Raw genomic sequence first — 72,089 nt, 5'->3', positions numbered from 1 at the left:
AGGTCATATATACAGTGGACAGTTGTGTGAGGTACATACAGCAGGTCATACATACAGTGGGGAGTTGTGTGAGGTACATACAGCAGGTCATACATACAGTGGGCAGTTGTGTGAGGTACATACAGCAGGTCATACATACAGTGGGCAGTTGTGTGAGGTACATACAGCAGGTCATACATACAGTGGGCAGTTGTGTGAGGTACATACAGCAGGTCATGCATACAGTGGACAGTTGTGTGAGGTACATACAGCAGGTCATACATACAGTGGGCAGTTGTGTGAGGTACATACAGCAGGTCATGCATACAGTGGACAGTTGTGTGAGGTACATACAGCAGGTCATACATACAGTGGGCAGTTGTGTGAGGTACATACAGCAGGTCATGCATACAGTGGACAGTTGTGTGAGGTACATACAGCAGGTCATACATACAGTGGGCAGTTGTGTGAGGTACATACAGCAGGTCATGCATACAGTGGGCAGTTGTGTGAGGTACATACAGCAGGTCATACATACAGTGGGCAGTTGTGTGAGGTACATACAGCAGGTCATACATACAGTGGGCAATTCTGGGAGGTACATGCAGCAGGTCATACATACAGTGGGCAGTTGTGTGAGGTACATACAGCGGGTCATGCATACAGTGGGCAGTTGTGTGAGGTACATACAGCGGGTCATACATACAGTGGACAGTTGTGTGAGGTACATACAGCAGGTCATACATACAGTGGGCAATTCTGGGAGGTACATGCAGCAGGTCATATATACAGTGGATAGTTGTGTGAGGTACATACAGCAGGTCATACATACAGTGGGCAATTCTGGGAGGTACATGCAGCAGGTCATATATACAGTGGACAGTTGTGTGAGGTACATACAGCAGGTCATACATACAGTGGGGAGTTGTGTGAGGTACATACAGCAGGTCATACATACAGTGGGCAGTTGTGTGAGGTACATACAGCAGGTCATACATACAGTGGGCAGTTGTGTGAGGTACATACAGCAGGTCATACATACAGTGGGCAGTTGTGTGAGGTACATACAGCAGGTCATGCATACAGTGGACAGTTGTGTGAGGTACATACAGCAGGTCATACATACAGTGGGCAGTTGTGTGAGGTACATACAGCAGGTCATACATACAGTGGACAGTTGTGTGAGGTACATACAGCAGGTCATACATACAGTGGGCAGTTGTGTGAGGTACATACAGCAGGTCATACATACAGTGGTTAGTTGTGGGCAGTACAATAGATGGCACATACAGTGGGCAGTTGTGTGAGGTACATACAATAGGTCATTTTTAGAGGTACATACAGTGGATAGTTGTGGGCAGTACAGTAGATGGCAAATACAGTGGGCAGCTGTGTGAGGTACATACAGCAGGTCATACATACAGTGGGCAGTTGTGGGAGGTACATTGTGGGAGGTGGTTAAGGTGTTGGGCTTGAGTCCACAAGATCATGGGTTCAAATCCCCACCTGACTGGAAAATCACTAAGGGCCCTTGGGCAAGGCTTTTAATCCCCTATTGCTCCCGGTGTGTAGTGAGCGCCTTGTATGACAGCACCCTGACATCGGGGTGAATGTGAGGCATAATTGTAAAGAGCTTTGAGCGTCTGATGCAGATGGAAAAGTGCTATATAAATGCAGTCCATTTACCATTTACATATAGCAGGTCATACATACAGTGGGTAGTTGTGTGAGATACATTCATTAAGTGGTAGAGGAAACTGGGGCACGGTGAATCACGGGGCACAGTGAATCAGTAGCTATATCTGCAAAACTACATATATATTTGCAGCAGTTATGCCATATTTTTATGCATAAAGACATCCCTCCTATAAATTATTGTTTTGTTTTTGGATACATTAAGGGTAAAAAATAAGTGGCAAGTGAAGTCATTTTTTTCCCTATAAAAAGTAAATTTTGTGGATGTCAGTGTCTTTGTATTTATGTCTCGCAACAGAGGAAAGGTGGCCCAAAAAAATTGTTATTAGTTAGAAGACAACCCCGTCCAACTGATGAGCATGTGTTATGTCTTCTCCAGACTATCAGCTATTTGATAACATGACTCATGTGTGTCACATGCACCCGGGGCACAGTGAATCGGGGCACAGTGAATCAGTCTAGAAAGTGATTTACTAAGCCCCAGTATCAAGTGGATGACAAATGGTACTTGTTGAAACTTATACATTTATTTTTCCATGAATTATTTCTATAATTTGTGTATATAAACAATTGTTTTCACGTTTGAACAGAAATTATAACCTTTGTATATATATATATATATATATATATATATATATATATATATATATATATATATATATATATATATATATATATATATATATATATATATATATATGTATGTATACACACACACACACACACACACACACACATATACTTTGCACTGAACAACTGCAAATTATTAAGAAGACAATGCTCATACGGCTGATGGTATTTTAGCATTGCGTTATATTTGCTATTACCAATCAGGACAGGATGACAAGGTCCAGCAAAGTCAGACAAGCACATCAGGGTTCAGGTGATGTGTGCCCGAACTAGGGTTGGGTATCGATTCAAATTTCAAGAATTTATTTGATTCTGATTCTTATCGGCGAATCGATTTTTTTAACCCAACACTACTTAACAGCATGTTTTTAAAATAAAAACACTAGTCTATCATTCTGGGAGGGGGATTGGTCCATGTCATCAGTCTTTTAGCCATCATTATTAGCTACAGTGAGGAAAATAAGTATTTGAACACCCTGCTGTTTTGCAAGTTCTCCCACTTAGAAATCATGGAGGGGTCTGAAATTTTCATCTTAGGTGCATGTCCACTGTGAGAGACATAATCTAAAAAAATATCGGAAATCACAATGTATGATTTTTTTTAAATAATTATTTGTATGTTACTGCTGTAAATAAGTATTTGAACACCTACCAACCAGCAAGAATTCTGGCTCTCACAGACCTGTTAATTTTTCTTTAAGAAGCCCTCTTGTTCTGCACTCTTTACCTGTATTAATTGCACCTGTTTGAACTTGTTACCTGTATAAAAGACACCGGTTCACACACTCAGTCAATCACACTCCAACCTGTCCACCATAGCCAAGACCAAAGAGCTGTCTAAGGACACCAGGGAGAAATCTATAGACCTGCACAAGGCTGGGATGGACTACAGGACAACAGGCAAGCAGCTTGGTAGAAGACAACAACTGTTATGATTATTTATTAGAAAGTGGAAGAAACACAAGATAACTGTCAATCTCCCTCAGTCTGGGATTCCATGCAAGATCTCACTTTGTGGGGTAAGGATGATTCTGAGAAAGCTCAGAACTACACAGAAGGACCTGGTCAATGACCTGAAGAGAGCTGGGACCACAGTCACAAAGATTACATTAGTAACACATGATGCTGTCATGGTTTAAAATCCTGCAGGGCAGCAAGGTCCCCCTGCTCAAGCCAGCACATGTCCAGGCCCATTTGAAGTTCACCAGTGACCACCTGGATGACCCACAGGAGGCATGGGAGAAGGTCATGTGGTCAGATGAGACCAGAATAGACCTTTTTGGAATCAACTCTACTTACCATGTTTAGAGGATGAGAACAACCCCAAGAAAACCATCCCAACTGTGAAGCATGGGGGTGGAAACATCATACTCTGGGGGTGCTCTTCTGCAAAGGGGACAGGACGACTGCACCGTATTGAAGGGAGGATGGATGAGGTCATGTATTGCGAGATTTTGGCAAACAACCTCCTTCCCTCAGTAAGAGCACTGAAGATGGGTCATGGCTGGGTCTTCCAGCATGACAATGACCCCAAACACACAGCCAGGGCAACTACGGAGGGGCTCCGTAAGAATCATTTCAAGGTCCTGGAGTGGCCTGGCCAGTCTCCAGACCTGAACTCAATAGAAAATCTTTGGAGGTAGCTGAAACTCCAAACCTGAAAGATCTAGAGAAGATCTGTATGGAGGAGTGGGCCAAAATCCCTGCTGCAGTGTGTGCAAACCTGGTGAAAAACTACAGGAAACGTTTGACCTCTGTAATTGCAAACAAAGGCTACTGTACCAAATATTAACATTGATTTTCACAGGTGTTCAAATACTTATTTGCAGCAGTAACATACAAATAAATTATTTAAAAAAAATCATACATTGTGATTTCTGGATTTTTTTTTTTTTTTTTTTAGATTATGTCTCTCACAGTGGACATGCACTTAAGATGAAAATTCCAGACCCCTCCATGATTTCTAAGTGGGAGAACTTGCAAAACCGCAGGGTGTTCAAATACTTATTTTCTTCACTGTACCAATACTTCATTAATTTGCCGTCAAATGTCAATATAATACTAGTATTAATATGTTGCATAACTAGACAATCAGTTAGCCGCTCAAAAAAGGTTTTCGATTCTGAATCTTAAAAATCGGAATCGAATTGATTCTTGAAATTTGAATCAACCCAGCCCTACTGTTGAGCAGAATTACTGAATGCATCCAGGGCAGCCAAAGGGGCCGCCAGAGGTCTCTACACCTGGTTCATTGCTCCTGACATGTACGAGGTCTTTTAGAAAACTATCCTACCTTTTTATTTTTTTTAAAAACTATATGGATTTGAATGACGTGCGATTACACCAATCATGCTTGAACCCTCATGCGCATGCGTGAGTTTTTTCACGCGTGTCGGTGACGTCATTTCCCTGTGGGCAGGCCTTGAGTGAGATGTGGTCCAGCCCTCTCGGCTGAATTCCTTTGTTTCACACGTTGCTCGAGACGGCGCGCGTTGCTTTATCAAAATTTTTTCTGGACCCGTGAGGAATATCCGAGTGGACACTATTCGAGAAATTAAGATGGTTTTCGGTGAAAAGTTTAACGGTTGATGAGAGATTATGGGGTGTTTCTGTCACTGTAAGGACTTCCCACGGAGCGGGACGTCGCACAGCGCTTCCAGGCGCCGTCGTCGGCCTGTTTCGACCTGAAAACATCCTAATTTAAGGCTTAATTCACCCAGGACGTCGTGAGAGAACAGAGAAGATTCAGAAGAGGCCGGCATGAGGACTTTATGCGGACATTCCACTGTTTAAGGACATTTTGTAATGAAAGACGTGCTCGCAAATTCGCTGAGTCGTTTCCGTGACGACTCGGCAAATCTGTGTGCGCCGCGACAGGAAAAACACCTCCGTGTTGAAAACCATTTGTAAAATTCAGGCGGCTTTTGATGGCTTTCAACAAGTGAGTAACTGAGAAATTGTTTAACAGCTTGGGCATGTTCCAACTGTCCGTTAAGGTTTCCAACGGAGGTGTTTTTCCTGTCGCGACCCCCCGCGGTCGGGTCCGGCCCGACATGCGACTCTGCCCGCACGTTCTTTCATTACAAAATGTCCGTTAACAATGGAATGTCCGAATAAACTCCTCATGCCGACTTCTTCTGAAAGTTCTCTGTTCTCTGACGACTTACTGGGTCAACAGAGCCTGAAATGTGAAAGTTTTCAACTTGAAACGGCGAGACGCTGCCGCCTCGAAGCACAGATCGCCGTCAGGCACCGTGGGCCGTCCTTAAAGCGACACTACCAGACCAAAATCTCTCATCAGCCGTTAAAATTTTTACCGAAAACCAGCTGAATTTATCGAATGGTGTCCACTCAGTTGTGCCTTACAGTTTTGAAAAAATTTTGATCAAACAAAGCAGCAGTCTCTGAGCCATTCCTAAACAATGAAAAAATCGACGAGAGGGTGGGCGACTCCTCACTCAAAGACTGCCCACAGGCGAATGACGTAACCGACAGGCGTGAAAAAACTCTCGCATGCCCATGAGGGTTCAAGCATGTCTGATGTAATCACACGTGATTCAAATACATATGGTTTTTGAAAAAAGAATAAGGTCGGATACTTTTCTAATAGACCTCGTACATTTCTACAGGCATCCATGTTTTGGCCTGATGCATTGTTTCTTTTGGCTTTAAAGTAAGGCTGCAGGCAAAAATGCAGGCAATAGTGTTTCAGAGGCTTATCAATTTAAAAATTTTCTGGGTACAACAGTTCTGATCTCCCAACAAACACTCGCGTCCGCAGTGTGACACGCTGCAGCAGAACATTTCCCACAGCCATGCAGCGAGTGCTGGTGGAAAGACACTGACTGAAAAGTAAGTCCACACCAAAGAACATTCAGACGCTGTCTCACGGAAAAGGCACGTTATGAGGAGCGGAAAAAAAAAAAACTACTGTGTGAATTAAACAATCACCGTTTAAGTAGTTCTTCCATTTAACGGTGGACAATTTTCTTTTCTTGTCCAAAACAGACAAGAGTCCTGGTAGTCACGATTGACATCTTTAAACGGCTTTGACAGAGGCTGATGAATAAATTGTGGACGCGCTGTTTTTTAATCAGAACCAGCGGGTCATTTCTAAGTATCAGGACAATAGTTGCACATTTTTGCTAGAGCTCCTATGATTATGTTTGTGCTGCTGACCCCTGTCTAAAGGTGGTCTTAGGACGGTGGTTGGTGTCTCCCTTAGAGATAGGGTGAGAAGCTCAGTCATCGCGGGGAGCTCGGAATAGAGCCGCTGCTCCTTCACATTGAAAGGAGCCAAAAACATAGACAATTGGGTTTCAGAAGTCAGCAATGGGAGACTTCCCTAACACAACTTGTTCTAGTTTCCAACAGATGCAGTTGCCATTTTCAAATATATTTGCACTCATCACTACATCCATTGTGTTGGTGGTCCAACACAGTGTTGATGCATTACTATCATGAGGCAGCAGAAAGCAATTGCACCATAGAGCACTACAGACCTAGTCTCAATTCAAGTGTAAAGTTTTTCTGCTGTTTATACTCTGCAATATGCAGATACTCTTTATATAAGTGGGTTCATAACACACATACACTGTTTGTACGTACAACCCCAATTCCACTGAAGTTGGGACATTGTGTAAAATGTAAATAAAAACAGAATACACTGATTTGCAAATTCTCTTCAACCTATATTCAAGTGAATACACCACAAAGGCAAGATATTTAATGTTCAAACTGATAAACGTTATTGTTTTTGTGCAAATATTTGCTCATTTTGCAATGGATGCCTGCAACATGTTTCAAGAAAGCTGGGACAGTGGTATGTTTACCACAGTGTTACATCACCTTCCTTCTAACAACACTCAATAAGCGTTTGAGAACTGAGGACACTAATTGTTGAAGCTTTGTAATTCTTTCCCATTCTTGCTTGATGTATGACTTCAGTTGTTTAACAGTCCGGGGTCTCTGTTGTCATATTTTGCGCTTCATAATGCGCCACACATTTCAGTGGGTGACAGGTCTGGACTGCCGGCAGGCCAGTCTCGTACCTGCACTCTTTTACTACGACGCCACGCTGTTGTAACACATGCAGAATGTGGCTTGGCATTGTCTTGCTGAAATAAGGAGAGACGTCCCTGAAAAAGATGTTGCTTGGATGGCAGCATGTGTTGCTCCAAAATCTGGATGTACCTTTTAGCATCGATGGTGACATCACAGATGTGTAAGTTGCCCATGCCATGGGCACTAACACACCCTCATACCATCATAGATGCTGGCTTTTGAACATTGCACTGGTAACAGTCTGGATGGTCTTTTTCCTCTTTTGTCCGGAGGACATGACGTACATGATTTCCAAAAACAATCTGAAATGTGGACTCATCAGACTACAGCACACTTTTCCACTTTGCATCTGTCCATTTCAAATAAGCTCGGGCCCAGAGAAGGCGGGGGTGTTTCTGGATGTTGTTGAAGTATGGCTTTCGCTTTGCATGGTAGAGTTTTAACTTGCACTTGTAGATGTAGCGACAAACTGTGTTAACTGACAATGGTTTTCTGAAGTGTTCCTGAGCCCACGCCGTAAGATCCTTTACACAATGATGTTGGTTTTTAATACAGTGCGGCCTGAGGGATCGAAGGTCACGGGCAATGTTGGTTTTTGGCCTTGCTGCTTACGTGTAGAAAGTTCTCCAGATTCTCTGAATCTTCTGATTATATTATGGACTGTAGATGATGGAATCCCTAAATCCCTTGCAATTGAACGTTGAGAAACATTGTTCTTAAGCTATTTTTTCATGCAGTTGTTCCCAAAGTGGTGATCCTCACCCCATCTTTGCTTGTGAATGGCTGAGCCTCCTGATGCTGATGCTCCTTTTATACCCAGTCATGACACTCACCTGTTTCCAATTAACCTGTTCACCTGTGGAATGTTCCAAGTAGGTGTTCTTTGAGCATTCCTCAACTTTCATTCCTCAAATTTCCTAGTCTTTTGTTGCCCCTGTCCCAGCTTTTTTGAAATGTGTTGCAGGCATCCATTTCAAAATGAGCAAATATTTGCACAAAACAAAAAAGTCTCAGTTTGAACATTAAATATCTTGTCTTTGTGGTGTATTCAATTGAATATAGGTTGAAAAGGATTTGCAAAGCATTGTATTCTGTTTTTATTTGCATTTCACACAACATCCCAACTTCATTGGAATTGAGGTTGTACAGTGACATGCATTAGCATTCACATTCTTCCTCATTACTCATCCAACTAAAATGAAGCTGAATTTAAAGGAAAAGTATAAGATAACCTAAAAGTAAAAGCAAATGGACAATGCAAAACTTTAGTTACTTTGTTTTGGAGTGGTTTACTCTGGTTCACTCTGTTTCTGGCTGTCTCTGTCTGATAAGATATCGAGAAGATGTGTTGGCAGAGATAGAGTTAGAGGAGCTGTTGCAGGAATGAGGAACTGAACTGCTTCACCACAGGGAGCTTTGGTGGTTGCTCCCATAAATGATCTCACAAGGGCTTTGATGCTTAACACACAGATCTGTTTCCTCACCAGAAAATCTCTCATGTATGAATCCGCTGTATAAAATAGCAATGTGCCAGGTTCCACTGTACATGACTCTTTAAAGGAATGACAGGTGATACTGTTGAGTTTAATTCATGTTACCCAATGTTCCCTAGATTATAGATTACACTCAGGTCAGATATTGTTGATGTCTTGTGTTTATGCATCAAATTTGATCTCACTTCACTGCATACTTGGTTAATCCCTAAAAAAGAATGACATTTATTTATTTATTTTGTCCAAAACTTGACTACTTATGTTTTTCCACCTCTAAAGTATGCTTGAAACTGATCAGTAAGTAGCTGGTTCACAATAATGCACCATATGTCTCTTATCTCTGACTGGTAGAATAGGTGAAGTTGCAACTGTTCCTGGACTCCCCTATACAACAGTAGCATTTATTGTGATTTAATCATCACTAATGCACACAGATGTTTTCTATTGTTGTGATTTGTCCAGTAGGGGAAGAAATGCTGAAAATGAGTCAGTCACAGGGATGACAAATTGTAAGCAGAATAGAACTGGCCACACTTATGTCACTGGGTTAGACTATACTTTACAAATTTGGCATTTGTGGTTACTCCCTATTAAATTAAACTGTGAAAGGATGTTGTTTTGCATTGCTCTGGCATGCTTCAATATTAAAAACATGAATCGATATCAGTAGAAACTTTGATATTTGTTTCTCAGTGGCTTGACCAGATGTAGCCCATCTGACTGGGGTCGCCCTATAGGGATATGGAGGGCGGGGGGGGGGGGGGGGGGCATGAAGCATGAGCCCACACAAATAAACACACATCACACAAGCTTACGGCATAAAAAATAAAAGACAACTTAACATTCAGGTTTAATATTGACATATCGTCATCAGAGTGATATTGAAATCAATGTTTTCTCAGAGTTTGATGCCCAACCCAGGTGACCAAACCTAATGACTACTGCAGATGAGAGTGGATCTATGCCTGGAGACTTGGATCACAGACTACCTCATAGGACAACCCCAGTTCATTAGAATGGGGGATTTTACGTCTAAGACTGTGGTCAGCAACACTGGAGCACCACAGGGAACTGTCCTCTCTCCTGTATTATTCACCCTGTACACCGCTGACTTTAAATACAAATCTAAGTCATGCCATATGCAGAAGTTCTCTGAAGACACCGCAATTGTGAGGTGTATTAGGGATGGCCAGGAGGGGGAGTACAGGAGCCTAGTGGAGGACTTTGTGGATTGGTGCGGGAAGACTCATTTGCAGATGAACATTACCAAAACTAAAGAAATGGTGGTGGACTTCAGGAGGTCAGCCTCCACTATGATTTCCTTCACCTCCGGGAACTGACATTGATGCCACTCAACAACTTGCAGCAGGTATTTGTGCTGCTGTTCATCCTTCCTTAGGATCTGAGTGTAATCCTGGATAAGTGCAAGTCCTCGCTCAGCAAAATCATTAACAGCAGCAACGTTATCCAGGACCTGCTGTGACAAATGGAATGATGGGCCATCCTCCCACTCTGAGGGGTCCTTGATGAGGAAGTCCATGTTGATGCAGAATGCCTCAAAAATCCCACCTGAGGGAGATGTTACAAAATCTGCCACTAATGAACTAATGTATCCAGTCCACAACTCAAAATGTCACTCGCATGTCACAAAAAAACAGGGGCCAGGCGGCAGTGGTTAATATATTTCAAATCTCGTGAAATTTCACCTAATTTATTTTTACCCCGACAGGAACCAAAAAAAAAAAAAAAAAAGATACAGAAGCACCTTGAAAAAGTTGAAGTTTGTTTTTCGGGACCACCCTAATGTGGAGACCATCAGTACGTACAAATACGTTGGACTTCACTTTGACAAGAAACTGGGCTGGTCTGCTGACACTGATGCACTCTACAAGAAGGAGCAGAGCAGCCTCTATTTCCTGAGTAGGCTGGGGCCTTCAGTGTCTGCAGTAAACTCCTCCTCATGTTCCAAATTCAAATTTTATTAATTTGTATAGTGCCATCTCACGACGTGGTCGCCTCAAGGCGCTTCACACAACACACACAAAAAACAGAGCAACATGAATCAAAAGTTAAAAAAAAAACACAATAAAAGAATAAAAATATAAAAGATAAAAAGAATAAAAAAACACAATCATATAAAATACTAACGTAAAACAGGGTAAAAAATAAATCAGTCTTCAATCTGGACTTAAAAATCTCCACAGAGTCTGACTGCCGTATCCATGCAGGGAGACCGTTTCACAGAGCCGGGGTACGATAGGAAAAGGCTCTGTGACTCGTAGACTTTTTACTCACCCTAGGAACACATAGCAGTCCTGCACCCTGCAACTGCAAGGCCTGAGCTGGTACGTAGGACTTAACCATGTCAGCCAGGTAGGGAGGTGCCAGTCTGTGAACAATTTTATAGGTCGGTAACAGAACGATCTCAACTCCCAGTCTATCGCCAATGACCATCTGGATGATCCAGAGGAGACCTGGGAGAAGGTCATGTGGTCAGATGAGACCAAACGTGGGCTTTTGGTATCAACTTTACTCACCGTGTTTGAAGGATGAGAACAACCCCAAGAACACTGTCCCAACTGTGAAGCATGGGGGTGGAAACATTATTTCTGGGGGTGCTTTTCTGCAAAGGGAACAGGACGACTGCACTGTATTGAAGGAAGGATGGATGGGGTCATGTAACGCAAGATTTTGAGAAACAACCTCCTTCCCTCAGTAAGAGCATTGAAGATGGGTCGTGACTGCGTCTTCCGCATGACAATGACCCCAAACACACAGCCAGGGCAACTAAGGAGCATTTCAAGGTCCTGGAGTGGCCTGGCCAGTCTCCAGACCTGAACTAAATAGAAAATCTTTGGAAGGAGCTGAAACTCATAACCTGAAAGATCTGGAGAAGATCTGGAGTGGACCAAAATCAATGCTGCAGTGTGCAAACTTGGTCAAGAACCACAGGAAAGGTCTGACTTCTGTAACTGCAAACAAAGGTTTCTGTACCAAATATTAAGGTCTGTTTTTCTATTCTATCAAATACTTATTTCATGCAGTAAATTGCATATTAATTGTTTAAAAATCATGCAATGTGATTTTCTGATTTTTTTAGGTTCTGTCTCTCACAGTTGAAGTGTACCTACTATAAAAATTACAGACCTCTCCTTTCTTTGTAGGTGGAAAACTTGCAAAGTCTCCATCGCATCAAATACTTATTTGCCTCACTGATGTGAATTCAATCAAGATTTGGCACGCAATTGTTAATTTACATTATATATGAATGTTGTAAATTTGCGTCATTTTCAAAAAACGGGAATTTAGTTTATGGCCGCAAAAGCTCTTTTGTTACGTTACAGCTCCATCTAGTGGGGAACGTTTATAGGTGCACTGACCTTCACTGTGAATTCAAAAGGAAAAATAAGGAAAAAAGGAAAAATACCGCACTGCTGAGTGACATTTGCAGCCATTTACAATATTCATTTTCGGTCTGTTTCTACTATTTTATATATAATTATAACATCTGGGCTACCATGGAATAATACTACAATAAGTCTTTTTATTGTTTATTTAAATTTTTATATCTAATGAAAGTGACACTTAAAATATATTCTCCCTAATGTTCAGTGCCACCACAAACGAAGTAAAAATTATTTATTTGCCATTAATATACTATTGTGACAAAATAAATACCCAGACTGGCATTTTTAAGGTGACACTGCTGTTTCAAAAAGATTCTGACAAAAACTTCCTTCTTGTGGCAACAATTCTGCGTCTGAAGCTTCGTTGTTCATTTGAACTAAACTTCTTTATGATAAAGAGACATTTTGTGTTTGTTTTAAAAATTGGAGCTAATGGTAATATATTTCAGTCTGTAGAATTTAGGGGAACAAAGTGGATTCGCAATTGTTTTTAAAATGTATTTTTAAAATTTTGAAAAGTGATATTTTACCACATATTCCGTCAATTTGATGGTCGGGGTGGGGGGGGGGGGGGGGGGGGGGGGGGGGGGGGTTTGCAGCTACTTTCTAATGTGATTCATAATTTTTCTTTTGTTTTTCAGAGATAAACGTACTGAAATAGTACAAACATAAAAATGCATAAGAACGAATTCTGGGAGCTTTTGCTAAAATCTGTCTGATTTAGGCCAATGAATGCAATGTTTTATTATTATTATTATTATTATTATTATTATTATTGGTATTCTGTTTTTTAAATGCAACTGCTTCTATTAGTACTACTACTGCAGCTACTTAGCTACTACTACCACTACTACTACTACTGATAATAATAACAATAATAATACAAATAATAACTTTCGGAACTGCTGCAAACCATCAAAATAACAAAAGAATAAACGCAGACTGTCCTTTAAAAGTAATAACAACAAAACAGCAAATAACAAACAAAAAGTTGAACTTTTCCACTGAGATAATCAAGGTCTCATTTGATTTTGTTTCGATTTTTTTTAGTACTAGTTGTTTAATATCCATAACCTCCATATTAAAGTCATTATTATTATCCACATCATTCGATATAACGTAATAACAGAATGGAACAGAATTTAATAGAAAAGTTTGGAGAAAATGAATGGATAATGCATCTGCACATTAAACTAATAAACACATCCATACAAAACAGGTCAAATAATTACTGACCGGGTAAGAACACTTGAAGAACCCTCAGCTTTTTTTTTTTTTTTTTTTTTTTAGGTTGAGGGAACTTGAACGAGAGAAGCAGCAAGTTTATTACCAAGGACAAAAGACGGCGGATCTTTTCCTTCAAAGAGCCACAAAAACGGTCAGACTGCAGCTGCTCAGTTTGGCTCCAGAGGAACAGTAAAACCACAAACACTTTAAAGTCGCACCTAATGCGCGCACACGAAACTTATTTACCCGCTAAAGCTTCAAATCAGCAGCCTGTATTAAAGTAAATAGATACAATAAAGTACAAAAGGTTATGACAATAGAAGGCACCAGTTCATGTTTGCAAATCAACGTTAATGTGTCCTGCAGGATCTCCACAAAATTATTTTCTGGAAATTTTACAGCATTAAAGAAAAAAAATTAAATTAAAGAAAACCTCAAATTACAAAAGTGGATTAGGATGAAAACCTGTTTGAGTAATTTGGACTACAAATTTTTAATCTAACTGAAAGTCACCTGCTCATTAATATTTTTCAGCAGTTTTTAGTCTAGAAATGACCAATGTGTGTATTTGCTTAATTTATTTCTTGCTTGCTTGTCTTAATTTATTTATATTTATATGTTTGTTTTGTATTCTCACTTTTCACGATTGTGACGCATTTTCTTTCGGTACACACAAAATTTTACATTAAAAAATACTGCAGCACAACTGGACATAAACAAACCGAAGCTGTCATTCTAAACACAAAAAAACTTCTTTTCTCCTTCTTAGAATTTTAATTTTAACGGGTTTTTAAATATTCTTCTTCTGTCATAATCATTTTATCGGTCTTTAAAAGATGTTTGTTTGTTGTGCGTTTCAAGTAATTTTATTATTAACCGAAGGTATTCATGACTGCTTGTAATATGTAATTATAGATAATAATCCTCAAAGTCATAGAAGGATTTTTGTGACTGTTGTATGTTTAGTCAACGGGGACAAGTAACTCTAGATTTAGAAAATGATCTACATCTGAATACGAAAGGGATTTTAAAAAAGCTTTTTTAACATTTGGAGCTTGAGTTATTTTTCACTTGGTTCTGTTTTTTTTTTTGTAAATTTCCTGCAGGTCCGATATTAGTCGGATTGTTGGACACGGACATAAACAGATAAACACTTTCATCGTACAGTTCCATTCCAGTATTTTATATCTGCTTTGATAATCCTGAAATACGTGTTTTCTAAACCGTATAAACTCATCTGGATCAAATGATTCATGCTTAACTGTTAGATACGGGGACCTGTGTGGATGAAGATTAATTTCTCTTATAGAATTAGTTTTCTGTTGATATATTTTGTATTTTTAAATTAAATGTATTGCTGTTCATTTCTTCGACATTGCTTTGATTTAATCGTCATTTCTCCGTCTTGTCTGACTTTTAACCTCACGGTTATAAAGTCACACTTTATAATATCGGATGTGTTGTTCTGCCGCAAACATATTTTTATGACGAAATAACAGCACAGTTTCTGATGGTGTCCAAATAACGGAGCACCGAATTTATACCGCCACCTATTGGATTACAGTGAAAACAACTGAATTATGACAAGAATGAAAATGTTTTTTTGTGAAACGTTGTTGTTTGAAATGCTGAAGGTGAATGTGCCTCATTTAAATTTGAGTGTTTAAATGCTTTAGGCTGATGTGAATGTTGTTTTTCCAGTGGATTTACAGACAAAACTGGTGAGTAAAATGTGAAGATTTGCACAGTTGTGGGATTATCTTCTAAAAGCATTAAAATCAAAATACTGACGACTCAAAATATCGAATTCTTTACATTTTAAGGATTTATCCAACAAGATGACTAAAAATTAAAACATATTTAACTTTTCACAAGATCAAAAAAATTTAAAGAAAATCGACAACACAACAAAAGACAGAATATAAAATACATAAAATATATGTATTGCATTACACACACACACACACACACACACCCACACACACACACACACACACACACACACACACACACACACACACACACACACACACACACACACACACACACACACACACACACACACACACACACACACACACACATCTCATTATAACACAACTAAATAAATATACAGCCAGCTAATTACTGTATGATATAACAGTTAAACTTTAAATGGATAATTACGAAGTGGAAAGTTTATCTTTTGTATTTCATTGTGTATATATTTGATTTCAGTTTGAAAATAGAGACAATTATTTTTCAGTTTTGTGCTTAATATATCAATACATTAAATATGTGCTCGACACACTTGCACACAACCGTAACTACAAGGTTTTCTGAATATTTACAACACTGACAACTTTGTAAAATAATGAAAAAAAGAATTGTTGAATTGTTGCATATTTAACAGGCATGGCACGAACAGGTATGACATTTAACAGCAAGACCACGATTCATTTTTATGTTAAAGGTAGGCAATTTATTTTAAATTGTCCCCTGCAAATTACAAAATAAATAAATCAGCACGTATTTGATGAAGTCTTTATAATTATTATTTTAGTATTGAGTGATCATTGCCAGCTGTGTTGTCATGTACTGTGTAGTAAACTTATAATAAACAAATATAATTTTTTCGCTTTTTTTGTTGCTCCCTCTCTCTCTCTCTCTCTCTCTCTCTCTCTCTCTCTCTCTCTCTCTCTCTCTCTCTCTCTCTCTCTCTCTCTCTCTCTCTCTCTCTGTGTGTGTGTGTGTGTGTGTGTGTGTCGCTGGTCTTGGATGTCAAGATGTCAAGATGTTTATTTGTCACATGCAAATATACAATATGTAAAGTGTAGTGAAAAGTGTCTTTGTACCTGCGCTGACAAAAACAACAACAATAGCAAAAGCACGAAATCATAAACACAAAAGTAAAAGGTGCAATAAAAGTGAACTAATGTATATATATATATATATATATATATATATATATATATATATATATATATATATATATATATATATATATATATATATATATATATATATATATATATATATATATATGGACTGAGCTAAATACTAGATTTGTTCTTTAAAACACTCAATGCACCATTTTTTATGACGCTTGGTGGAAATGTTGACTATTACAAGAAGTGAAACTCATTAAATACTGCTGATAATCCAGTTCAGGTTCGATGAGTTAAGTAGACATATTATCTCTTATTTATAATTACAAGATAGAACATATGTGATTATTCTGGGCAAATTAAAATATCTATCTATCTATCTATCTATCTATCTATCTATCTATCTATCTATCTATCTATCTATCTATCTATCTATCTATCTATCTATCTATCTATCTATCTATCTATCTATCTATCTATCTATCTATCTATCTATCTATCTATCTATCTATCTATCTATCTATCTATCTATCTATCTATCTATCTATCTATCTATCTATCTATCTATCTATCTATCTATCTATCTATCTATCTATCTATCTATCTATCTATCTATCTATCTATCTATCTATCTATCTATCTATCTATCTGTCTGTCTGTCTGTCTGTCTGTGTACTGTTCCGTTGGTGAGCATGTTTGAAGAACACCTTTTGATGGACTACACGTTTTTTGTGTTATACTGCACTCTGTAATTACATATCCATAATTATATTATATAAGTAATGTAAAGTTAAAATACTGCATTTGTGCATTTAGTATTTTCTGTGAAGCACTAAAAGGGCCTGCATAAGCATTATATGCCAATGCAATAATAACATGCTTTTAAATAAGAACTTCTCTATATGACGTCATGATGAGGAGAATATCATAATGTAACTGCATTTTTCAGCCAGCTGACAAATATTTCCTCATGGAACATTTTTTTTTTTTTTTTTTTTTTTGCAGTATCTTGCGCAAAGGTGGGGCGGGACAATACATTTTGCATGTCACGTGACCCCGTATTAACAAATCAACAATTACCTAGCCTTTATTCTTCAGGAGTTGCTAAAAGGCGTGCGCGCAGCGTTTGGGAAAAACGTTCCATGGAAATGTGCGAGCGGAGCAGCTATGTGGGCTCTCTGCTGAATTTCGCTACTCCAGACTCGCTGTATTTCTCCAACCTGCGGGGCAATGGAGCCCATTTACCCGCGCTTCATCACCTCCCTTACAACAGGAGAGATGTGTGCACGCTCCCTTGGAACTCATCAAGTTCGTGCACGTCTCCGCCTGCAACGCCACCACAGAGCCGCGCTTTCGGAGGCTACTGTCCGCCGTTTCTGTCCAACTCAGTGTCTATAAATCCACCCAGCGGCCGCGTCAAAGTGCATTTGGAGGAACTGGCTCCCTGTTTCCAGGGCGCAATCCGCAAGACGGAGGAGTCCGGCAGACAAGATGAGGTTTACGCAGGAGACCACGGTGATCGCGGATACTCGCTGTTGGACAGCCGGCTGCAGGGCTCTGCGTCTCAGCTTGATCTGGATTCAGCAGCGCCGCCGCTGAACTTGAACAGCGCCAAAGAGACGCACAATCCTGTGCCACAAGGTCACACATGCTCCAGGACGACGTTTGCAGACGGTTAAGTACCTCACAGGGTTATGAATTCTCCTTTTCCACAACCCTCCTCTGGGTTTTTGTCATTGTAATGGCATCCTAACGTTTATGACATACGTCTGTTTTGTTTTGTTTTTTTGCTGGGTGGTGAAACCAAACAATAAAAGCCAAGCTCTTGCGGCGCACGGCTATCCGCTGCGGCTGCACGTGTCGTTGTTAATTTGAGGTGTAAAACTTGTCCTTTGCCTGTGCTCCTTCTGCAGGTGCCCCCTGGTGCTCGTCACAACCGAAAAGCAGAAAAAAGAGGAAGCCTTACTCCAAGCCGCAGCTGGCTGAACTTGAGAATGAATTCATGATGAATGAGTTCATCAACAGACAGAAAAGAAAAGAGCTGTCGGACAGACTGGACCTGAGCGACCAGCAGGTGAAAATATGGTTTCAGAACCGGAGGATGAAGAAGAAACGGCTGATGATGCGCGAACAGGCCTTTTCCGCTTTCTGATCATCACCTTTGGACTTGATCGTGACGAAAATTTCCAAAACATTATTGGCTGTCTCTTTGGTGCATTGTTTGTATTTATATTTGTAAATGTTGATATACAGTTTAAAACAAATTATTGCGCATTAAATAGCGCACTGCACATTGACAAATCGATTTTGGAGTCTCCAAATCTGCAGCAGGCTAAAGGCCTTATATGTCTGCTGAATTCGGCCGGAACATGCCTGAAAACGTCTTTCTTTTTTTTTTTTAATTATTATTATTAATGACAGAATCTGTGTATTTCGAATGGAATGTGATTGTTCACGCTGTTGCGTGGCTGTGTTGGTTTACAAAGAAAAAAAAAATTGAGCTCAAGTTCATGTTGATCGACCTGTTCAACATGAGCCAGACTCTTAATTTGAAAATACAGTAAAGTTGCATGCCTAATATATGAATGTTGTAATTCAATTAAATGTGTGTTTCTTCGTTTTTATAAATAAATATTCATAAAGATATAAATTTTGTTGTGTTGCGCACACTTTCAGTGTTGATCGGTGATGGGAAGGATTTGCGCCACACAGGAAGCCTCACCTATAATAATAATAATAATAATAATAATAATAATAATAATAATAATAATAATAATAATAATAATAATGAGTTTATGAATGAAATATGAGACTTCAAGTAGTGTTGATTTGCAGTAAGCTTTTATTGTTATAATAATCCACCAAATATGATTGGCTCGTCCCCTTTGGCTCACATTGTCCAGTGTCTAAATAAGTGATTTTTTTTACTTTTTAGTGAATTAGTTTCGAATTGGCTGGGTGTGTGTGTGGGGGGGGAGACATGTTCTAAAACATAATGCAGATATGTGCGTCGCGCCAGTCATTTTACGCATGAACAAGGAATCTGTAGACTGGACAAAAAAATAGAAATGAATAACGAGAATCCAGCTTTTGCATATTTCTTTAATGTTTGTATTATTATTATTTGTTTGTTTGTTTGTTTGTTTGTTTGTTTGTTTGTTTGTTTGGAGTACGCTGCAAGGTGACAGCAGACTTCGTCGGTTTCCCTTATTTTCTTGATGAGATTTGCAATATTATCTTATTTTTTCAATTATTTCCAGAAATATGGCTAAAAGATTAAACGTTAATGTTCTGTACTTTATCCAAACGTAATTCTCCGCATGGCTTTTCAGAGGGAAAACAGGGTTTACGGAAGGAAAAAAAACGTGATCTTGTGAGCCGTTTTCTTCGAAGAATAACTCACACTTGCGGCTTCATAATCTGTTCACATATGCAATTTTCTGTCGTTATACACTTTAATAATAATATTTGCAATGGAGTATTCATCAGTGAGGCGGAAAACAAAAGCGCACTCCTAAATGTTTAAATGTTTACCAAAAAGATTGTATAGAAGAAAAACGTTGATGTGCACAACTTTGCAATATTATGGTTTCAATATTACATTTTATTTTTCAGTTACCCAAAGAAGAGAGTGTAAAATCTTTAGTAGGTTTGTGCATTCTCTTTTGTGGCTTCCCACTCTCCCCTCCATTTTGGTGTTTTCTCCATGACGCAGCTCTGCGTGGATGAACAGGCCAACTTCACTAAACACAGAGCAGCACTTTACACCAGCAGGAAAAAATCCACATGTACTTGGAGGTTATTGTGGCTGTGACCAAATGATTCCAGAAACCTTTCAAGCCTCTACTTTCACGGCAAAACATACACAGTTTTTACGCACTGTATATGCGCCAAATACACGGGTGTTGATCATATGAGAGAAGTGTCACATAAACTTGCAGATTACAGAAAACGGTCCTGCATACAAACAAGTGGGCAAAAAATGGGAACGTTTAGTTGAATCACAAACGATTTCGCAGCTGCGCACAGAGCAATGCGCATGGCAGAAGAAGCTCCATTAAAGGTCTCTGCTATTACAGCATCATCACCTCATCATCACTGCAGCCATGTTTGTGTAACGCTGTCCTATAACATTTAAAATCATAGAAATCGGAAAGTAGCCTCTGTTTCCAAGATCGTAATATTTGATGAAGGGAACCAGTGACTCTCTCATTAGTGACCCTCAAAGACTTTTCCTTCGCTTTAACATGCCAAATTATAAACCATACTTTATCCCAACACATAAATTAGCTTGTACATATATATATATATATATATATATATATATATATATATATATATATATATATATATATATATGTGTGTGTGTGTGTGTGTGTGTGTGTGTGTGTGTGTGTGTGTGTGTGTGTGTGTGTGTGTTTCACACACTCGTCTAAGAGTCTGTGCGCTTTAGTTAAAAAATAATAATAATAGTGAAGCACGTGACTTGTTTTCCTGAGGATTTGTTGTTTTATTGCCCTGCGTCCTTTGTGCCAAACGCCACACAGTGTTACATCAGGGAGAGTGGGGGCGCCAAAACAAAGTTAAGGTCAAGTTGGTAGGATGTGCGTTGATATGTTCACACAGACTTCTTTGAGAGCAGACAGGAATATTTCTATTTTTTTGAATTATTATTTTATGTCTAAATGTAAATTCAGGCTGTAGTTCAGATTTGGTCAATAATAATAATAATAATGACGGTGACAGTGGCAGTAGTAAAGAATAAATCTAAAGTATAATGCGAAGAATTATGCTGTGTATTGTGTAATGAGGTCATGTATTACGATATGAAATGCACTTTTTGAGCACATAATAACGTTAAACCTTTCGAAACATTTCGAATGTTAAGTCAGAAATAAAAAAATATATAAATACCTTCCAATCCTACAAGTGTTAACTCCTTTTGAACGGATCTATATTGTATATTATATTGTATATTCATGAATGTGCTTAGTTTTTATTGGATTTGTTGTTTTAGTTTGTTTCATTCTGTTTTTTTTATTATTGCTACAATGTTTTTCACTGCTGTTACTTATTTATATTTGTATTTCTTTATTTATCAAGCACTTACTATATGCTAAATGTTGTGAATTTGGGAAATGTTGTCATCGCCTAGAGGAAATGCTTAGTTTTTACGAGGCAAAACGAAATAAATGACGTTTTTTCGTGCATTTTTAAAAGTATAATAATAATGATAATAATAACAATAATAATATTTTTTAATTCCGAAATTATTGACAACAAAAGAAAAAATAAAATAAAAACTCACGCAAAGCATTTGATGAGCAACAGGTCAGTAAATATATTTAAATGACGACAAAAACGACAGAAATCCATACTTTTCACCACATTCTTTACTAATAATGCTAGTAGTGATATCTGACGAGAAAATGATACATTTTGTTGCGCTTAAATTAGCTTCTTGCTTTCCAATCGTGACTTTTAAGTTGTGGTTTTCAAAATAAGAATATAATGTGCAGACCGAAACGCATGAATGAGTACTAAAAAAAAGTGTACATTGTAATGCATTTAGTACACATTGATGCGTTTCAGTCAGCGGACACAAAACTCGAGTATAGAAATCTGATTTGAACCCCAATATAGCAATAAACATTCAGATTGCGTTTGTCCCACCGCAAACAAAGCAGCGAACAATCCACGTTAGGCGCCCTGACGCACAAAGAAGAGCTCCATTTTGAAGTGTTGCGCAATCGGGCCCCGACTTTCACCAAATTTCTTCTGTTTTTCTGTCAAATAAACAACAATAACCATAGAATTCATGTACTCACAGATGCAACAACGATATGTTAAACACGAGGGCTCCATTCAGCAGCTTAAACTCCGTTTCCTCCGGCAAGGAAAGGCTTTTAAGCTCTGCAGGCATGGCTGCCTTCATGGTCATAAAATGATTTGGCTCGTTGGTGAATGCTTGGTGTGCATCACCTAGACCACAGACGGTCAACGTTAGTTGTTTTGTACTTGGCCATGCAGTGTGCGCACCGTGAATTTGGAACAGGGGTGTTTTTGTGGCAAAATCAGCTTTTCTGCGGCAGTAAAGAACGCTAAAGTAACCATTTGATGTCCCACTTCGACTCTTGTTATGCAGCATTAATTTTATTTTTGCTCTTATTGTGGCTCTTGAGCTTTTGTGCACCGTGCATGCGACTTAATTCAGATTTTTATGACATATGCATGAGTGGGTATATATTAAAATAAACTTAATGGCTCGATCGCGGTCATAATTGCGCGTGCTGATGTTTTAAATGTGCACTTTGGCCTAAATAGTTTCCATCCTAACTGTTGCTGTATCCCAAATCCTGCAAATTTATTGACGCTGGTGTGTGTGCGTGTGTGTGTGTGCGCGTGCTGTCATTACGCGGCGAAGATGAAGGCGACACCGCTGCAAAGCTTTCAATTAAATATTCCAGCGGCGGCGCTAATTTATTTTCCGTGTGCTATAGGGCAGGGAGACTGGAGAGGAGTTGCCTCTGCAGCAGAGAGCCAATGGAGTCCCTCGTACGCGCTCACATGAGTTTCTCCGGACAGTTTTTAATGACCGATATTGATGCATGGTAATTTCTGAGCCGGATCACATGACACAATTACCTCAAGAATCGATCAAGATGTGTTGCAGGTCTGCCTGCGTTTCCGATTTTTGCTTCCGCGCGCCTGCGGTCCTATAGATGGACAAAGTTTAACAAGCCGCCGCAATTGCTTTTGCGCCAACTAGAGAGATATGACGGAATACGATGATCGCGGCTGTGCGTCAAATATGTATTTGCCGAACTGCACTTATTACGTTTCGACGCCCGATTTTACATCAGTCTCCTCCTTTTTGCCGCAGACGACATCGTGTCAGATCAATTTCCCCTATTCTCCAAACATAACGCAACCTGTCCGAGAAGTCGCTTTCAGGGACTATGGACTGGACCATCCCAGCAAATGGCACTACAGGGGCAATTACGCGTCCTTATACTCAACGGAGGACATCATGCACCGGGACTTGATCCAGTCCTCTAGCAGCAGGGCGGAGATGATCTTGAAAAACGAATCCTTGTACGGGCACCACCACCACCACGGAGGGACGAGCTCCCCGTGCGGTTTCTTCACCGGTGTCGGCCGAAACGGAGTTCTCCCCCAGGGCTTCGACCAGTTCTTTGACACTCCCAACTCGGACAAACCCGACGCGGAGCCCGCCAAACAAAAGACTGCTCTCCCCGGAGATGCTGTGAGTAACAATCAGGTTTTAACCAAACTAGACGAGCACAAAGCGGATCCGAGTGGGAGCACCGAGGAGGATCCATCCACCAACAGCCGAGAGAGTGAGTGTTTCCCCCGGTGGACGGGTGACAAAAGAACTGGTTTATAAGCCTCTTTACGCATGCAAAAGCTTTTATATCCCAGTAACATTTACTTTATGGTTGTAAAGGTATTTACAATGCACTTTAGGTAACCCGTTTCCTTCTTAGAACTGACTGAGACGAATAGAAATTGCTTTATAAAATTGTGTTGTATTAGTGCGTTGAGGAAAACGAGCAAATAACACATATCCATAAAAATCAAAGCTATTTTAACACAAATGCTCATGTTTTAAAGAGGATGCAATTACGTGACAGCTAAATGGGTCTTTGTGCTTAAATCATTTAATATCTCAGACTAAAAATTTGTGTTTAATTTTTAGATTGTGATTTTGTTCATCGGTGTGTGAGTGTGTTTGAGTGAATGGGTGAATGTGAGGCATAAGTGTAAAGCGCTTCGAGCATCTGATGCAGATGGAAAAGCGGTATATAAATGCAGTCCATTTGTTTGTTTGTTTTTTCATTGTTTTTTTCTTCTTCTTCTTCTTCTTCTTCTTTTGCAGGTTCGTCCATGCGCTCCAGGAAGAAGAGGTGTCCTTATTCCAAATACCAGATCCGAGAACTTGAACGAGAGTTTTTCTTCAATGTGTACATTAACAAAGAGAAGCGACTCCAGCTGTCCAGGATGTTAAACCTGTCAGATCGGCAGGTGAAAATTTGGTTTCAGAACAGAAGAATGAAAGAGAAAAAACTCAACCGCGACCGGCTGCAGTATTTCACAGGGAATCCCTTATTCTGATAGGGCGCGCACGCTCTGCACGAGCAAAAACAGACACTTTTGATTTTGCATATATATATTTTTAAAAAGGCTTTGTGTGTGTGGGGGGGGGGGTTGCAACGTGCCACATCCGTCGAGTCTGTGTTTATTTATTTGTTTCCATGTATTTCCACTATATTGACCACAAATATCCCTTTGTGTTTATACAAACGTGTATCCTCGTGTATATGTGCATATATCTGACGCATGTGATGTAATCGATGTGGCGTGAAACAACACGAGAAACAGAACTGTACATTTACCACACACACACACACACACACAAAGTAAAATGTTGTATTGTACAAATAACGTCTATTTTCTGGAGTGTTTACTAAACCTTGAACCGTCTAGACGCCATCATAAAAGTAGCTGTAAAAGGTCTTAATAAGGGGCTATTGGACTTTGGTGTACCAACCCCCAAACTGCAACAGGACTCATTCTGTTTCCTGTCTTAAAGCAGTTTAACTCCAGGCTACAAACGTTTGAGAAAGTTTAGCCGATTTCACTGCGTTCTGTCCAAATTTAGCCTCTTTTCCCCCCCTCTTTTCTCTTTCCCTTCTTTGGCACCCCGGGCCGCTTTTACGCAGCTACAATTGAGAAAGCAGTGAGGGTTATTCATTTATAAACCCCACAGAATTTAATTGGATCTATAATTATCTTGAAGCAGTTCTGCTTTTATAAGGAAATCTCAAATCGTTTTTTTTAAATAAGAAAATCTATGAAAATACGCAAACGAATGGATGAAAGAACGCAGACTGTTTAGAATAGGTAAAATTATTTGTGCCGTGCTTTAACTTTTATCACTCTACAATTTTGTTGCCAACAGAGAATCAGTGAAATAATTAACCGTGGGTTCCATGAATAGAAAAACGCTTTCCTGGAGAGTAATGAGATGTTTGGAGGTGATTGTTTGTTGATTGTTTGAACGCAGCAACACACTTCCACCCCATGTGTTTTGTGATCTGGATGAAAAACTTTGAATCATTTTGCTCTTCAGCTATCACGTGTGTGTTTATTTGCCAAAAAGGCTGTTAGAGATTTGTGCGTTAGGTGTTTTGTCATGTTTTTTTTTCCAGTTATGCTTCTTCTTTTCGCCACATGGGGGCAGACTTGCAGCTTCGTTGTGGAAATACAGTTTGTACCAGTTATCACATCTTTTGTTCCCACTCTGTTCGTTAAAGGCGAGTTTTGTTTAAACAGTAGAATTTAAAACTAGCCTCGTGCATTATTGTGATACGTGAAACATTAAAATAAGCTTTTGAAATATTTTAAGGTGGAAAAAAAAGAAAAAGAAATAGACCGCATAGGTTAATACAAAAAGAGAGGGGAAATAATTCTTCTGTGGATACTAAAGGCCTGTGTTTTGTGCTGATATATATATATATATATATATATATATATATATATATATATATATATATATATATATATATATATATATATATATATATAATTGCTTTTAGTTAAATAGTCATACGAAGCAATATCATTTCATACTAAATTCTATTATTTTTTTCTTAAGAGTTATCTATTGCAAAAAGGACAAAAGAAAGAAGAAAGAAAGAAAGAAAGAAAGAAAGAAAGAAAGAAAGAAAGAAAGAAAGAAAGAAATAAAGAAAGAAAAAAGACCGGCCTCTGGTCGCTGACATCGTGGGTTATAATGACTAAACCTAAGCTTTTTGTTTAATTTTTTTTCGTTATTATACCAATTAAACTCGATTCTTAAATTAAAAATAACAAAAAACATTATTGCTACAAAACAACGATAATAATAATAATAATAATAATAATAACAACAACAACTGTTTTTAAATCAAGAATTATCCATCATTGCTCAAAGTGCAATCTGCACAATTTGTTTTTTTTCTTTTTTGCTTCGTTTTATATGAATGTGTATATTATACCTTAAATAATCAAATATTAAATAAAATAGTATTTAAGATTTGAATTTTAGTCTATTATTTTGCAAAATATGCAACATATGATGCAATATAACTAACGAGTTACATGCGCAGTTAATTCTAAACGCATATGATTTATTTCATATCTGTAGTTTAGTTTATTATTTTTTTGTAAAAATACGTATGTTCATGAATGTATTTTCTACTTTCGTTTTATAATCGGAAGTGGAATATTTTGGACAAAGTCTGTGGTTGTGGTTTGCGGTTTTGTTGAGGCGAAAACTGCAAATATTTGCTTCGACCAAATATAAATATCGGAGTTGGATGCAAACGGAAAAGAAGATGTTTCACGCCCTCTTTCGTAAGTTTTAAGATTTTTTTAAAAATCTTATCTTATTGGTCGTGACATAAATACCAAAGCATAGTTTCAAACTGCGTTTATTTTGTTTTGTTTATTTATGTGCGCGCGCGTGTGTGTGTATATGTGTGTGCTGTAAGAAGTTGTAGGTGTTTTTTTTCCTTTCACCCAAACACACTCCTTCATGCACGTTTGTTTTCGTTGCGAACACAATGAAGCCCAGAGCAAAACAGCAAATAAAATCACCCCCTGATTGCATCAACACCTGCTGCAGGTATTAATTTGAACTGTACATTTGGACAAAGAAAATACGCCTGTGACAAAATGCAAATAAGACATTGCGTTTAATGATCTGTGCAAATAATAAAAAGCGACTTTCCATCTGTCTTACGTTGAATTTATTTGATAAAGTCTGGAAACTCTGAATTGTTTACACGGTTGTCTGATTCCAATAAATGTGTGCAGGTGGGCTTCTTTTTCTATAGTTTGAAAATATAAATATACTGTATGTGAAATTGTAATATGTTTTCTTAGATACCGAACTGCTGCAGAAACAACAAAGGGACGATGCAATCATATTTGCACATGAATATTTCATTTATTTCAAAGAATTTTTAAATCAAATCAGACTTACATATATGCATTTGAGGTGAGACATCAAACAGATATTCATTGGCAGCTTTTCATACATGCTGCTGTTGTCGCATATGCGCCATTTCCGCTGCACTGCACACACGTGCATGCTCTTTATTGCTTTATTTCGCAGTAAAAGAAATAATAACACATGTAAAAGTTTAAATCTTAGGCACATTCCAGCCATAGTTCGGTTAAATTGTAATGCACAACAGGGTGCGGTAGTTTTCTTGCTGTATCTGAATTTAAACTGGATTTATTTTCAGCCTTCTCCAGTGCACGACTCTGCAAAAATCAATTTCAAGTCCTCGTCCTAGGTGTCGCTGTTGGCCACGTCTGCATCAGCGACGCGAGTCTGTGCGCAGGCAGAGGAGGCTGCGTCTCAAGGCCATTTTCAAATCTCATTGGTGCGCACGTCATGTGGTCTGGAGGCATCCTGACTTCTGCGGAGATTGTTTTTCCGTAGATATGTCAGCTTACAAAGGACATCTCTCTCCTCCATAGCATCCCCCCAAAAAATGTCCTTTCCCAGCAGCTCTCCCGCGGCCAACACATTTTTAGTGGACTCTCTGATTGGCGCGTGCAGGACGGACAGTTTTTACTCAAACAGCAGCATGTACGTGCCATCCGGATCAGAAATGGGAACTTATGGAATGCAAACCTGTGGACTCCTGCCGTCTTTCGGCAAAAGAGCCGCGGAGGTAAACCACCAAAACGTGGGCATGAACGTGCACTCGTACGTCCCTCAAATAGACACATGGACCGAACCGAACCGACCCTGCAGAATAGAGCAGATGTCAAACTGTACATTTTCACAGAGCATAAAGGAAGAGAGTAACTGCTGCATGTACTCCGACAAAAAAGACACCTATCCAAACGTCATCCCTGAGGTCGGTTCGGCGGATGGTTCCGAGATCCCGGTGCCGGGATATTTCAGACTGAGCCAAACTTACGCTAAGCATCAGGAAAACTACAGCCAAGAGCCGCCGAGCCCGAACGCCACCCTCCTGCAGCTCAGCCGGGTCACCCCGAACCTTAACTTTGCAGAGAAGAAATCCGAGGACGTCCCGCAGAACCCGGAAATCTCAAGGACACCGGCGCCCGCAGAAAGCCCGGAGCCCAAATCTGGCTCGGAGGAGAAACTGTGCTCCACGGAAGCGTCGGTATCCAGTCCAGAGCAGCTTCAGAGGGAAGCCAAAGGTGGGTTTGGCAACAATGGAAGCTTTTATCGCGCGAGGAGCATCATAAAAGCGAGTATAAACCACAAACAACCCCGAAGTCGTAATGTTTAATGAGAGTCTTTCTCATGTTGCACACAACGGTTCACCGTGCAGCGCGCACACTGCGTGCGCCTTTTAAACCGCGATCTTTAAATGCAAATGTGCTTGTTTTGTGTGCCCCATTATTCTCCTTACCAGATTTTTTTTTCCCCAGGGAGAAAAAACCCAAATTCGTATTTGTTGCGTCATATGCAAAAATTGTTGCACGATAATGAGACCGAGTGCGCAATTAAGACTGTGGATGTTTTTTTTTATGATTTTTTTGAATTAATCGTTTAGTCTACGTGATAACACCAATTTGTAAATAAATAGTGTGCAAACACTTTCCAGAATTGCAAACGGTGGTATTTTTATTTTTTTTTAAAAGAAACAAACTAAACTATGTAAAATGCAATAATGCAAAAAAGGTGAAAGTAGAATGTGCTCAGAGCGCCTCAGCGACACTGTTGAAAAGCCTTAAAAATCTGATAAATTCAAGTTTAAGTTTTTTACAAATTGTGCCTCAGAATTGTTTTCCCCCCCAAAATTATGAAATTCTAAATAAATCTACAAAATCTTAATTTAGAATTTTGGAAAACTTCGTTTCTCGCAATGTTACAGTAAAAAAAAGAAAAACAAAAGTCAGGACCAACATTTGGCTGCACAAAACTTTTAATTCATTATTTTGGGGGAGTCATCCCACATACAAACACAGACAGAAGGTCCAAAAAAAAAAAAAAAAAGTCTAATATCCAGGACATTATGGGATGTTTTTTCTTCTTTGGGAATCACAATTAATCGATTATTTTGATCTCAATCCACTAATCTGATGATTGTTTTGCCAATCGCCTCATAGCGTTTGAGGTTTAATTTAAAGTTGACAACTTAAGCAATTTATTTTAGAGCCACACATTATTGACTTTGTTATGAAATTAGCGGTTTGTGAGCATTTGGGGTTTGAAATTTAATTTAATTTTATTAGTGACGGCTGAACCTTCTTCACCATGGGAAAGTGTTTATACGCTGATTTATTTCCCAGAGGAGGAATCCGGATCAGCAGGTGAGATTGGTTCCAAATAAATTAAATAAAGAAATAAAAAAAAAAATCCTCTTTTTTCCCTCTCTCTCTGTCTGTCTGCTTTACAGATTGTAAGAGCGACGCGCCGACGAGCAACTGGTTGACGGCGAAGAGCGGCCGGAAGAAGAGATGCCCCTACACCAAACACCAGACCTTGGAGTTGGAGAAGGAGTTCCTCTTCAATATGTATTTGACCCGAGAGCGCCGCCTAGAGATCAGCAGGAGCGTCGACCTGACCGACAGGCAGGTCAAGATCTGGTTTCAGAACCGCAGGATGAAGCTGAAGAAGATGAACCGAGAAAACCGCATCCGTGAACTCACCTCCAACCTGACTTTCTCCTGAGGGTTTTTTTTTGTTTTGTTTTTTTTTTTTTTTTGGGACTTTGCTCTCCAAGCTGTGACTGATTTCACTTCTCTCTGTGGCTCGTGTTTGATTTCAGCACAGGGTAACACGTTGGTCTTAAATTATTGAACTAGTCTATTTTTGTTTCCTCTGCCAGTTGTGTTTTATTGCGTTTGAAGATGGGACGTGTTGCTCTAGTTTGAATTTATTGTCGTATCGTGAAAAATGTGTTTCAGAGTAGTGTGAAATGTTTCTGTGAGCCCCGTGTGCTGGCAACCAGTGTTAATCTGTGAATTTATCGCATGTTTGTGGCATGTTTCTTGCAATAAATACACCGTCAAATGATTTTGTTGTATATTTGTTTGTGCTGTGTAATCATATATCACATGTAATCACTAAATCTACTGTATAGCAATAAAAACAGGTACTATGTTACTAAAATTGTGCTAATTAGTTATTTATGTGCCAAAAAATTAGGAACGTTTACATCAGTTTTACAGTGATGCAAGTTAAATTTAACAAACACAAAAGAGCAGCTGATGTAACTGTAAGTTTTAAATATAAAATAAACACAAAGATAAAGTTTAAATATAAATTATGATATTACTGAAACGGAATGTTACAATCTAGCACTTAAAAAAAAAGTTTTGCATTTACACTCGTCTATTTTTGCACATTTATAGACGCGTGCACGTGCTCTTTGTTATACATTTGTGTATAAAATAAAGGCCATAAATGTGTTAATCTTAATATTTCTTTGATTTCTTATTGAATTATTACAGTTATTTTGTCTGTATTTTATTAAAGCTTTAAAGTGTGAACAAATGAGCAACTTTACAACCTTTTTTTTAAATGGTGCTTTGCTTATAATGTTATAATAATAATATTAGTAATGATGAAGATGTGATGCTGCAAGGATAAACGCGTACACTTTCACCACAAATCGATATATTTATTTATTTATTTATTATATGTTAAAAAATTCTGATCCCCTTCACTTTCACACATCAGCTGGATTTTGCTCATCCAAGGTTTTTTTTTTTTTTTTTTTGAATTAACGGCAAGAATAATCACACGCACCCCATAAAACATTTATTGATACATAAAGACATTATTGCTCTCCTTTGAATAAATGCACACTCGTTTCACAAAGGCTCTTAAAGTTCTAAATTTTAACAGAAAATATGTTTCGTTGTAGAATATTAACAATAGATCCGTCGCACAGTGGAAGAAAATGACATGTGTTATTTTACAACGTTATTACATGTATTTTACGAGGACTGCGAGTCTATAAACCATTTTACTGGCGATAGACGATATTGCAAGTGCTTTTCGTCCACTAAAATACAGGAAAACTTGTGTAAACACAAAGAAAACATTTTGTCCCCCTTTCTTAATATTATTACTCAAACAATACCGTCGATTAAAGCTCAGAAGGAGAAAGAGGGAGGAAAAAAAAAGTAGCACAGGGCTGGATTGATTTACTCGGCGTATTGGTAAATATGACCACGTGATCCATGTAACCAATCCCTGTAGATGCGGGCCAGCAAAAATACTATGATTGTTCATAGAGGGAAGCTTCCCGTAACAGTGCAACGCTTATTATATGAGTAGGAAGAGATCAAAAAAAATGTCTGCCACTCTCGCGAACTGCTATGTGGACGCCGCAGCGGCGCAGGAGCCGGACGACGCGTACGCTTCTCGGTTTATTCAGGCTCCGCACACGGTGACCCCGAGGCCGCCGGGTGCCACCGGGGACAACGCAGACTTCTCATCGTGCAGTTTTGCGCCAAAGTCGGCCGTCTTCTCGTCCCCTTGGTCCTCGGTGCACCCGCAGGGGATTTACCACCCGTACGTGCACCACCACCATCACCACCACCATCACCAACAGGATAGCAGATACGTCCGGTCCTGGGTGGATCCCGTCTCCAACCATGTCCCGTTTGCAGGATTTTCCTCCGGTACCACCACCAGCAGCAGCAGCAGCAGCAGCGGCGGTGGGCGCGCGTACGGCGGCGCAAAGCCCGACGTTTTACCGCCGAAAAGCACAGAAGCCTTCGAAGACGAACCCCGCCAGTACGCGCCGGAGTGCGAGGAAAAAGCGGCCAAACAACACGCTGGAAGTGACGTTTCGAGTCACGGCGAGCTGAAAGAAGAGAAACAACAACTTGACCCAAGTAAGTAAAAAGCGAATTGAGGGATCTGATTTACAACCGCGAGAACTGTACGAGCCGCGTGCGTAAAACTGGAGGTTTTACTAACCTATAAAAGTGTCTCGTACTATATCGCGGCTCGGATGGAGGAAAACACGCCCTGCTTGGGTAATGGCAGCGGTTTCTAACCTTTATTAGAAACCCAAACTGGATTTGTTTGATCAGATTTGACACACTTTTAAAGAAAGCTTCCTCCTGGGAGCAAATCAAACTCTCAATTCCTTTTACATTGCGTGCTCGCAGGCTCACGCGCGCGTTCGATTCATGCGTTTTATGCTCTTGTGTTTGCAGACAACCCCGCAGCCAACTGGATTCACGCACGCTCCACGAGGAAGAAGCGGTGCCCGTACACCAAATATCAGACTTTAGAGCTGGAGAAGGAGTTCCTCTACAACATGTACCTGACCAGAGACCGGCGCTACGAGGTGGCGCGCATACTCAGCCTGACAGAGAGACAAGTCAAGATCTGGTTCCAGAACAGACGCATGAAAATGAAGAAGATGAACAGAGAGAGGAGCGCAAAGGAGTGAAAAGGATTTCAGCTTAGACTTATTTTATAGAAGCTGCCGTAGATTTGCGGCTTTTAGAGGTCTTATTACGCACATTGTTTTTCACACCTCGGGTGAGTTTTTATATATATATATATATATAGACACAAAATCTCAATTTGTCTCATGTGTTGCTTAGAAAAGAAAAAGGAAAATTACCCAGCAATTAAACACCCCGAACACGCCTGTATTTGGATTGACGGAACTGATATTTATAAGAATTTATCCAATTGTTTCCCCCACACACATGATTTAAAACACACAGAAGATATAGCCAGAATTCTCCATGAATAACATATTCAACTGTGTTCAAAGCGACCTGGAATTAATTTATTTTAGGACATTTATTTTTACGCAACTCAATTCCCTGCATCCCCCGAGCATTCTTTGAATAATTAAAAAAAAAAAAAAAAAACATTCCAGATGAAATTGAAAGGGATTTTAATATTTTAAAAGCACAAATTAAGCTTCTGCATGTTGAAGTCCACTGATTTTACGTGCGACTCGGATGTACATGTCATAAAGTGTTTACGATTGGGAGAGGTGGCGCGCGCATTTTCAATTTATTGTCCATCTTGTAGGTATAATGACTAAAGCAGGAAGAAACGCGCTCCAATAAAGCTATAGAAATGGCTAGACGTCTGGCCTAAATGAGTTTATGGTCCTGGCAGGTAATTACGCTTCCTTTTGAAAGTCTTTTCATACCAACACAGACACTTTTGTGCAGGGTGTCTGCTCGATGAATTGTCTCAGAGGAAATCACCCCCACCACCACCACCTTAATGGTCACGTTTATTCATCAACTCCATTTCCCAGCGATGGGAAAACTTCACTTTGACTGATACGTCCTTTAATTTCAATTTCACCACAATTTCCCTCATCTGAGAGCAACTCACCGCCACGATATTACATTTGTTTTTATTCATATGTCTTCTGTGAAATTGAAATTCTATTTGAAAATTTAATTTCCCCCCCATTAACGTTCAGAAATATTGTTAAGAAGCTGAAATGATTAGTGTTTATCATCAGTATCGCCTTTGTTAGAGAGATATTGTGAGCGCTAGAGGGCGATGTTGTTCTTTTGTTTACAGTTAATACGAACCTCATCATAAATAATCCACGAGTGGAAAGAATGGAAAAAAAAAAATAAGACAATTATCATTTAAAGTTAAATGTTGTAGCTTTGACATTCAAAATAAATAAATAAATAAAAACGATTTGTCACTGTTCTCAAACGAAAAGAAAAAACAACAGTTGTAATTTTAGAATTGTTGTGATCACACCCCATATTTCAGCAAAAAAATTTGCCTCCTAACTCAAAACATCAGTCTGATTAGATTATTACAATGCGAAACGTTTCTTTAAAAATACAGAAATAAAGCAAATGAATACAGAAAAATAAACAGCCAAGTGAGCCAACATTCCATTTTATGTCTTCATCTTCTTTTCCCCATCATTTCTGCATTATTAAAGAAAAACAGCAGTCTTCTGTGTAGGGTGGAGTGATGACAGCCTGATATTTTACCACAGGTAACACAACTGACCGTGCAGGTGCAGCTGGTTCTGCAAGCTTTACCCCAAATTTACGTTTTTTTTTTTAATTTAATGATTACAATTATTATTAAATCCAAACCACTGGTGTAAATGGAAACTACTGTAATGCACACATATGTTGCCATGTCAGGCTGCATATTCTGGTTTTGAAGGAAGATTTTCTATCTTCATGGACAAACATTGAAAAGAAATAACGTTGATAAAATAAAGCAAATTAAGCCAACAAAAACAGGAAAAAAAAGCCAGTGACTTCAAAGCACTAGTGCTGAAGTGGGTAATGGAACTGTACATTATTCTACATTTAAAGGTATAGTGTCACTGGGTTTTTAAGATTTAAGTCATAAAAGGAATTTTCTTTGGCACCACTATAATTTTACTCCGTAGCATTTAGATAAGTGATTCATAACGTGATATTGCCAATATGATCATTTATGCAGTCTGGAAACAATTTATAATTTCAACCCCTAAGGGGAAGGAATTCAGGGATCAGATGCTATGATTTTAGATTTAGTAGATTTGGAAGCGGTTTACAAGAACTTGTATGGTTGTTGTGGTTGTTGTTAACATAAGATGAGTCACAGGTCATCTCAAAACTTCACACATGCGCGCACATGCTTTCTCCTGCAGTTGATCTGCATGACAGCGATGAAGGAAAAGACAGTATTCACTATGGAATTTCCCTCCATATAAATGTGTCCTCTTCATTAAAATGAGCTGTCATTTTGCAACATGTTACAAAACCTACATTATAGAGCTTGAATTTCAGTAGAAAATAATTTTTTTTTCAGTTTTGTGAAATTTGAAAGAACTGTTAGATCCTGGGTTCTTTGGGTCTGTCCTGGATCAACGAGACTTTGTTACAAAAAGGATAGTTTACTCATTTCATGTGAAGTTAATCATACCAGCTCCTCACCGTCCCGAGGTCCTGCAGGAGACCCCGAATACAGCTTACAGTAAGGTTTTTATAGACATCCTTTGACATGATTCATTGATAAAGAAGTGCGTGTGCTTACGTGATCAAAAAATGCCATGTCATGCTTAGGCCATGTGACTAACTAGGTCATACTTTAAAGACATGAAAGCAGGGCCTTGTGTTAGTGGGACCATTGCCTCTGTTACGTCTTTTCACATGATAACAAGATAATGAAAGCCACTAGATTTTACAAGATGTACTTTTGGCCCAGACAACTAGATAATATTACTTCTAACTACTTCATACTATACATTGTAAACCATGCAATTGTTACTTATTACTTAAACAATTAGGATTATCAACCATTATTGCTTCTGACATTATAAACCTCAATGTGCAAAAGAAGCAAAAACTGTCATAATCTAGGGCCGGGCCAGGGGTCATATCAGAAGTACAACATCATGAACCTCAAGTTACAACAACACAAACCTAAAGTAAAGTTAACTTAAGTATGGCTAGCATAGTAACATTTAAACCAATGTTCAAGTAAGTGCAACTCATTGGCTGTCTTATGTGTCTTTGGTAAGAGTCATATCAACAACCTTAGGGCTTGTGCAGCTGCAAAAAATCCTTAAACTGTATTTCTCATGAAGTTTTCAGTTGGAAAAACTCAGGAAATAACAAAAAAAGGTGCAATCAAATTCCACAGATGTTCCGTGTTTTTTGTGATTTCGTGTTAGGAACACGAAAAAAGCATGAGAGTGGGCTGGAAAGGGAGAGGGTTGGGTTAGGTTAGGGGAAGGGGTAGAGGTAGGGTTAGAAATAGTAAAAACAAAACAAAAAACAAAACAAAAAAAAAACGGTGAGACTGGGCTGGTTTTGCACGATCTTCAAATCTGATCAGTGTGTATACGTACGTGCGCAACTACACAAAGGCGCACTATTCAGTGAGTTCCTTCGGCTTGTTCTTTTTCACTTGGGGTCTGGTCGATCTAAATCTATCCATATATGATTTGACATAAGTTTCACGCCAGATGCCATCCCCTTCTTAACTCCACATTACTTGGAAAATGGGCAGGAGTGGTCATGAACCGGGAGCGTTCTGCTTTTTGGAACCGAACGCACTAACGGCTCTGCCACCACGCGCTCTTTCACTCCATATTTTTCTAAAATGGACAGATGAGCATGTGAACGCGCACAGAGGTGCTTTTCTCTCGACAATTTCATTTTCACGCTGTCATCTGGAATCACTTGATTATCATTCATGTGGCTCTTCCCTGATTGGTCAGTTATTTCACAGGCAGCTACAGCCACGTGACTCTGCCTATTTAAAACATAAAAAAAACAGGAGCTGTAAAAGTAAGAAGGTTAAGAACGTCAGCGAGAAAAAACAATGTTAGCGACGTCACAAATAACCTTAACACATTTCAGTATCAGATGAGTTAAAAGAGAAGAAACATATTTAAGGGCTAAAACAAATATGAGTAATTCCAGACTAAGCGCCCCTGAAACAAAAGCTCCATCCTCTCATGAGCAGAATACTTGAAAACTAAATTACCGTTTTGTGAAATTGTAAAAACACAAGACAAATGTATGAAGCTTTTTTATTTACTTTTACAGTGAAGGATTGAATTTTTTTGAAACTATTTTAAAGATACTTGTAATTTTTTTTTTTATTATTTTATAATCAATACAATTAAATGCACATGTGGATCATCAACACGTGTGTTGGTGGGGAACCAAGTGGAGATGACACTTTGCTTTGGTCTTGGGTGAAGGTATTCCGATGAGAAAAGGAGGTTTTGAGAGACCTTGGGACCACGCGACCCCGGTACCAGTGACTGGAACCACTACGATCTTGGAACCACTACCCAAAACTTATGAACAGGGGCGCCACCAGGGATTTTGGGCTCCATGATAAGAAATCTTACTGGGCCACCCATATTCTTTTGTCAGTATTATCATTGTATTAGGAACCTCTCTGGGCCTCCTGTCAATCAAGGGCCCCTACAATCTTATTCTCCCCTTTTCGGCACCATTACTCATGAAAAATCTCCTGAACGACATGTACTCTTCAACATGTCTTAAAGTCCAATGCAGAAAAAATGCTGTACTTTGTACTGGTTCCGAGATCATCTCGGTACCACTGTTACCCAGGTTGTTTAGTTCCGAGGTCTCCAGTTACCGAAAAGGAAACCATGAAGGTCGCTAAATTAAAACCATGTCTGCATTGTGTAGCTTTGACCTTACTTTAAAGCTCCAGGGTGCACAGTGAAACAAACCTTAAAGACTATTAAAGACACTGAAGCTTTGTTTTTATCCGTTTTGTTGGTTTGTTCAAACTGTGTCGTCTCCTAAAGACTTTGCGTAAAAGGAATCTAATAAAAGCTTGTTTACAACTGTAAGAATAAACAAGAGTGACACTTCCGCTGGCCTACGTGACATTTTTTCACCCAAGCAGTGATGATGTTAATGCTGCCCTAATGCATTCATTCTTTTTCTACTCGTTGACCTAAAAAAGATCATCTCGATTGCCACACTTTAAAATGCACGCTCAATTGTAGATTTTGGTCTAGGAATGTAGGAAATTGCCCAAATAACAGTCTACCATGTGTTGATCCCAGATCTGAATTTGATTTGGATACCAAAAGCGAGATATAAATAAAGATTGAAGTTGGCGCAGACAGAGAGGAGCACAAATCACTTCAGTGCTGGATATTTTCTGCATATTTGTATCGACTGTTAGCCGAGCACAAAAATTCTCTCTCTTTTTTTTAACCAGCAAAGTCACACCATGCCTAATTTTTAATCACACAGAATCACAACTTACTTTTTATTGTCATTTATAGCTCAGTGTACGTTTATATATATATATATATATATATATATATATATATATATATATATATATATATATATATATATATATATATATATATAAACAATGAATATAGTCTTATTTATTTATTTTGCAATTATTCATCAGAAAAAAATTCAACAATTTCTAAAAATAGTAATAGTCTTTTTAATGTACAGCAAAATGAGTTTATACCAAGGGCATAATATATAAACAAAATTGTGTTTTTTTTATTGGCCAAATACTTCAAAGTGCAAAGACGTATTTAATTGTTGTTGTTTTTTTTTTTAATCGAATTGAACCCACATTTATTAATTTAAAAGAGTTTACTGTTGGTGTGTTGCTGTTTAACATCAGTTTTAAAGTGTCTTAAATACACTCTAAAAAAGTTTAGGCTACCACTGAGAGTCTACAACCGGATTGCATGCAGTGTGCCCAGGTCAAATCCTGTTTTGGAACTCAGTCAAACCAAACGACACAAGTTCAAAATACATCTCAAAGATGTTTCAAATATTGCTATAAACTGTATCGAAAAAAAAAGAGGCTAAATCAAAACCGGTTTATTGGAAATATAATGCAAGAAGAAAACATTCGGCTTTTTTCTTTTTAAATTGTTTAAATAATTAATATAATGTAATATATATATTATATATTTCCTGATGAATAATCGATTGCTTTCTGCTTTACAAGCAGCGAAATACAGGTTTTTGCAGTCACTATTTTTATGTCACTTCAGATTTATTTTTCCACCCTTAATACAAATTTGAATTTACGAAGCTTACCACTGACAGCCGCTTTTCTTTTCTTTTTTTTTTTTTTTTTTTTTTTTACCAAAAATCACATTTTAGATTTGTCTGTCTCTTCATCATTCATCCACCACCGCGTTTCCCCACTGCAGCTCGTGGACACTCTCCTCGTGACCTGGAAAAAAAAAAATTGTATTGTATTGTATTGATTTGTATTAACACATTTTTTCTGTTGCATTTTCTTCTTTTTAAATGAATACTCTCAACAGAATGACCGCGGGCCTCCAGTTGTGAAATAAAATAGTGTGGTAGCGCAACAAATCGTGATGTGTTGCATCACAAACAGGACAGGAAACCAGAGCCAGGGTCGGACTATAAATCGTCCCGTGCTGACTCTGGCATGCACCGCATGAACCAGAATGAAATGAAAGCAATTCCTTCTAGCCTTTTTTTTTTTTTTTCGTGCAAGAACCCTAAAGTTTCACACGAACACGGGTGCAGCTGCACGGCTACACTTTCAGCCTTCAGAGGAAACATTTCGCATCAGAACAAATGACCGACACAATATTAGGATTAAGGAGGATGTTTGCACATAAATATAAATAAAAATGGAGTACAACCCAAATTCTTTCATAGTGCGATAGCTTTTGGAGCAGCTGGTGCACAGGCCGCATTGCTGGCCCTCCCTTTATTTAATTGAAGTCATGCACTCTTTAATATTTGACACATTTTCTTTTCTTTTATACATTTGCTTTTTTTTTTTTTTTTTTTTTTTTTGGCGCATTTAGAATATAATCCAAGGACGCAGAGCTGCTGCTCCTTTTGCATTTCAACATTTATTGTTTTGAGGAGGAGAGAAAGGAAAGAAAGAACCCCCACCCACCCCTCTTTCCTATTGGAGGGATTTGCACCATTATGCGCATAGATGGGAAGAATTGCCGCAGTCGAAATTCCCTTCTTTTTTTAAGAGGACAATTTACAACTTGGTAATAGAGCTTTTTATGTGCCTCCATCGCCTGTCATTGGATGCCCTTGGTCATGTGTGAGAGGCAAACGTCTCCATGGCTCTTTTCCTGATTTCCCAGGCGATTTTTCCCCCCACTGCACTCTGCGTCTATAGCATTCGAACCGTTACACGGGGCTGCTTTCCTACAAATATCACTCATTCGTTTCCTAAAGGTCTGAACAGATCTATTTGCTTCTTCTTCTTCTTTTATCTGCTGGATGGTTTCCACTTTGTGCGTGTGTGAAATGCGCACAGAAAGCAGCGCTGCTCTCCAAAGAAAAATGCAAGGAGTAAGCATGGATTACCGACAGGCTGCAGGTAAGATTCATTCTTTTTATTGTGTTTGTGTGTGAGCACTGACAGCTTCGTGTCAAGCACTGATGGTTTCTGGATGCACTTAAACTCTTCACTTGCATTCGATGTGAACGATCGGCTTGGTTAAGAATTTTTTTTTAAATAAAAGCATGAGGCAAAAATAATATAGAAATCTGCAAGAAATAATAAGTTTGCTGTCTGCGTGAAGCTTATTTTCAGAAAGCCGAACATGTGGCTGCAGGTTTGCTCAGTAAAGGTGGTGTGACGCAGATATGTTTATGTGCGTAATTTCCAGATCCAATTGTGCTATTTTTCTTAGTGTCACTATACAGTTGCATGCATGCCAGCCCAGTCTCACGTTTTTTTCGTGCTCCCGTCACGAAATGATTCAAATTTTTTTCCACACATGGTGTCACTGTGGACAGCAACACATTACCTGCATGGACGCCTTGCATTTTTCCACTTGCTGTGCACAAACTGTAACATCAACACAGAACATTTTCTATATTTTCCAGCAAAACATAAAAGCGTGGAAGCAGGAGTTCAGTTGTCATTGCTGTTTTCAGCTGCAAGAAGAAAGGGCCAACTGAACAAAGACAGTATTTCACTGATGCCTGACAGGCAGCTGCGAAAGTATTTACAGCCTTACTGCAATGCGGCAAAATGGATCCTGCAACACAGACTCAGTGGGAGCCTGAGAAAGTCAGCCAGGACTGACTTTGTCTTATTTCATCTGACAAAATGCACATCCCTGCACATTTTATAAAACATGCGTTGGATTTATACAGTTATGAGGCACAGTGACTGCAGTAGGTGCACTTATACGTTTCTATGCAGCTGCTCAACAACCTTACTTTATATTATCAGGAAAAGAGGCAAATGTCATAAAGACTTCAAAATAAAATAAAATAAAATAAAATAAACCTCATTAAAATTCTATCTATCTCTATCTATCTTGGCATTCTGTTTCTTTCATTTATTCATTCATTTTTAAGTTCACTTACTCCAATCAAAGGTTATGGGAGTGCAGTCACAAGGCACGAGGCACCCTGGACAGAGCCTGTAATTTTTAAGTTAATTCAATCATCTTCAAGTATGACGTCATGCTTGTTTATAGTGTATCTTTTTTTTTTTTTGGAATATTTTACATTAATGCTCATCGATTCGGTGTGAACTAATTTAGTTAAACAAAAAGCTTGCTTTAAAAATGTTTTTTTTTTTTTGCCTACTTTTCAACAATTTGGAGCATTTTTTTTTTTTTACAGTGGACTGTGTTAAAGATGCTGTTTCATGCGTCAGCAGGAGGCGCTGTTGCCCAACACTCAGCCTCTCGGCTCCAATTCAGACGCTTGTCTCCGGCAGCTTCCTCAACACTATGATTGGCTGAGAGCTGTAGTCACGTGATTCTCTGAACTCGTATGAAAACTCGCCCCTCAAAGGCTGGATTAAAGGGTGAACACGTGCGTCAGAGTTTTCTGATGTTTTTATTGAAAGGTGGATGATGCGTTCAAGTGCTGTAGGATACAAAGGCTTCCACACATGACTAAACAGTTGTTTGTTGCTTAATTACAGTAATGTGCAAAAGTCTTAAGTACCTTGTTGTGTATATATGTTTATTTTTCCTTTCACTACTATGTTCCTAAAATGCCAAATTAGAAATTTCCAAATTGTAATACCCCTAGAAAAGTTATACTTTTTAAAAATGCATTTTATGTATAATGTAGTATGTTACGTTAAAAAATTCTCTCACACATACAGACTGAATATTTTAGTGACACATTCATACTTTTCCCTTCAAACACATTAAGTGTTTAGCTGTCTTGCATTTATTTATAAATGTGGGAGCTTGATATTTTTCAGTATATTAGAAAGTTAAAGATCAAATTGTGAAAAAAATCCTATTATTGAGAAATTTGTCTGATTTCTTTTTAAAATGCAGCATATGTACAGTCATTTTCAAAAGAAAGAAATTCCTGTTATTTTGCAGGTTTGCATCAAAGCATCGTTTCACAAAGACAACAGATGCAAATAATCAATAAATAATTGCTGATCACGATGATGTTCTTTAATAAATAAATAAATAAATAAAATAAAAATCATGGGCTAAGCCACCCAAAATAATTCTGTTTCAAAACTGAATTTAATGCATTTAATGCATAATACACTTTATTGTAATTATTTGGAAATTATTTGATGTTTAAACTTTGCATTACGATATTTTCTGCCTTTTTTGCGCAGGACTGCCACCACACTAAACACCTGCTAATCAGAATCCACTTCAGTGTAAGACTTTACCCACTATTAACTGAAATAAAAGTGCACTTTGAACATTTTAATGCCCATTATTAAACCTCCTCAACACAAAGGCAGTGAGTATGAAGGAAGTTCAAAAACATATTTCTGAAGAACACGTGCAAAGCTTTTGTGAACGAAGGCTTTGTTCAGGTAACAGCAACTAATTAACAACAACAACAACAACAAAAAAAAATCAATTTCTGCCCATCAAATACATTTTCAGAAACAACGGACGCAAAAAAAAAAAAGGTGTCTAGATTGATTCAATTCTCCGCCGATTCTTTACTGTGGAAAGTCATCTTTCTTCAGTTTGAACAGGAAGGAGGGGGGCGCTGGGGAGGAAAACGCACTCACGCACTCTGGGATTGGTCAGACTGAATGACATCAGTGTTATCGTGCAGCTGCACCGCTGATAAATGCATCTGTGTACAAATCAGCGCTGCAAATCACAAGTCACACGAAACCGCTTGCAGCCGCCTCCATCCTAAAATTAGACAAACTTGGTGTCAAACCTGATCCGGAGAAGCGCATCGCATTTTCTATTTTCAGGTCAAAGTGCACTTTGGTTCCCGTGTGTATCCGTTAAACCACCCTGCAGCTTCCTTTTTCTTTAGCGCAACTTTTGAGGGTTATTTATGGGCCCACGCGGTGCTGTGAGTGGCTGTGAGGAAACACGTGACCCCATTAAAGTTTGTTTTATGGACCTGGACTTGACAGGCCAAAATATAATTCTCATTGTGTATTAGTAAGAGCGTGCACATGCGTCGGGACTGGGAGCTTGTGATTGCGCAGCATGCACGGTAAGACACGTGTTGTCGCTTGCAGACTGCGGACTGCGTGATGTCACACGCACGGTGCTTGAAGATGTTCGTTAAACGCGGGTGATGGCTGCTGGGGGTGGGGGGGGGAGGTTATTTGACCTTGATGTGTGTGACTGAGGCTCTTTTTTTTTTTTTTTTTTTTTTTTTTTTTTTTTTTTTACTTTATGGTGGAGTTGTGGCGTTGCTTTGTGATGTAACGACTCAAATATGTGATCGTCATTCGTGTCCAAGTCAACTTGTTGACCCGACTTGGTGAAATGCCGTGAACGCATCACCAGAGCGACGCTCCTTTACGAATGAGCAAAGTTCCACAATTTATTGAATAATATGACATTTTTTTTCTTTTAAATGTGACCACAAAGAAGAAGTTGACATTTTAAAAGCTTGTTTGCGCTTTTAAAAAAAGTGGATGTTTTATTTGATCCCGAGGTTAGATGCATTTTTTTTTCTGCAGGGCCTTGAAATATTTTAATGAGACATTCATTGGCTACATTCAGGCGTTGTTGGCTACCAAAAATAAAGTAGGAATGATAATTGAATTATGAAGAGATGAGAGAGGGTGAACACTTTAATTTAATTTATTTATTTAACACGGCATCATAAAAAACAAACTGATGCTGCAGTAAAACGACTTAAAAGAGGCCTTTACCTTGGTAGGAGCTCTCAAACACCAGATCTGGGATTGAAATAATCTTTTAGTTTTTAAGGCTCTTTTGTTGGTCTTTGGTTTATCTGGTGAAGCAGTGAATCGCTGACTATCATTCTTTTGTTGTCAATTTCGACTTTGACCCGTGTGAAGGATGGCCTGTCCTTCACCTGAACCCTATGTTCAGGTGAAGGACAGGCCAGACTGCCTATCAAAAACGTGCAAAGGTAATATTTACATTAATATTTACCAAAAAAGTGCAATTATTTTATTGTTTTAGCTGCAATCTTGTGTTAATAACGAAAATTATGCCTTTTATAGACTGTTATAGGAATTTTTGAAAATCGAAAATAATTTTATAGCTCAAACAAACGCATGAAATTTTGATCCACGTCTGTATTATGTATAGTTTATAACCCCACCCCCTCAAAAAAAAAAAAAAAATCGCACATAATTCAAAACATACGATTCGATGTTTCAATATCAGACCAACAATCCACAATCTTTGTTTTTATTATAAAATTATTCTCTATTTTTTGTGCTTTAAAACAAACTGGGTCTTATTCTTTTTTTTTTTTGGAATCTGATTTTTCTTGGTTTGGTTATATATATATATATATATATATATATATATATATATATATATATATATATATATATATATATATATATATATATATATATATATATATATATATATATATATATATATATAATATGAATGATTCTTTGGTTTGTGCAAAATGTGTCAAGATTTAGGTGTGCATTGTAAATTTACTCTCTGGAAAACATAGGAACTAATCTGCTGGCAAATCATTTAAAAACACATCTTAAAACATGAAGAGCTTCCAAAATTGTGGTGTGAAAACAAAAGTAGCCAGATGAAAACAAGTCAAATCACAGATGGGTTTATTTTCACTTTAATGTCTGATTTACAGCTCCCTTAACAAACATTAGTATAATCTATTATTTAATTAAAATGCATGTAGATTTGAATATTTTCTATGTCTTATTTACTTTTTTTTCTGCAGCAGCGTTTCCAGATCCCTTTGAAGCGTTAATTCATTTGAGTCCGTGCAGCTTTTTACATGGCAGTTCAGTTAAACTTTTGCACCCTTTGAGCTGTCAGTAAGGCTGAAAATAATTGAACTTTTTGATAAGTTTGTAAATGATTTCATTTGACCCCCTTGGCCTTTGGCCTCATCATTTGGTCTGCACCACTCAGAATTCACCTCTTTGACTTTTATTCCATCAAAACATTTTTATTAATTTGACAGCATGCAAAAAAGTGACTGTGTTAACTAAAACTTTTAAAACATCTGATGTGTTTCTGCACAGTAACACGAGCCCTCCTGAGTGAAACAATGATATTTTATTCAAGTCCTTTTACTTGACATTTCCTACACATTTTGACATGATTGCCCTGCAGATGTAGACTGTTCATCTTACTGTTTTTTTTTAATGATCTGACAAGTTTGACAAGAGCATGTGATGGGATTTGATGCAAAACATCAGCACTTTTGCCAATCTAAACCGCAGCCCCAGTGAAGATCTCACACCACAAGGGCCACGATGAGAGGAAACTTAATTTTGATCAAATAAAACACAGTGAAACTCGAAGATGAGAGGTTAAATTGTTATTTTCTCATGATTTTAGATGCATTTCTCTTTTTTCCTTCTGTATGATCTATTTGCTTGCTTTGCTTGTAATTTTTATGTAATTAAAAAACACTATCAGCATCCCGTCGTCTATATATACCCTGTAGAACCGAATTTGTGTGATAAAATCACAGTCACAGATTCAATTCTAGGGGAGTATATGGTCGATGAAAAAACTTCAGGTTATCAACTTATTATTGTCTGATACTTTTTTTTAATCCCTTGATTTTCAAATACAGCAAACACTACACTGACAGCATGTGTGACATGAAGTCATCGTAAGCAGTGCATGCACTAAAGAGAATCTGATCAGAACATTTGACAGCATTTCTGTTTAAGACACCAAAAACAAACCTATTACCACAGTCCAGCTGCAGCAGTTTTCTCTTGTGTGTCCACATTATTGATTCCTGCTGCTGACCAATAGGCTCCTGAGAGATTTTTTATTTTTTTTTTCAAAGGGATGAGAGCAGATGAAGTGATGAGATTGGTGTAACTTTTGGATGACCCCTTCTTGACAAAGACACTGTCCATCAATTGTCCACAGTCATTATTCGCTGCTTTTATGCCGAAGGGCTTTTTGTATCTTTTGTTGGTTTCTCTGTTGAACACCATGCCTGCTGCAGGTTAGACCGGGGTTTTATTTTATTTTATTTTATTATTATTTTACTCATTTAATATTTGGATTGAAAAGCTGCTGCAAATGCTCAATCCCTTTATATGCTTTTGTCTTCCACTGTTAATTATTGAGATTATGTGGTGTTTTTCTTGTTCTTTCCCCCCCCAAATCTGCACGTAAATAGTGCTATTTCTTATCTTTCCTGCTCTAGGATCTAAATTGGAGGCATGTTAAGTTTGATAAAATTGATGTTAGTTGTATGTTTATCCGTTTCTGGACCAGCATCACCTCCATTGGCCGGTCTGGTCACATGGTTCGCTAACTTTATTCAGTTGACACCAAGTAGGAGGGCTTTATGGAGGGAGGAAAAAAGACAACTCGAGAAAAATTAGTATTTTCTACCTTCAGAAATTAATGGCCATGAGTTCGTATATGGTGAACTCAAAGTATGTGGATCCCAAATTTCCTCCCTGCGAGGAATATTCCCAAAACAACTACATACCTGAGCAGGGCTCGGACTACTACAGCTCAACGCAGGACACAGACTTTCAGCATCCAGGGATCTACCCACGGTCAAACTACACGGAGCAGCCCTTCAGCTGCAACACTGGCGTGGAGGAGTCCACGGTGCAGCCACGGGGTCATGTGCACGACAGATCCAGCAGCCACCAGAATCCTTTTAGCGCACAGGCTGAACAGGGGCCCCCGGTCCAAATGGCCGGAGGAGCTCGGACTTGTGGACAGCAGCAAAACACAAAGAGCCAAAACGGGATACAAGCCAAGCAGCCTGCAGTAGTTTATCCCTGGATGAAGAAAGTCCACGTAACTACTGGTAAGTCTTCTCTTATGGACCAGCTGGGAGTTTAGCCACGAAATCATTCAGCGTAATATTTATGGGAGTCTTTGAAAGGCCTCGCCAATTACACAAGTCATAAATTTTTATTGCTCAGGAAACAGGCCGCATGAAAAGCGCGTCAGACTTTTACGCGCGAATTTTGTTTAAAAACCGGACAAAACATTATTTGCATTCTGTCACAGTTTCTCCACTTTTATTGCGTTGCAAAACTTATTTCTTTGTTGTTTCGCAGTGAACCCGGATTACACGGGATCTGAGCCCAAACGGTCCAGAACAGCGTACACCCGCCAGCAGGTTCTGGAGCTGGAGAAGGAGTTTCATTTTAACAGGTACCTGACCAGGCGGAGACGGATCGAGATCGCCCACACGCTTTGTCTCTCCGAAAGGCAGATCAAAATCTGGTTTCAGAATAGACGGATGAAATGGAAGAAAGACCACAAACTGCCCAACACCAAGGGCAGATCGGCACCAGCCTCCGGCCACGTGCAGAAGGACAACCAGACTGATATCACATCCTTATGAGACTAGACTCTGTCAAAACTGTACATAATTTTCAGAAATATTTTTTTTTCTTTTGCATGGACTAAGGTCGGCTTTTAAGCTTTTTTTTTTTATTATTATTATTTAACAAAAACGACCCGAGCAGTGTCACAGACTGATGCAGAAAATCCAGAAAAGTACACCGAAACAACTTTTCCCCTCGTTTTTCCTTTTTGCCCTTTTTTATTGGATTTAACGAAAAAAAAAAACCTCACGTGGATTCACGCTTGTTTCACTTCTTTTCAGAGAAGAAATCCAACTCGCGCACAAAGAATGTTTTCCTCACAAAGAGACTGTAAATGCACACTATATATATATATATATATATATATATATATATATATATATATATATATATATATATATATATATATATATATATATACTTGAAATAAAACAGTATTTCCATAATAAGCACGATTAACAGTACTTTTTTTTTTGTAAATTTCAAGCATTTCACTTATGCGTTCTTTTGTGACTTGTATGTTTAACTTATTTTGTACAATAAAGCTTTGAAATTTTCTTAACCTAAATATTATTCCCCCCAAAAGCGAAGCATCCCTGTGTGCGTACTATTCTGAGTGCCCTTATAAATCTCTCGTGACATCTTTGTAAACATTTTCAGAGGCTCTCTCATGCAATTTGAGACTATTATATGAAAGATCATTTGTTTCTGCATGGCATCGAATTTTTGTTTTTAATTTTAAACTGGATGCTTTTTTTTCCATCAGAAACCTGTTTATTTTTTTCTGGATTGTATTTTACATCATTATTTATTTGTTTAAAAACGTGTACATTTTCTAAAAAGTTTAATTAAAAGTATTCGTTAAGCTTTTATTGTTCGAAAATATGTTTGAGCTCCTCCTTTCCGTTTTAGATTTTAAGCAAACATTGGTGAGAGAGCTACTGCTGGATTTTTTTTTTTTTTTTTTTTTCGTTTAGAGGCCGTTTCACATCTCAGGATTGCATTTCTGTTCTTTCTTTTTCTTTTTCTCCACTTTTATTTTATTTTGCCATTGTTCCTAGCCTCAAAAAAAAAAAAAAAAAAAAAAAAAAAAAAGCCAAGACGTTCTGAAGGATTTCTCTCTGAAGTCTTCACCATGAAGAAACTTGAATAGGTATTTTAACCGAAGCTCCACAAAGAAGCAGCATCGGTGGCGGCAGGTTCATCCAGGGGCCACATTTCAGCCGCAAGGACTGACCCCTGCACCCCTCTGACCCGCCGGACCTGCAGCTCCTTCTCTCCCAGGCGCTTCACTTCGGAGGAGTTTTACGCACAAAACGCTGTTTTCTCTTGTCTTACAACCCAAGCCTCAAAAATGTTCGGATTGTCTCACATTAATATGCAATTTCCGTTTTTAATTATTATTTTTGTACATTTTTTTAACCTCGCATTGTGCTTTGAAATGTGAGAAATATCTTGGAAAGAAAAAATAAAGATTTTTACGGATTGTGCATTTATGTGGTTGCAAAAAAACAAAACACAAAACAAAAGGGGGGCGGTGTTGTAGGTTTTTCTGAAAAGAAAATGAATGGTTGATTCATTTAGTAGTCTCACACGTCTTTAGAAAGTAAACATGATGTTTTGTGGGTTTTTACCCACAAAATAGTGGGTCTTGGGTCTTGCTTTCAGGTCAAATTGTCTAGTTGCAAATAAACATGTTTTGGAGCCACAGGGAAAAACCCCAAAAACGCACCAAATATCCTGTGCGTGCGAGAATACAGCTTGTTCTCGTGACAAATCTGAAATCTGAGAGAATAGTTTGTGTGAGATGAGCATATTTATTTATTTATTTCCAAAACGAGCCTGATAAGGAACATCATGGCATCTCTTTATTTCCGCTCTATCCTACAGCAACCAGTCACGTGTTTGGCTCCAAACCAATCTTGTACCAAAACAGGCTACAAAAATGATTTGAATTCATGACGGTTTTTTTTTTTTCTGGGTTAAACAGAAAATATTTCATGAAAATTCAGTTAGGTATGTCTTCATTCCAATTCTGAGGTACAACTCTAGTGTATACTAAGGTATATCTAAAAAAAAAGAAAAAAAAAAGAAGAGTAGAATAGAAGAGTAGAGTAGAGTCACTTAGGTGCCTGGCCTTGAGAACCAGGGATGGTTCTCAAGATATAACAGTTCATGTATAATGGTTCATGATATAACGCTTCTTAATCTGACAGATTAAGTCCTGATAACTTTTTTTCTACCGGTGGAGCTCCTCTTGTTAACATGAGAATGAGCACATATAGGAGCATAAATAGGACTTTGACTTTACATGATTCCCGTTTGGATATATATTTTTTTTTTGGGGGGGGGGGGGAGGGGGACCCACTGTAACGCTGACCTGTGACCCTCCACGCAGCAGTGTCGGCTGTGACGCAAACACAACAGACAAATTCAATCATTTGATCCCCTCTGTATGTATATGCACGGTGCCATGTGCGCGTAAACGCACGTGAAAACCCCCTCAGCATCTGATGGAGAAGCCGAGACGCCATGAATGATGCTGAAGAGGATGAGAAAGACAGATATGGGGGGGGGGGTGATGGACGCAAATGTAATCCTAAATATCCATAAAAGTCATTCTGACGCGTTTATTTGTTGCTTCCAAAACTATTTTTTTTTTTACTTTTTTTTTTTTTTTTTGGCTGCAGCCTTTACCTTTAAACTGAGCTGCATATGCGCGTGTTTGCACTTCTGTCTATCTGGTCAGCGTGCGCCGTGCACGTTGACCTACATGTCTGAACAGCAATAAACGGCAGCCAAAGGCAGTGCCATTTCAATGCACCGCGGTGGCGCGCAGGAGCGCGACGTCGCTGCTCTCCATCCGGCCATATTGATTTCCAGCAGAAGCCTCTCGCAGCCAGACAACCAGCCCCCCTAAAGATACATTAAAGTGCGCTGTCTGCATTCACAGATATAATCCACAGACTATACCACTCCGCTCCTATTCTCGACCACGTGATTGTCTAAATAATTAATGCAGCACGTCCCCCTAGAAACACGGCCGTCGTCATTAATCGCAGGACTCTATCAGACTTGAAACTGAAGAGATCCCCCAGAAAATAATATCCATACACGGCTGCGCTTTTAGCACCACATCCCGAACCGATGGATGCTTTGGTAGGTAAATATTTCATCCTTTTTTTCCCCCCTTCTCCTTCTTCTTCCTTGATGTTTGGCCGACTATTAGATGTGATATTTTGATCAAGTGTTCTGTCTGAAGGTGTGCGGATCTGAAGAGGAATGTGGGATGTGGCTAATGGCTGGATGTTATGTGGATTATTTGATTTGTTTGAAATTTATTGCAGGCTTCCAGGCGCGTTCGTGTTGACCCAGAGCATAAAATTAAAGGCAGTGACACAGTTTTATAATGCAAAGGGATTCACAAGAGCATAAATCAGATTTAAATCCCCCAAACGAAAAAATGAACAATATCCAACATCTTTAAATTGTTTGCTCTTGTAAAAAAATCTTTTTTTTTTTTTTTAAGAGCCATAACATCTTACTTATCTCTCTTGACTTCCTGATGGTGTTGTTTTTATTGTTAGTGGGGGGATGATTTGATTTTGATTTGGAAGTTTAGGCGTCCTGACAGTCCTGTCTCGTTGTAAATCATTCCTAGTAATTCCTGAAAGGCTGTGAGGCTGTTGGGGGGCCGGCCGAAAACTGTAAATCTTTCACTTTTATTACCATCTGAACATATGCCGCGTCGCTACCAGTCCTGCATCCCTCCTTCACAGAAAAGCAGCAGAGATCTCTGCAGCTCCAAACCTTCTGCACAAGCAGAACCCACAAAAAAGACATTCTTTTATTTTGCTAAAAAGGAAAATACAGGTCGTGTCGTAGACAATGCACGGCTCTTTGTGAGACAGACAACAAAAGGGCTTTATTTAAATACAATTGAGGGGGAAACACACACATGCACACACATGTCGTTTATTGCATAAATCAAGCGTAAATTCACATTTTGCAGACAAAATCTACGTTTGATGTCCATCGCCAGGTGCTATGGGGAGGTTTTATATTATTATTTTTTGAAAAGGTGTTTAACTTCAGTGTGCAGGAAATAAACGCCACCCTTTATCAGATCGGTGAGGTGAGGATCCATTCTGAAAGAGAATCATCACGTGGACAAATATGGTTTGAGGCAGCTCCTTTATTTCCCACAAAAAAGTGGGGGGAATAAAAAGAAGAAATCCAAATGTTAGCAGCAAAGGCCTGCTCAATTCCTCTATATTCCAAAGCGTGATTGATTGCCAGGGATTTTTTTTTTCCTCCTCTGGAATACCTTGTTGGCTTTTTATTGGTAGCTGAATGTGAGTCCTTCCATTCTTTCGGGAATACTGTCTCCATCGGTGTATGGAAATGTCTGAAAAACAGCAAGATCAGGTTTAGGACAGCATTGTCTGCAGACAAAGGGTGAAGGGTTTATTCTAGTGTGTACAAAAAAAAAAAAAAAAAAAGAGACGGAAGGGGAACTGTTTTATGATGAATTGACGCACAGGTAAGGCAGAATGCAACCTTTAACCATGGGTTAATATAATGCGAGGAAATAAATATGATTTATTTGCTTCGGAGAGGTGGATGCTCGTTAATGTTGCCGGCAGCTGCGCAGACATGGACCCCAAATCTGCATCCATTGAAGCAGATACTTAATTTTGACAAATTTTATCGACAGATTTGAGCCTAAAAGTGACTTTTCAGGTGATTTCTCCAAAGAAGTAAGAGAGGAAACTTTTTTACGACTCTCGGATAATAAATCACATTAATTTGTTGTCTTATCGTCACAGTGGCGTTTGATTTATGTGGTCTGGACTATACGGCTTTGTTAGTATTATATTCATGTTGAATTTTTTTAAAGGCTTGCAGTGCTGGACAGGGAATAAACGCAACTGTGTTTCAAGAAATACTAAGTACTCTACAAAAAAAAAAAAAAAAAAAAACCCGATGTTTTGCAAAGCATATTTTTTAATTTTATTTGTGAAATGCGACGCTTTAATTTTTGAATTTCGATATAAACACCAGGCCTCACATAGTCATTATAAGATCATATTTGTGAAGACTTTCTTATTATTTTGCACATATTTAACCTATTAATATTGTTAATTCATGTTTGATTAAGCTATATCTTTATTTGTAACTGATATTTGTGCAGACGTGCTTCAATAAACTTAAATTATGCACTTAATTATTCAGTGTTTACTCATTTTAAAACAAATGCATTCATTTTCGGTACATTTTTAAAAAAATTAATTCAACTCTTTTTTCATTTAATTTTTTTTTTTTTTTTTTTTTTTTTTTTTTTTTGCATTTTTGCATTTTTTACATTTTTGGTCGACTCGTGTTTGTGTTATGAGATCAGTAGCTGCTTTTATTTCTTGGGTGCAATAAATGTTTAAAAAAAACAATTGGACAAATACGTTTTAAATTGAAATGTATCAGTATTTGGAGGCTAAGCAGTGACATAATAACACTTCTCCACTTTGAGTCCGGCTCTTTGTGCGAAGCAAACTTACCGTAACAACGCGTAGGCGAAAAACACTGCAGTATGAAAAGAGGAGCTTGTCTGCTACTAGTAACCCAGTGCGCACAGAAGCACTCCGGGCGCAGACTATCGACTGGTTTCCAACGAGTATATTTCCACATCTCGTTCCCCACTTTTCAAATGATTCTCTTCAAACATCAGCAGGAGAACCGGGCTGATTCTCGCACTCAAGTTAGAGGTAATTTATGGGTCTTTAAAAAAAAAAAAAAGGATTTAAATTTCTTCTTTGGTTCGTCGCTCTTCTTCTCTGCAGCAGCATCAGAGTGAAAAGCTGCTTTTATTTCGTTTTAAACCAAACTGCTCGTTGTTCATTAAACTTTGACTTAATGCTGCATGACCCGCAGGTCACCAAAACGCTTATGACTGCTAAATATTTGGAATAGCTCTTTGTGTGAAAGTGCACATGCAAGAGTTTTGATTCTCAAGAACTGCCAGTAGGGAGTTTTTTTTTCCTTTCTTTTTAAAAAAAATACATATGGCCTATCTGCAATTTAAAATGATAATTACCAGTTTCTCAATTCTGCAAAAACAAGCTTACCAACAACAAAATAACTTAATTCATTTTCTTGAATCATTTAAACAAAATGTGTTTTGGCTACATTACATACATATTAAAAAAAAACAAAGCTTTATAAATGTGATATTTATTTAATGTGCAGCAGGTGCACAGTGTTAAGCCCGTTAGAGCATTTTTAAACTTTATTTATTTTTCACCTCTTTTGCAGGTCGACGTCGAGCAGTGATGAATGCGTGAGGATTATAACACAGTTTTTCACATATTTTGGTGAGTAACACTTCTTTAATGAAAAAAAAACCAAACAAATAAGAACACGTTGATTTAGAGGAGAAATCCACATCTTAAAAAAACACAAAACAATCCGTGTAGTTGTCGTTTTGTCTACAATCTTGTAATAATGCACATAGTATTGTAATACTAAATATATTACAGTATAGTACATAGTTCAGTTACACTATATTTGCATTTTTTCTAAAAAAAAAAAGACCTATACTGAAATTAAATAATGCAGAAAAAAGCGGGGGGGGGGGGGGTTGTCACCACTTTATGCCGCGCCCGATTTCCACATATTAATCCGTTCTCAAATGGCGCACTATTCGATATATCCTTGGTTATAATTATTCTTATTTCTAAATCACGTAAAAAAAACCCCAAAAAAAACAAACTTCAAGCTCCAGGCACGTGGTTCAGTGTCTGCTTGCAGACTGACGCTCACAAATAGATGCACAGTTTATAAACGGAGTCTGTGCACGCGACTGAAGCCGCCGAGTATGAAATTCTTTCCCTTGCCTTCCTCCTACGCTTAGTTTTACACTTCTGTGGGCCGCGACTCTCTAGGACTGTTTTCATTCCTCTCTGAGGCCGTTTACAACCATAACATTTGCGGTCATAAATTTTGCCGCGGTCCACACTGACAGGTGCAATTGTTATGCGCGGCGCAGACTCTCTTCAAGCCACCAACATACAGTACAACACAACGCTTGATGTTTTTGTCCAGGCTCGTGCGCAAAAGGATTTATTTGACTATATTCGTTGAAGAAAAACTGTTGCAGAATAAATAACTTACATTTTTTGTTCAAAATCGCTGCAGATCATTTAACATTTAACCTTGCAAATAGGAAAGCAACCAAAATAAATATAGGCTAAAAAATAAAATCAACCCAACCCACTCCAGTTGCATATATCATATTTACACCTATCGACAAGGTGGAAATTAACAATTTTAAACAAAAATAAGAACAAGAATGAGTGGCAGAGATGCACCTCTTCTGTGCGTAAAACTGTTATCAAAAAATGCGCGCACAGCTTTGGTGGGCTCTATTTCTTGCTACCGGGGAACAAAGCATAATGGGTGTTGTCATGTCTCGTGATTAGTGAAAAGGGTATTGTGTACGTGTGTCAAATGCTGATTCAGCTTATTTCTGAGGGACACTTCAAGCCTCCCAGTGGGCCCTTCTTTTAGCGCAAGTTAAACTTTAACTGTTTTGCGCCAAAAAGGAATCAAACGGCTCTAAAATCTTAAGCAGGTTATTGCTGTGGTCTGTAGCTGAGCTAAAAACATTCTGTCTCACAACCTGAGGTTATTATTTAAGGAAAGGAATCCAGGCCCGATCAGTTATAAGCCCAAATAAGGCCGATTTGTTTTTCTTCTCTTTGTAGGTCACATACTGGAGAGACGGTGGGAAACACCAATCACGTGAAAAACAACACTCATGCTATTGGATACATTTGCAGCGGCTTTTTGGCTTTGAACCCCCCCCCCCCCCCCCCCAAAATGCAGAAAGCTACTTACTACGATAACTCTGGACTTTTTGGAGGCTACACGTACCCAAAAGCAGACTCTTACAACTACGGCCCCGCTCACCAGTCCTACCCCAGCTCTAATCTCGACAACGAGTACCAGGGCCCGGTATGCCCCATCCAGACCTCCGCAGTCCGGCCACCAGCTCTCAAAGACAATGAGCTGAACGGAGACTGCATGCGCCAAAGCGCCAGTCAAAGTAACAACAATAACAACAACAATGGCAGCCAACCGCCGAGTATCGGGGAGCAGCAGCCACCTCCACTGTCCGCCTCCTCCCCCGGCTCCAACAGCTCCCAGAAGAAGAAGTCCCCACCCAACAACGCCTCCGGTACCGGTACGCCGGCCCTCACAAAGCAGATCTTCCCCTGGATGAAAGAATCCAGGCAAAACTCAAAGCAGAAAAGCAACAACTGCGCCGCCGCAGGTAGGAACCACGATGCGCGCGCCTGTCTGGGCCTTTATTGTGGCGTTGCAACATGTTAATGTGCCGTTTGCTGTGTTACAGGTGAGGTGAGCGATGAAAAGAGCCCACCCGGACCTGCGTCCAAACGGGTCAGAACTGCGTACACCAGCGCGCAACTAGTGGAGCTGGAGAAGGAGTTTCACTTCAACCGCTATCTTTGTCGCCCGCGGCGAGTGGAAATGGCAAATTTGTTGAACCTGACCGAGCGCCAAATAAAGATCTGGTTTCAAAACAGGAGGATGAAATATAAAAAGGACCAGAAATCTAAAGGGATCGCGCATTCTCCCCTGGGGCACTCCCCGGATAGAAGCCCGCCGCTGAGCGGCCCGAATCACATTGGATACACCGGCCAGCTGCAGAACAGCCTCAGCTATGACGCGCCCTCGCCCCCGCCGTTTGCCAAACCCCAACAAAACATGTACGGCTTGGCCGCGTACACGGCGCCACTGGGCGGCTGCATCCCGCAGCAGAAGCGGTACCCGGGCTCCGAGTACGAACACCACGGCATGCAGAGCAACGGCGGCTTTGCCAACGCCAATTTGCAAGGCAGCCCAGTGTACGTGGGTGGGAATTTTGTTGATTCCATGCCAGCCTCGGGCCCCATGTTCAACCTCGGCCATCTTCCCCACCCGTCATCCACCAGCGTGGACTACAGCTGTGCCGCTCAGATCCCGGGGAACCACCACCACGGACCGTGCGACCCGCACCCCACCTACACAGACCTCACGTCTCACCAAGCGTCTCAGGGAAGGATTCAAGAAGCGCCTAAACTCACACATTTGTAGTGAGTGGCTCCTGTGTGCGCGTGTGTGCGTGCTTGTGCGTATGCGTGTGTGTGTGTGTGTGTGTGTGTGTGTATTTGCCAAAATTAGGTTGCGCTCTTCTTTTTTTTTTAATTACCTCACTAGTCTAATAACAACTCGGAGCGAGTCGTGCGTATTATTACAGTATTATTGATATTGATGTGTAATTCATTTTCTAAATACAGCTTTGCCCATTTCTCTTGAATATTTGGGGATGTGTGAAACCACACAAGCCTGATTGTCATGTTGCTCTTTTTGTTTCTTTTTGTTTGAACTCTCAAGTGCAATGCGCCTTTTTTTATTCTTGGCTAAATATTTTACACCGTTACTTGAAGGTAAGTCTTGTAGATCACGACAGTAGGTACTGTTTAGAAAATAAGCTTTTTTTTTTTTTTGCTCCATTTATGCAACCCCTCCCATGTCCATCATATTTATTTATTTGCGTAATCTTTAATTGGTAGTATATAGCCTATTTATTATTTAACTACATTCGTATTGCACATTATTTATCGTTTATATACGAGTATTTATACGTGCGGAATTTATAAGATTGGACAGATCAATGCACTTGGAAAATGTGGACAAAACAGGGTTTGATGGGAAAAAAAGATAATTTTTTTCTAATTGTAAATCTGGGATAAACGAGGCATTTTATAGCGTATAAACACCAGTAAATGTCCATGTGTCAAAAAGCAAAACTATCCAAGTATCAGTATTATACACACACCAGCATGTCATTTTTTGTGTAGTCCATTGCTGTTATTTTTAAGCATTATTCAGTTGGATATCCATAAATTTATGAAACCCTAATGATATTGAAATGTTATATTTTATTGTGTTCAACAATTTGTAAATAAAGTGCTCAAACTTGTCCCTTTTTTTTTTGCATCATTCAGGTGATTTTTTTTTCATGCAATGCAACAAAGCTTATTGATTGCCAGCTCTGATACTGTACCGATCAATAATTAGACAGCAGCATACCTGAAAGGCATCACTGTGTGTTTGCAGTGTAAAGTGTACTTCAGAATAAAAGACTTTGGAGGTTATTGATGGCTTGTTGGTGTTGGAGGGGAAAGCGGGTTTATTACTTCTTCCACATATCATTTTTAACAATTGGCCACATGATTATGCTGCTTTTGTCTTTGGGGATGGAGAGGATCAGGTCCACTCTGCTGCAAACCGCAGATTGATCACACTGTTGTCTAATTGATCGGTGCAGGCTGAGGCTGCTTTTCAAAAACGATTTTGGATGAAGTGGTGCACTGATATGGAAATGTTCCCATCTACAGCAGCACCTGAATAAAATAAGAAGAAACATGATGCTTTGACGTTGGAAATGGTGCACACCCATGCACGCATGCGCGCTCGTGTGTGTGTGTGTGTGTGTGTGTGTGTGTGTGTGTGTGTGTGTGCGAGAGAGAGAGAGAGAGAGAGAGAGAGAGGAGAGAGAGAGAGAGAGAGAGGAGAGAGAGAGAGAGAGAGAGAGAGCAGTTCATCCTTTATTGCTCCTGGAGAGCCATTTCAAAGCTCATTAATCAAAAACTCGTCGCTTTCAGACTCCTCGCTGATCCCTCCTCCTTGTGAACAAAGCATTTGCATTCCAAATCCAAGTAACGCATTTCAAACCGAGCAGAAGACTTTTTTGTTGTTGTTGTTTTGTATTGTTTTGTTTTAAAACTGGGGGAGTCCGATCTTGAAGAGTACACCAAATCACAAAGAATTTTCACATAAAATGCTCTCCTTTTAGTAGTGCGTAATGGCATTACGAAAAGTCAATTAATCTTTGGGTTTGTGATATCTTTACGAAACGTTATGGTTGTGGTTTTGGTTAGCGTTAGGAGACACGAAAAGGGCTTTTCGTGACGGGGACATGAAAAAACCCGAAGCTAAAACTATTACTTTCCTCTAAATATTTCCCAGTTAAAGCAGTTAAGGAGAGCTGTGCGCAGGGCAGCATTATTACCCTCACCCCTTCATCACTGCTGCAAACAAGAAGCCTCTGGTTATTATTTCAAACACAAAATAAAAATTATGAAATTCGTTTTTTGTGCCTCATATTCTGCGGTTAGAAAATTTATTCTTTCAGATTTTTTCATGCAAACAGAATTTTAATTTTTATTATTATTTTTTTTTGCAAACTTCATCAATTTTCTGTCTATATATAAACACTGTAATTTAATACACAGTACCACTCAATAATAAGAAAACTTGAATTTTTGATCATTTTGTAGCTTTAAAATTATAATTTATTTTGGTGGTTATTTTATAAAGAACATAAGGTTGCATTTAATCTGTCGTTTTATTACTGACGGATTGCCATCAATTTTCTTTTGTGTTGTTATGTAACATACATAACAGGATAACAACAAAGAGATCAATTTAAAAAAGTAAAAGAAAGAAAGGAATTAGGTTTGTAAGTTAATCATTTATTAGTTTATTTAATTAAACAATACTAGTAATCATGAGCGGGTAAGGTCTAGAGTCTAGATCTTAACCTTTGCAGTGCTTTGAGATAAAAGTTAATTTGAATTTTACAACAAGTTACCTTTGTGACACTGTGATGGAAAAAATAGGGAATTTGTTTTTGCAGCTAATGGTTGTGTAGGAGAACATGGGGTTATATCCTGGAATTTGAAAATTTTAACTACAATATTCAAGATAATATCTAGTTACCAGAGGCCATCAAATATGGCCATGGGGTATTACAAAGGCTTTTTGTCTGTCTGTCTGTCTGTGTACAGCATAAGTTCAGTCCTATTACTGCCAAAGTCTTCAAATTCACAGGGAACATTCTTGGGACACAGACCTTGGACAAGTTCAAAGATGGCTAACCTTGACATATTTAACAGGTTAAAATATCACATTCTGTTTCAATCTGTTTGTTTTGTGTGTGTGTGGCAGGGGTGACAGCCAATCAGAGTAGAGCTGCACCGTGACGTCGGTGGCAGTTCTGTCTAATAGAGGTGGGCGATACCGGGAATTTTGGTATTGATCCGATACCAAGTAAATACAGGTCCAGTATCGCCAATATCGATACCGATCCCAATACTTTTTCATATTTAAGCTTCATAGATCCAAAGGATCCAAAAGACCTAGGATAGAATTTCGCCAAACATTGTACATGACAACAAAATACTTTATTATCACAACCAACGTTTTTGTTTTAAAAAAAAAATCACTCAACACAAAACAAAATCTCCTGAGGTAGAGGGCTGACAAACCACAATACAACAAAATTAACACACCACAACAAAATTGGCTGGCACCGCTGAGTTTCGTGACGGCGCAACAACAAAAGACCAAAGGGGGGAGGGTGCGCTGCTCCGTGTTGTGCGACACAGTGCAGCACTACTCTTACAGACAGGGAGTAGACTTTGCTGAATCTACGTGTGCAGCAGTCAGTGCGGGCAGGACAGAAAAAAGCTTGAGTATCGATCTTTTTACACGAGGATCATTCAGTATCAATGGCAGCATTGGTATTGATATTATTGATATTAGGATCGATCCACCCACCTCTACCGTCTAAAATAATTTAATTTTTGTGTTTATATAACATGTTTCTCATATATTATGTAAAAGCTAGCGAGAAATAAACACTTCTAAATTTGAAAATGCTGTTTTTGGAACCCAATAACACCTGAAGTGATTAAGAAGACATTACGCTAATGTTAGCGTGATGACGTCACGGACTGGTTAAGCTAGCTGCAAATCTCCGATTCCTTTGGGTATTAATATAGCCTCTTTGTCATTTATTATGTATAAGATAGTGAGAAAAACACTTCTAAAACTGAAAACGCTCCTTTTGGAACCTATAATAACACTTCTGGAGCAATATCACGGACGCTAGCATGCATGCTAACTTCTGCTAACTCAAAGTTAACGTCCTGTGGAGTTAAATTTGTCTCATTAATACCTACAAATGCACAGAGGGTGATCTACAAATATTCCTTGATTTGCACAAAAGCTCATGTACACGCACACATGCAAGGCCTCATGCAGACGCCGTTAAAACACAAATATTGTTTTTGATTGATTGATTGATAGAGGGGCTTTATTGAACATGTACAAATTGTATATATAGGATCTTAATAATTAATTAAACAAATGCAAATTATAAAGAATGCAATGCTCATATAACTGAGGGTATTTTAGCATTGCCTTATATTTTTTTACATTTTAAACTATTATTATTGTTGTTGTTATCAACAACAATAATAATAATAATAACAACAACAACAATAACAATAATAATAATAATAATCTTGTGACTTATAAGTGTAATAGATTACACTGCGTTTAAACACCATATGAGGTATCTCACAATGAAACACAAGCTGTGACTGAGAGCATGGCATCGCTTTTGTCATTGGATACAATTGAGCAGACCACGCCTCCTCACAGGATACTGATGTTTACATGTATGGAGTTGGATTATGGAGAAGTGCTGAGGAGTATTTTTAGCTCAACTCAGCTGGTATGTTTTTTTCCTTTGCATATTCTGACATATTTATTTATTATTTTTAAGATTGGCTATAGCTAATTGCAGAGAGCTGTGACAGTGTTCGAGCAGAATATAGAGCCAATTTTTGTAACTTTATAGCATTTGGAGGCAGAGTTCCACTGCCTGCACTTTGCAGCAGCAGTTATAATGCACATCACAAAATACCACAGTGATTTCCCTGTTCAAGTCTTCTCCTCATCCCAAGAGGTTTTTTGCTTTTTACCCTCACTAACTGAAGACACGAGAGGCAGAAGCAGCTGCTGTGGAAGAAATAAGTCGTAAAAGAAGTAAGAAAATGATGCATTACTCCTTCACTTTGTTTGCTTCTTATTAAAACCTGCCTTTCTTCACATGGAATAACTGATTACAGATAATCAAAAGAAAATTTTACAGCAAATTAAAGGAATTGCAAAGGAAAAGAAGGGTTTGAATCTCAAACACCTGACACAAGTAGGACTGATGTTGGAGTTTGAGCTGCAAAGAAGTGAAACATAAATGGGCCCAGAAGGGTTCTTTGATTTTCATCGCAGCATCCCTCATCTGTGCGTTATTTCTTAACTGCATTTGTTGCTTGTAAATAATAAACGTGCCAGTTATACACATTGACAGCATGCTAATGTGGCTCAAATGTCTTAAAAAAAAACAAGCAAAGAAACAAACAAATATTAAGGTTACTTAGAAAACATGTCACTGCCTCTTTAAATGGAAAGGAGCTGCTGCTCATCGCTCATCATACGAGGTCTGTTAGAAAAAAGTATGAATGAATGAATGAAATCTGTTTATTTCGAACATTTGATACAACAACAAATACAAGATAGATCAGTGAAAACAACAACAAAAAAGTTCCTACTGTGTACCCAACATGTCCGAAAAGGGGTAGGGTGAAGCATCAGCTTATTTATCCCTACCCCTTCTTCCCCACAACCAGTAATACCCTTTGCCACATATACACATAGATTCCTACACACCTAAACCGATATCTATATATATATATATATATATATATATATATATATATATATATATATATATATATATATATATATATATATATATATATATATACACATACATACATTACACATATATATATATATATATATATACACATATATATATATATATATATATATACACATATATATATATACACATACATACATATACACATATATATATATATATATATATATATACACATATATATATATATATATATATATATATATATATATATATATATATATATATATATATATACATATATACATACATACACAAACATAAATATACACCTACACATACCTACTTACATACAAAATACTATATATTTACAAGCCGAAGCAAAAAACAAAACACCCTAACCCTCATTACCCTTCCTCCTCCCTATACCTAGAAAAAAAACATATTTTTGTACCGCTGTTTGAACTGGTTCATGCTTGGACATTGCTTGAGCCCCACTCCTAATCTGTTCCACATCCTCACCCCACAGACAGAAATACAGAAACCTTTTAATGTTGTTCGTGCCCACTGATGCTTTAAATTAAATTTCCCCCTCAGACTGCAATCCCCTGATCTGTTAAAAAACATATTTTTAATATTTGCTGGAAGTCTATTGTTTATTGCTTTATACACGATTTGTACTGTTTGAAAATGAACCAAGTCTGTGAATTTTAAGATTTTGGATTGTAAAAATAGTGGATTTGTATGATCTCTATAGCCAGTATTATGAATAATTCTTATAGCTCTTTTCTGCATTACTGATAGTGATTGTGTTGTACCTTTATAAGTATTACCCCATACCTCTGCACAGTACTGTAAATATGGTAAAACCAGTGAGCAGTAAAGAATGCGGAGTGAGTTGTGGTCCAGAATATGTTTTGCTTTGTTTAGAACTGAAATGCTTCCTGACAGTTTACTTTGTATATGTTTTATATGAGTCTTCCAGTTTATCTTATCATCTATTATCACCCCCAGAAACTTATTTTCATGTACCCTTTCAATATCTACCCCCTCGACTTGTAACTGAACCTGTATGTCTGTATTACAATAGCCAAATAACATGTATTTTGTTTTACTTAAGTTTAATGATAATTTGTTTCTGTCAAACCATATTTTCAATTTTCCCATTTCTATACTGATCCTCCTCAGTAACTCCTGCAAATCCCCCCCTGAACAATACAATACAATAATACTAATTTTAATATTTTGGAAACATTGACAATATCATTTATATAAATTAGAAACAGTTTTTTACCCAATACTGACCCCTGTGGGACGTCACAAACATTGTCCAAGCATGATGATGTATATTCCCCCAACTTCACAAACTGTTTTCTGTTACTTAAGTAGCTTCTCACCCAGTGCAACACCAACCCCCTAATCCCATACTGTTCAAGTTTATTGATTAATATGTCATGATTGATTGTATCAAAAGCCTTTTTTAGGTCTATAAATATTCCAACTGAATGTAATTTGTGGTCTATGGCGTTTGTAATCTCCTCAACTGATTCTATTAATGCAAGTGATGTTGAACTATGTGCTCTGAATCCATATTGACTATCAGTAAGTAATTTATATTTATTTATGAATTTATATAATCTATTATTGAATAACTTTTCTAATAATTTGGAAAATTGTGGAAGCAAAGAAACAGGTCTATAATTTGTGAAGTGGTGTCTATCCCCAGTCTTATACAGCGGCACAACCTTAGCTATTTTCATTTGATTGGGAAATTTACCGGTTTGAAATAAGTTACAGATGTATGTTAATGGTTCTACAATCCATTCAATGACCTGTTTTACCACCACCATATCAATTTCATTTAAATCGGTAGATGTTTTATATTTACAATTATTCACAATGTCTATAATTTCTTTTCCATCCACTGCTGTGAGGAACATTGAACAGGGATTTCTTTCTATGAGATTATTATCCCAATCCTCAGGTTGGGAATTGGGAATTTTTTCTGCCAAGCTTGGTCCAATATTTACAAAAAAATTATTAAAACCGTTGACTACCTCATCCTTATTTTCCTTCTTGACATTATTATCAATGAATACTGAGGGTAACTCTGTTTTTATTACCATTTTTGATAATGCTATTTAATATATCCCATATTCCTTTAATATTGTTTTTGTTATTATATAATATGTTACTATAATATTCCTTCCTACATACCCGTATAATATTAGTTAATCTATTTTTGTATTTCTTATATCTATTTTCTGCCTCTTTAGTCTTTAGTTTTATGAATTCTCTATACAGTGTATTTTTCTTATTACATGCATTTCGTAACCCTTTCGTCATCCATGGTCGATCTTGGATTTTTTGTTTTCTGTAGTCTTGTTTAATTGGACAAGTTTTATCATATAATGATGTAAATATTTGTAAAAAAATTTCATATGCACTATCAACATCACTTTCACTGTATACCTTTTCCCAGTTTTGCTCCTGTAAATCCTTCTTTAGTGTGTTCATGTTTTCCTCTGTCCGCACTCGCCTGTATTTTATTTTCTCCTCTGGCTGATTCCGCCGATGGTTTCTATTATAAACGATGAAAACTGGTAGATGGTCACTAATGTCATTGATTAATAATCCACTCACAGTGTTATTCTCAATATCATTGCTGAATATATTATCAATTAAGGTAGCACTATGGGATGTAATTCTGCTTGGCCTGGTGATTTTTGGATATAAACTCATACTGTACATTATATTGATAAATTCATCTATTTTATGCTTATCTGGATTGAGCAGATCAATATTTAAGTCACCACAAATGAACACAGTTTTTTGATTAGTTTTTGAGAACATTTTTCCCATACAGTCAGTGAATGTTTCAATACAAGATCCTGGTGCTCTATATATACAGCTGACTAATACATTTTTTCTTTTTTCTTCACATATTTCAATAGTTATACATTCTAATAAGTTATCGATCACAGTTGTCATATTGTCTTCTATTTTATAATCCATGTTCTTATCCACATACACAGCCACTCCTCCTCCACTCTTATTCTTTCTGTTTACACAATTAAATTCATATCCATCCAGTTCAAAATCCATTCCTTTATCTTCATTGATCCATGTTTCTGATATAGCAATTATGTTAAATATTTTTTTTAAATTGACTTAAATATTCTTTAATGTTGTTAAAGTTTGCATATAGACTTCTGCTGTTGAAATGGATTATTGATAATTTGTTATCCGTTTTAATGATCCGATTAAACTGTTCATCTGTATAATAGCAACAACTGTCATTGATATTTGAGAAGAAATTATTGTCCGGGTCTATATCGTGCTCCAAGTCCAGTACATTGTGGTCTGTGTATTTAAATGTTCTCAGTTCTAGTTTTCCATGATCAGCAATCCTTTGAGTTATATCCTTCTTGTCTCCAGATGTAGATGATGTAGTAGATGAATAGGTTCCTCTGGTCTGTGTCATGGTGTTGTGATGTGTTTGTGTCCTCATACCTTATTGGTCGTATTTGTCCAGTTCCTCGATGTTCCTGATTACCATAACCTTCGCTTGTTCTGGTGTTCCATTCAGTTTGATGAATGTTTTGCAGTTGGATGTCCATGTCTGTTGAATTTTTCCCTGCTTTTTTAAGAAACGAGCTTTCCTGGCAATGTCTGCGTTTCTTTTGGTCAGATGTTCATTGATGAATACGTTTGTTCCTTTGAGTTTTCGTCCCTGTTTTAACAATGCCATTTTATGTTTTCTGTTGACAAACCTCATTATAACTGCTCGCTTGTCTCCATCCTCTCTCCTGGGCAGGGGGTGGCACGCTTCAATGTTATTACAGTCCATTTGAATACCTTTAGATTGCAGGAAGTCAGCCACCTGTTGTTCCACTGAGCTGGCCTGTACATCAGACATGCTCAGACACTGAGCATGTCTGATGTAATCACGTGTGATTACATCAGACATGCTTGAACCCTCGTGGGCATGCGAGAGTATTTTCACGCCTGTCGGTTACGTCATTAGCCTGTGGGCAGTCTTTGAGTGAGTAGTCGCCCACCCTCTCGTCGTTTTTTTCATTGTTTAGGAATGGCTCAGAGACTGCTGCTTTGTTTGATCAAAATTTTTTCAAAACTGTAAGGCACAACTGAGTGGACACCATTCGACAAATTCAGCTGGTTTTCGGTAAAAATTTTAACGGCTGATGAGAGATTTTGGTCTGGTAGTGTCGCCGTAAGGACGGCCCACGGCGCCTGACGGCGGTCTGCACTTCGAGGCGGCAGCATCTCGCCGTTTCAAGTTGAAAACTTCCACATTTCAGGCTCTGTTGACGCAGTAAGTCGTCAGAGAACAGAGAACTTTCAGAAGAAGTCGGCATGAGGAGTTTATTCAGACATTCCATTGTTAACGGACATTTTGTAATGAAAGAACGTGCGGGCAGAGTCGCATGTCGGGTCGGACCCGACTGCGGGGGGTCGCGACAGGAAAAACACCTCCGTTGGAAACCTTAATGGGCAAGTTGGAACATGCCCAAGCTGTTAAACAATTTCTCAGTTACTCACTTGTTGAAAGCCTTCAAAAGCCGCCTGAATTTTACAAATGGTTTTCAACACGGAGGTGTTTTTCATGTCACGGCGCACACAGATTTGCCGAGTCCTCACGGAAACGACTCCGCGAATTTGCGTGCACATTTTTCATTAAAAAATGTCCTTAAACATGGAATGTCTGCATAAAGTCCTCATGCCGGCCTCTTCTGAATCTTCTCTGTTCTCTCACGACGTCCTGGGTGAATTAAGCCTTAAATTAAGATGTTTTCAGGTCGAAACAGGCCGACGACAGCGCCTGGAAGCGCTGCGCGACGTCCCGCTCCGTGGGAAGTCCTTACAGCAACAGAAACACCCCATAATCTCTCATCAGCCGTTAAACTTTTCACCGAAAACCAGCTAAATTTCTCGAATAGTGTCCACTCGGATATTCCTCACAGGTCCAGAAAAAATTTTGATAAAGCAACGTGCGCCGTCTCGAGCAACGTGTGAAACAAAGGAATTCAGCCGAGAGGGCTGAACCACATCTCACTCTAGGCCTGCCCACAAGGAAATGACGTCACCGACACTCGTGAAAAAACTCACGCATGCGCACGAGGGTTCAAGCATGATTGGTGTAATCGCACGTCATTCAAATCCATATAGTTAAAAAAAAAAATAAAAGTGTCAGTTTCTTATCTAATAGACCTCATATACTCTCTCACTGACACTGTGGGCAGGTCACAGAGAGTGCAACCTGGCTCACGGGGTGTATCACGTAGTAAGGAAAAGTTACATGGACTTCAGTGACATACGTCACATCAGCCTAAAATGAACTATTTCAGTTTTAGCCTAAAACGCAGTTGTTTGTAAATGCTTGGACACAGAATTACAGGACTTTGATGATGATCATATTTAGTTGGCAAATTAGATGAAAAATATCCAACAATATCACCCCTTTAAATAATATTAGAGCAAGATACAGATCAAATCCTGAAGGATTTATGTCAGCTTTTTCAGAATAAATTGGGATTTTTTTTATATAATGATGATGAAATAATTAAGGTAAGCTACTTTGGTGACATTGGTATGGGGATTTGCAATTTTTTATCATCCAAAAAATGTGCCATGAACACATTATGTGAGGTGCACTTGTTCACAGTTGTCAGATTGTAGATATGATGTTATTTAACCCCAAATCAGAAAAAAGTTGGGACTTGTGGAAAATGTACATAAAAAAAAAACTGTAGTTATTTTTGCATTTACTTTGACTTCCATTTCACTGCAGTACAAACCCAAGATATTTCATGTTTTGTATGTTCAACATAATTTCATTTGTTAATATACTTCCATTCTTGCATTTCAAGACAGCAACACTTTCCACGAAAAGGTTTGGTGCAACAGCATTTATTGCTTTGTAATGTTTCCATTCTTTCTCACAACACAGAAAAAAAAGTGTTTTGGCATTGAGGATACCAAGCAATGAAATGCTTCAGGAGTTATTTTGTCCCATTCTTCCTGCAAATTCATCTTAAGGTGTGCAATAGTACAGGATGGATGTTGCATTTTTCGTTTCAAAATTCTCCACTGATTCTCTCTTGGGGACAGGTCAGGACTGCAGGCAGACCAGTCCAGTGTCCATATTCTCTTCTTCCACTGCTATGCCTTTTAAGGTGCGCAGAAAGTGGTTTTGCATTGTGTTGTTGTAAAATGCATGGACGTTCCTGGAAAGGATGTGGTCTTGAAGGCAATCTGTGTTGTTCTAAAATCTCAGTGTACTTTCCTGCCATCAAAGAAGTGTAAAGTGCCTTTTCCAAGGGCACAACCCCACACCATGACACACACTGGCTTTTGGACTTGTTGCTGATTACAGTCTGGATGGACCTTTTAGTCTTTGGTCAGGCACACACGGCATCCATTTCATCCACTTCTTCTTCTGGAATAATTTAATTTAATTTAATCAATTTACATAGCGCCAAATCACAACAAAGCTGCCTCAAGGCGCTTCACACAAGTCAGGTACACAAGTAAGGAATACTGAGTCATCTGATCCCAGTACAAGTTTCTACTGTGTGATGGTCCAACTCAGATGCCTCCAAGCCCAGAGACAGTAATGCTGCTTCTTTTTTTTTTTTTGTATAGTAAAGTTTTAAGTGGCATTCATGAATATAACTCTGAATTGCAGTGCTTGACAAAGATTTCCCAAACAAATCCCACATCCATGTGGTTATATCAGCTATTGATGAATGACAGATATTGATGCAGTGCCTTCTGAGGGATCAGCGATCTCAGGTGTTCAGCTGAGGTTTGTGCCCTAACCCTTTAAGCACTGAAATTTCTCCAGATTCCTTGAATCATTTAATGATATTTTACAGTGTAGAGGGTGAAATATGAAAATCGCTTTCAATCTTTCTTTGAGTGACATTGTTTTTAAACATTTCAATAATTTTCTCATGCATTTGTTGACAAAATGGAAATCCACTGCCCATCATTGCTCCTCAGAGACTCAGCTCTTTCATCTATGTGCTTTTGTACAAACTCATGATTGCAATCACCTGTTGACATCACATTATTATTATTATTATTATTATTTCCTCATGGCTAGTCCTAAATCCCCTCCTCCCATTTTCTTGGGCAATGTATTGCAGGCCTAAAATGCAGGAGTGGATGTACAGTAATGTGCAAAAGTTTCAGGCATCCCAGAGTTATCACAAAAGTAATGTCTGATGCCCTTCATTCTCATCCCCTTTTGACTGGCATGTCAACACAAAATCTGTTACAACAAAAGTGAATATGTCAGCTATATTTTTAATTCAATAATAACAATTTCTTTGTAAGAACACCACACAAACACAGTTGCAAATGATCATGCAATGTTAAAATGACTATAAAGCACAATTACTCATACTTTAAGTTGGGTTGTCTAAAAATAGTTTTTAAGTTCTTGTGACTTGTACTCTACTCCTGCGACTTATACTTTGGTGTGACTTATATACTGAAAAATCACATGTAAATACACTCAACAAAAATATAAACGTAACACTTTTGGTTTTGCTCCCATTTTGTATGAGATGAACTCAAAGATCTAAAACTTTTTCCACATACACAATATCACCATTTCCCTCAAATATTGTTCACAAACCAGTCTAAATCTGTGATAGTGAGCACTTCTCCTTTGCTGAGATAATCCATCCCACCTCACAGGTGTGCCATATCAAGATGCTGATTAGACACCATGATTAGTGCACAGGTGTGCCTTAGACTGCCCACAATAAAAGGCCACTCTGAAAGGTGCAGTTTTATCACACAGCACAATGCCACAGATGTTGCAAGATTTGAGGGAGCGTGCAATTGGCATGCTGACAGCAGGAATGTCAACCAGAGCTGTTGCTCGTGTATTGAATGTTCATTTCTCTACCATAAGCCGTCTCCAAAGGCGTTTCAGAGAATTTGGCAGTACATCCAACCAGCCTCACAACCGCAGACCACGTGTAACCACACCAGGCCAGGACCTCCACATCCAGCATGTTCACCTCCAAGATTGTCTGAGACCAGCCACTCGGACAGCTGCTGAAACAATCGGTTTGCATAACCAAAGAATTTCTGCACAAACTGTCAGAAACCGTCTCAGAGAAGCTCATCTGCATGCTTGTCGTCCTCATCGGGGTCTCGACCTGACTCCAGTTCATTGTTGTAACCGACTTGAGTGGGCAAATGCTCACATTCACTGGCGTTTGGCACGTTGGAGAGGTGTTCTCTTCACGGATGAATCCCGGTTCACACTGTCCAGGGCAGATGGCAGACAGCGTGTGTGGCGTCGTGTGGGTGAGCGGTTTTCTGATGTCAGTGTTGTGGATCGAGTGGCCCATGGTGGTGGTGGGGTTATGGTATGGGCAGGCGTCTGTTATGGATGAAGAACACAGGTGCATTTTATTGATGGCATTTTGAATGCACAGAGATACCGTGACGAGATCCTGAGGCCCATTGTTGTGCCATACATCCAAGAACATCACCTCATGTTGCAGCAGGATAATGCACGGCCCCATGTTGCAAGGATCTGTACACAATTCTTGGAAGCTGAAAATGTCCCAGTTCTTGCATGGCTGGCATACTCACTGGACATGTCACCCATTGAGCATGTTTGGGATGCTCTGGACCAGCGTATACGACAGCGTGTACCAGTTCCTGCCAATATCCAGCAACTTCGCACAGCCATTGAAGAGGAGTGGACCAACATTCCACAGGCCACAATTGACAACCTGATCAACTCTATGCGAAGGAGATGTGTTGCACTGCATGAGGCAAATGGTGGTCACACCGGATACTGACTGGTATCCCCCCCAATAAAACAAAACTGCACCTTTCAGAGTGGCCTTTTATTGTGGGCAGTCTAAGGCACACCTGTGCACTAATCGTGGTGTCTAATCAGCATCTTGATATGGCACACCTGTGAGGTGGGATGGATTATCTCAGCAAAGGAGAAGTGCTCACTATCACAGATTTAGACTGGTTTGTGAACAATATTTGAGGGAAATGGTGATATTGTGTATGTGGAAAATGTTTTAGATCTTTGAGTTCATCTCATACAAAATGGGAGCAAAACCAAAAGTGTTGCGTTTATATTTTTGTTGAGTGTAGAACCCAGTTTTCATATTGCTTATCATTAAAGTTAAAATTCATCACATATTTCATTATTTATGAATATCTAACAGATTTTAGCTTTTTTTGGGGGGGGTTTTCTGATGCACTAAATGTGCCTAAAACATTTGTACAGTACTATATATTAACAAGCCTCATGCCCTATGACTGCTGGGATAGGCGCCAGTCCCCCTATGACCCTTAATTGGAGTAAGTGGGTATAGAAAATGGATGGATGAATGTATATAAAATGAAATTAACTTGACCACACAAAACATGAAATATTTGGGGTTCTTACTGTCTGCAGTGAAACAGAAGTCAAAGTAAATGTAAAAATCACTGTGGGGGGTTATTTGCATTTTCTATACCGTCCTTAATTTTTTCTGATTTGGGGTTCCATTAAATTTTGTATAATGCTCAGTAAAAACTGCATAACCCTTACAAAAATTGTTAACATGCTCATGAGCTTGTACTCATCAATTTAAAACTCATTAAAACCTGATCCATTACTCCACCACAAGCATTATGAGATATAATAAGGTCCGTAAGTATTTGGACTGGCACAGTTTATGAAATCTTTCCACTATACATCAGGCACTTAAAACTTTCCTGTACATAAAAAAAGAAGTCTTATGTTATTAACTTTGC

The 72,089-nt window shown here is 38.5% G+C and overlaps 6 protein-coding genes and 1 long non-coding RNA gene across 7 annotated transcripts; 6 read left to right on the top strand and 1 right to left on the bottom strand.

Annotated features, from left to right (window-relative positions):
• Positions 1-17,504: 17,504 nt before the first annotated feature.
• hoxd12a (homeobox D12a) lies at positions 17,505-18,728 on the top strand. The gene is made up of 2 exons (XM_034186601.1): positions 17,505-18,036; positions 18,276-18,728. The coding sequence occupies exons 1-2, from the start codon at positions 17,505-17,507 to the stop codon at positions 18,512-18,514; spliced, it is 771 nt and encodes a 256-aa protein (XP_034042492.1). The 3' UTR covers positions 18,515-18,728.
• A 4,409-nt stretch (positions 18,729-23,137) lies between these two features.
• On the top strand, positions 23,138-24,498 carry hoxd11a (homeobox D11a). Its single transcript, XM_034186532.1, has 2 exons — positions 23,138-23,762; positions 24,263-24,498. The coding sequence occupies exons 1-2, from the start codon at positions 23,138-23,140 to the stop codon at positions 24,496-24,498; spliced, it is 861 nt and encodes a 286-aa protein (XP_034042423.1).
• Positions 24,499-27,725: 3,227 nt separating this feature from the next.
• Positions 27,726-30,317, top strand: hoxd10a (homeobox D10a). The gene is made up of 3 exons (XM_034186496.1): positions 27,726-28,611; positions 29,390-29,392; positions 29,817-30,317. The coding sequence occupies exons 1-3, from the start codon at positions 27,930-27,932 to the stop codon at positions 30,089-30,091; spliced, it is 960 nt and encodes a 319-aa protein (XP_034042387.1). The 5' UTR covers positions 27,726-27,929; the 3' UTR covers positions 30,092-30,317.
• Positions 30,318-31,697: 1,380 nt separating this feature from the next.
• hoxd9a (homeobox D9a) lies at positions 31,698-34,060 on the top strand. The gene is made up of 2 exons (XM_034187171.1): positions 31,698-32,268; positions 32,596-34,060. The coding sequence occupies exons 1-2, from the start codon at positions 31,698-31,700 to the stop codon at positions 32,832-32,834; spliced, it is 810 nt and encodes a 269-aa protein (XP_034043062.1). The 3' UTR covers positions 32,835-34,060.
• A 12,500-nt stretch (positions 34,061-46,560) lies between these two features.
• On the top strand, positions 46,561-47,979 carry hoxd4a (homeobox D4a). The gene is made up of 2 exons (XM_034186757.1): positions 46,561-47,115; positions 47,372-47,979. Exons 1-2 carry the CDS (start codon positions 46,698-46,700, stop codon positions 47,659-47,661), a joined length of 708 nt encoding a protein of 235 aa, XP_034042648.1. The 5' UTR covers positions 46,561-46,697; the 3' UTR covers positions 47,662-47,979.
• Positions 47,980-50,573: 2,594 nt separating this feature from the next.
• hoxd3a (homeobox D3a) lies at positions 50,574-56,942 on the top strand. The gene is made up of 4 exons (XM_034186756.1): positions 50,574-50,803; positions 53,954-54,012; positions 55,405-55,973; positions 56,055-56,942. The coding sequence occupies exons 2-4, from the start codon at positions 53,975-53,977 to the stop codon at positions 56,795-56,797; spliced, it is 1,350 nt and encodes a 449-aa protein (XP_034042647.1). The 5' UTR covers positions 50,574-50,803; positions 53,954-53,974; the 3' UTR covers positions 56,798-56,942.
• On the bottom strand, positions 51,527-53,401 carry LOC117524943. The gene is made up of 2 exons (XR_004564913.1): positions 53,200-53,401; positions 51,527-52,052 (listed from the first exon to the last, which is right to left on the bottom strand). It is a non-coding gene; the product is annotated as an uncharacterized LOC117524943 (long non-coding RNA).
• Positions 56,943-72,089: the final 15,147 nt, after the last annotated feature.

Source organism: Thalassophryne amazonica, chromosome 14 (assembly GCF_902500255.1).
Source record: "Thalassophryne amazonica chromosome 14, fThaAma1.1, whole genome shotgun sequence".
In the NCBI taxonomy this organism is placed as follows: domain Eukaryota; kingdom Metazoa; phylum Chordata; class Actinopteri; order Batrachoidiformes; family Batrachoididae; genus Thalassophryne; species Thalassophryne amazonica.
This window is presented reverse-complemented; position numbering and strand designations above follow the sequence as displayed.

Coding starts and splice junctions, on each gene's coding strand:
- hoxd12a (XM_034186601.1), top strand. CDS start 17,505: ATGGAAATGTGCGAGCGGAGCAGCTATGTGGGCTCTCTGCTGAATTTC. Junction 18,037..18,275: donor CAGGACGACGTTTGCAGACG/GTTAAGTACCTC, acceptor CTCCTTCTGCAG/GTGCCCCCTGGTGCTCGTCA.
- hoxd11a (XM_034186532.1), top strand. CDS start 23,138: ATGACGGAATACGATGATCGCGGCTGTGCGTCAAATATGTATTTGCCG. Junction 23,763..24,262: donor GACGGGTGACAAAAGAACTG/GTTTATAAGCCT, acceptor CTTCTTTTGCAG/GTTCGTCCATGCGCTCCAGG.
- hoxd10a (XM_034186496.1), top strand. CDS start 27,930: ATGTCCTTTCCCAGCAGCTCTCCCGCGGCCAACACATTTTTAGTGGAC.
- hoxd9a (XM_034187171.1), top strand. CDS start 31,698: ATGAGTAGGAAGAGATCAAAAAAAATGTCTGCCACTCTCGCGAACTGC. Junction 32,269..32,595: donor GAAACAACAACTTGACCCAA/GTAAGTAAAAAG, acceptor TTGTGTTTGCAG/ACAACCCCGCAGCCAACTGG.
- hoxd4a (XM_034186757.1), top strand. CDS start 46,698: ATGGCCATGAGTTCGTATATGGTGAACTCAAAGTATGTGGATCCCAAA. Junction 47,116..47,371: donor GAAAGTCCACGTAACTACTG/GTAAGTCTTCTC, acceptor GTTGTTTCGCAG/TGAACCCGGATTACACGGGA.
- hoxd3a (XM_034186756.1), top strand. CDS start 53,975: ATGCGTGAGGATTATAACACAGTTTTTCACATATTTTG. Junction 54,013..55,404: donor ACAGTTTTTCACATATTTTG/GTGAGTAACACT, acceptor TTCTCTTTGTAG/GTCACATACTGGAGAGACGG. Junction 55,974..56,054: donor CAACAACTGCGCCGCCGCAG/GTAGGAACCACG, acceptor GCTGTGTTACAG/GTGAGGTGAGCGATGAAAAG.